Here is a 60,948-nt window from a genome sequence, read left to right on the forward strand (position 1 = left end):
GAAAAAAAGGGGGAAAATGGCTCTGTTCTATCCATCATCCCTTGCCCATTTTAATACTTCAATTCTTAATTGTTTTTTGGCTTTCCTCCCATACTCATCTCTTGGATCTTTGGCTCTGTCAACATCTATATCTTCATTATTCCATCTAAATATTTCTCCTATCTCTATCCTCCTTAGCTGCCATATCTCCAGGGTATCCACCCATGCTCCTATTTCCCTTTCAAAAACATCTTCCAGATTATCTAATTCCAATTCCAATTCCATTTTTATATCTCTCAAAAAGCTTTTCTCATCCACTTGTTTGATTTGTCTGTTCTATCTTTTCCTCCATTCTTTCCACCGCCTCCTCTCTTTCCTGGACTCTTGATCTTCATTCATTGCTAGTTGTATCATATTTTCTACTTTGTCACTTATGCCTTGGATTAAGTCTTTTATCTCTCTTTGGTTCTTTGTCATGGTATCCCTGATGCTTTGAAACATCCACATCATTTCTCTTGAAATCTCACTCATTTCCCCCTGAAAAGGCATCTTGTTTTAGTTTAATAAGTCCACTTTCAGTCAGGGCCACAAATAATATATTCAGTTCCAATTTTGCTCATCAAAGAGTTCAATAATCATACTCTTTACATCTCAGGGTTATTAATTCCATTTAAATAGTCCAGAAAGCTTCCACACAACAAAAGTCACTTTACTTAAAAGTCTTCCTTATCACAGTAGTAAAGTAATTAATTATAGGACAGTTAGTATCACCACAATCCTTCAAAAAGATATTGCTTATTTCTTCTATGTAGTATATTTCATTTACCATTAGATGGCAGGATCAACAGAGGTTTCAGCATTGTTTCAAACGTGATCAATTAAAATCAACTGACATTCAGTTTATAAAGACAAAGTACTTGAATCAATTCAGGTACATAGTTCCAGCATATTTTAATGCCTTTCCATAACAATGCCTACACAGTTTAGAATCTAATTTTCTTTGATTAAAAAATCTTTAGCTTTTCTCCCCTCAGTTCCTTTCATTCGGGTCTAGGGTTTTTCTCTCTATGGTTATTCTCCTCTTTTAAAAAGGTAATTCTAACAGTCTCTTTTCTTCTTTGGATTGTCTTCTTTTTTTCTGTTAAGTTTAGGGACTAAAAAAAAAGAGGAATCTTCTCACCCAGTTCCAATCACTGTTCACTAACTCTGCTCCAGCACCAGTCTTAGATGTTCCTCGGCTGTTCCAGCTTTGTGGCAGCCATGTTTAGGCTGCCTCTTCTCCTCTTCATGGCAGAGAGGGAAAGAAGAACCCCAGGTCAGGCAGGAGAATTGTGACTCTCTGTGACCACACAGGGCACCCGTCTTTGCTTTGCCTCCCCTATGGGGAGGCTTTGGCTCCTCTCAGAACCCACCAATGTGGAGGAGTCGGCACGGGAGTGTGGAAACCCACTCCTTGTGTCTGATCTCACCATGACGTCAACAGGAAACTCCCAATTTCCCTTTTATTTTAACAGTCATAAATTACATATAGTTTTTGTAAGGAAGTGGGGGACATCTAGAGAAAAGAAAGATTAGAGAGGTGGCCTTGTGCAATTCATTGTTGTTGGATCAAAGTATGATTTTTTTAATAGGCCAATCTGAAATTATACAGTGAAAATGCATTGTTTCCCACTTTTTTTGCCCAATTTGTTTCATGAAGCAGCACTTCAGCAGAGAAATAGGAACATGCAGAGAATATTACATAATGCATAACATTTATTTTGGTGGAATTTAACGAAGATTAAAAATTCATAATAATCGTAAGAATTACTGCTATTGTGTCCTGAAAATAATCTATAATTAATCAACTGATGTTCAACAAATGTCAGTTCATTCCAAAGTCCAATGCTTTTGGAAGACAAGAAGAAGAACTAGTATTGTCCAATTATTTATTTGTTTACATAACTGACTTGGCCACCTAGCTCATATAATGACTGTAGGCAATTCACAACACTCACTAAAAACAAAACCACCCTCTCTTCATTGCTGTTCAGCAAAGATAAAAACAAAACCACCCTCATGTCATTTCCTCTCTAGTAAAGGGGAATGAGATAATACAGAGACTGAGCCTTTTAATTACAGAATCTCCTTGTGAACTAATCACAGGTTAAATACATCTGTTTTATAAAAGCTTTTCAGCTTGGAACATTCTGTGCCACAAAAACACCTTGGCTGACTTCACTCTTTCACACAAACTGATTTGGCAAAGCTTTTGAATTATTGATATGAGCCTGTGGCCATGAACCAGATGTGTAGAGTCAGATGTTGCTTGTTAGCTTTTCCCAGATGATGATACCCTCCCGATGCATTGTACTACAGTTTTCAGAATTTCTAGAAAACACAGCCCTTGTTACAGAATAATAGAGTTGGAAGGGACCTTGGAGGTCTTCTAGTCCAACCCCCTGCTCAAGCAGGAGACCCTATACCATTTCAGAAGTGGCTGTCTGGTCTCTTCTTAAAAGCCTCCAGTGATGAAGCACCCACAACTTCCAAAGGCAAACTATTCCACTGGTTAATTGTTCTCACTGTTAGGAAATTTCTGTTTAGTTCTAGGTTGATTAGTTTCCATCCATTCAGTAAAAGTTTAAGAATTCATTGTGCTTAATATAACTATTTTGTTTATTTTCCTGTAATCCATAAAAAAGGGGAGGCTAAAGTTTTAGTCCTGTTCCTTCAACACTTGGGGAATAATTTTTAGATATCCCGCTCCATGGCATGGGACCGGGATATCTACGGGACCACCTGCTGCCGCCAGTTACCTCCCATCGTCCGGTGCGTCCAGTACGCTCCCACAGGGAGGGCCTCCTTAGGGTGCCATCGGCCAACCAATGTTGGCTGGCGGCCCCCAGGGGAAGAGCGTTCTCTTTGGGGGCCCCGGCCTTGTGGAACGAGCTGCCGGTGGGAGTCTGTCTTCTCCCTGATCTTCGGACCTTTAAGCGCAAGCTCAAGAGCTTCTTTTTTCACCAAGTGGGGCTGGCCTGATAGATTTTAAATATTGCAGGTTTTTAGTGGGCTTTTAATAGGGTTTTTTTATTTTTCTGTAATTTTTATTTAACTATTTTCAACATACGGCGTTTAAATTAGATTTTTAAATTTGGTATTGTATTTTAAAAATTTTCTGGTTTATTGTTGTTTTATCTGCTGTACACTGCCCTGAGTCTTCGGAGAAGGGCGGTATAAAAATGTAAATAATAATTTTTCTTTTAAGTCCAGCTTCTGGCTAAAAATAAGTTATTCAGCTTAATTTAGGGAAGTTTAACAAAGCTGCAAAAACTCCTTTACTAACAAATGCCCTTTGGTTAGCCTATGGTGTGGTACGAACCCAAATAAAATGGAATATAATCCAGAGCATTATATTCCATAGCATCCAGAGGTTTCTTTTCTATTTTTTTCTCTCACTGATGCAAATCTTTGTTGTTGTTGTTGCTAGTGTTATATAGCTCACAGAGATGTTAGGAAATAGATTCCATTCAAAATGAAACTAAACTATACCTAAATTGGATTCTGTGCTATTCCATTTCCAAATTTCATTAACACTCCAATAAATATACAATGGCTTACACTGGTAAGAATCTTTTCACTTAACTGCTGGAAATTTAATCATTCTCCCAGTTTCTTAATTTAGAGAAGAAGAAAAAAGCAATTCTCTTTCCCCCAGGCTATGTAAGGAATTCAAAAACGGGCTTTGGAGAGAGAAGTAGGATTATGTGGTATAGTGGTTAATGCTTTGGTCTAGATCAGGGATTCCCAATTTTTTCAGCTCATTGACCCCTTCATAAAGTTTCAGATTGTTCATCGATGCCTAAACATTTATTATATGGAAATTATTTAATAAATGCTATTTAACTAATATTACTCTTAATAATAGTTAATACTGTTAACATTACTATTAATAACACCAATAATTACTACAATTAATAGTTACAATAATGGTTGAGGCTGAGCACTTTGGGTGCTTTGTATCTTTCAGCTCATTTTTTCACAAGGTTATTGTGAGGAAAAGTTAGAGGATAGAGTATATACTTGCTGAGCTCCTCTAATACAGCTGCCTTATACAGCTAAAGTATCAATACTTGAAATACATTTCCTTACCTTTTAGATGGTGGCTCTAATCTAAATTGGGAGTTGGGGGTTTATGGTAGGGTACGTGGAGAAGCATATTCCTTAAATCATATGGCTGTGCATCCTATTGGTCAAGGAATTCCGGCTGGCAAGATACAGAAGAGCCTTTTTCTACCATGGCTCTGCCATCTGGAACATCACACCCCGGGTTGTGAGCACTTTTGGCCTTCCAAAAGGGCCTGAAAACCTGGCTGCCAATTGACCTGGGGCCCAATTGGGGGTGTTTTATACTGGAGGTGGTTAATGGACTGAGATAAGACCCCATGTCCTCCTTATGTCCATCATGCTCTCTTCCTTACCATCTTTGTTCATTCCTAAGTCAATTTTAGTGTTGATATCCATTGTTTTAATATTTTATCCTCTTGCTTTTATTGGCTGTCAGCACCCAAGAGCATACTCTAGGTAAAATAAGTGGCATCTACGTTAAATAAATAAAAATAAATAAGTAAAAATATCATCTAGGTGGAGAGAAGCAGCAATTTTACAACTAGTTATTGTTTAGTTTTTTTCACTCTGACTCAAGTAGCAGTGACACCATTGAACTGATAGCCCAGAATTTTCATCCCAACCCTTTTCAAACGTGGAATACAGTGGTGAAATCCAATTTTTTTTACTACCGGTTCTGTGGGTGTGGCTTGGTGGGCATGGTGTGGTTTGGTGGGCGTGGCTTGGTGGGCATGGCAGGGGGAGGATATTGCAAAATCCCTATTCCCTCCCCACTCCTGGGGGAAGGATATTGCAAATTCTCCATTCCCACCCCACTCTGGAGCCAGCCAGGAGTGGTATTTGCTGGTTCTCCGATCTACTCAAAATTTCCACTGCCGGTTTTCCAGAACCTGTCAGAACCTGCTGGATTTCACCCAGTGGTGGGATTCAAGTAATTTAACAACCGGTTCTCTGCCCTAATGATTTCTTCCAACAACCAGTTTGCCAAACTGCTCAGAAAGTTAACAACTGGTTCTCCCGAAGTGGCGCGAACTGGCTGAATCCCACCACTGATTTCACCCCTGGTGGAATATTTTTAAACTAACAAAATAGGTGCATTTAATCTTTTGTAAGCTTAAAAAAATCTCTTTTCCTTTTTAAAATTGAAAATCACAGTTTGTGGAATTGTCTATTAAATTTCAGAAGCAGATACCAAAGAGATGCGAAAATGTAGTTGAGAGAAAAGTTTGGCCTTCAGCCTAAAAGCTGCCTGTCTTTGGTTTATTTTAATCTTCAGAGTTCTATTTATTTGTGAAACGTACTGAAGAACCCGACACTGAAAGCCTAAATTTGCAACCTGAAATAAATTTAAAGACAGAAATTTGGCATTGATATAAATATTCAGAGTGGTTATAAGTAATAATCTAAACTGTGTTAGGCATGGAATGGGTATCCATTGCTACTCCAAACTTGGTTTCAAAAAGACTTGGGGATTGAATTTAATATAAATAGAATTCACAGTGTAATTCATAGCCATATTTGTAGCAAGAAGAAATATTCCTTTATTGATAAGGGAATTTCATTTCTTAGTGATAAGGGAACCTTTGGAGATTTAATCTCTTAGGAACTATGATGATGCAATGGTTAGAATGCAGTATTGCAGGCTAATTCAGCTCACTGCTAGGAGTTCGATCCTGACTGGCTGAAGGTTGACTCAGCCTTCCATCCTTCCGAGGTCAGTAAAATGTGGGCCCAGATTGTTGGAGGCAATATCCTGACTCTGTAAACCATTTAAGGATGCTATAAAACACTATGAAGCAGTATAAAAGTGTAAGTGCTATTACTATTGCTCTTACTCTCAGATAAATTGTAATCTCAGATAAGTTGTATGGTTGTAATTGAGTCTGAAGTCTAAAATCTGAAGCCCTTTCTCAGAGATTTTTATACCATATTGTTATGTATTGTAATTCCCAATAGTTGTTAATTTAGACCATTTCGGTAATCCACAGATTGCACAGAGCCTCTGCTTTTCATTACCTTCCAGAACATAAACACACCTACCTAAGACTATGAAGAATGGTCTGAAAGGTTGGTCTCGTTCAAATAAATAACACATTCTTGTTCCCAACTCTAAGAAAGGAAGCTCAGTGAGCAAGCTCAAGTTTACTAGCAAAAGGGATTAAAAGTAATACATTGCTTCTTGTTCTGGCTTATCTCCCTGATAAACAGCTGTGTTTATGCTACCGACTTTATATTCATCAATCAACACATATGGTAGATGCATGTAAAAGTCTTTTTGAATGTTCTCTTAGAAGGTTCTTTGCGGGATATGCTATTTACTTCAATAAATATTGCTTACATTTTAAATATCTTTTTGGAGGATTGTTTACTCAGCATGTCTTACTCAAGTCAATTTGTTAATGAAAGATTTAATAACCTGGAACAGGGAAGAATATGGAGAATTGCAGGCATACTTTTGCTGGAGTCTAGAAATCAAATAATGCCAACGACTTATCATCAAAAGATATAATAAAAATATAGCATTAAATAATGGAACCAATAGTCAAAAGGTATATCTAATTATATTTGAGGGATGTATTCTTTGTCCAAGAGCGTATGAATGTTATCTATTCACATGACTGTATTCTAAAGATGGAACAACTTTATTCTGGAGAATTGGTTGTGAAGATACCAGATGCCCTAAACCAGGGGTCTCCAACCTTGGTAACTTTAAGTCTGGAGGACTTCAACTCCCAGAATGCACCAGCGAGCTTTGCTGGCTGGGGCATTCTGGGAGTTGAAGTCCACCAGGCTTAAAGTTGCCAAGGTTGGAGACCCCTGCCCTAAACTAAAAGAAAACAGCAAGATGTTTAAAAGAAAAGAGCCTCCTCTACATTTTTTCCCCTTTCTATCCATCATTGCAGTTTTGGAATACTGAAATCCAACACACTGCCTCTTGAAATAATTTTATGTTCATGGCAATTTAGAAACTCAAAGTTCAATGCTGCAAATCAAATTACTAGAGTTTCTGTTTATAATAAAAAGGGAAACACATGAAAATTGTTGTGTGAGTTTAAAATACCATGAATAGAAAAAAAATAAATTTTAAAAAAACCACTCTTCCCTAAAAATGGGATGGGGGAAACCCCAAAACATTCTAGCTTCATCTACATGCAGCCGCTCCTCCTTCCCCAATCCCTGAATGTTGAACCTAAAATTGCTTTTAAGGACATAACATTTGATCTGGGGAGATTTGTCACCCATCAAGAGAAGAGTCATAAAGACACCTATTTATAAAGGGTATCATGACAAGATCTCTGAGGCAGGGGTGGTATTCACTTACCTTCGCTACCAGTTCGCAAATGTGAGCCCACCTCCGTGCATGTGCAGGTCCTTCTGCGCATGCGCAGAGCATCAGAAAAGACACGTGATTACGTCTGGGCGGTTGGGCGAAGCCTACTGCCGCTACCGCTACTAGTTTGGGCAAACCAGATAGAACTGGCTGAATACCACCATTGCTCAGAGGACTTGCTTATATTTTACCTTTCTGAGCCCCTATCCTTCATCCTTTCATCATACAACATATTAAACTCCAAACCCAAATTAACAAAGGTAACTGCTATGATCATACAATAAGCTTGTTTGCGGAATAAGAGGATTTTTCACACTACCCATTGCTACTAAATAATGAAGCATAATTTTCAAATACATTGAGATCAATTTAAGTTTCACTTATGGTGCCTTGTGGCCAATTCTAATTCATCCCATGAAATACAATATTTATTCTTAATATAGCCATCAACATTTTATTAAATTTTAACATTAAAAAATGGGGATAAATGAAAGTCTATCTGACCTATCTCTGTTCTGCATGGCTCCAAGACAAGGCAAGGTAGCGATAGATGGATTAACTACTGAGGCCACCTCCATAGATCAGCCAAATAATTGGCAGTGTTGCCATTAAATGAGGAAGGACATTTCTCTTTTGCCTTTCTCAGGGAGTCTAAGTTAACCTGCACATATTAAACATAAAGCATTTAGGAATAAAAACAGACTTTTTTTCAAACCAGACAAGTAACTATAGGGAAGCTACTGCTTAATTATTAGCTTGAAAGAATATTTTTAAAAAGTGCTTAATATTAAACCATCTGTATAAATGGAATGTTTTGCTGACACCCCCCAATCCTGAACTACCATATCCCTCCAAGCACAGCCTTTGCTTTCAAATCAATTAATATCTAGGTAAGTGGTTTAGTCTATTTCCCTCTCTGTTTCATAAACCAATAGAACCATTTTAATTCAGACAAAATGGGTTTTTAAACTAGCTTGTTTGCTGATCAAGGTTCTACCGGCAACAGCTATTTATTTATTTCTTACCCAAAAATTTTTTTTAACCAGTATGATTTTATTTGTGTTTCTGTTGACACACTATAGCATTTTAATGCTGAGGTTGTCTTTTTCCTTTTTATTTTTTATTGGAAACGGCCTTAAGTGACTTTTCTTTTCTATAGAAAGCCCGGGGTATAAATGCCCACTGATATTGGTTTGGGCAGCCAATTTTTTTCACCATCAAGTGGCACACAAAGTATATATAACAACTAAACCAGCCAGGTAAACATTCCAAAGGGTTATTTTAACCTCTCCTCATAGCTTAGCAGCTCAACATCATGCGAACACCACAGCAATGTATTTCAGACATCTGTCGCTGCAAAACATATTCATTCGGTTTAAGTGAGGCAGCACCATGATTAACTCAAAATTTGGCCTTTGTGATATATCTGGGTTTGGTAGTTCCACTATGACATGGAAAAGAGGATTTTCTGATTTTTCAGAACTAATATTTTTCTCTTCATCCTAGATTGTGTTGAAGAGATCACAGAAATGTGTACTAACCGTAGAAACTACTGTTCAGAACATTCTGGGCTTTCTTTCCTTGATGGAGTTCTCCCACTCCTGTCTTTCCCACCTACCACCCCCTCCTAAAGCCAAATGTACCTTCATTGGAGTTTGAAAAATGGCATAGTGTTACCTGGGCTGAAGACAGCAAAGCATTGAGGAAAACTTCAGCACGTGTAAGTAGCACAGAGCTTTCCCTTCAGTGAGAGACAGACCTGCATTATGTAATAGTTATACTGCCAAATACCTCTGCTGGCATCACTTAATTTTCTTTGCACCATTGACAGGAAAAACCAGGCAAGATTTAATCCAGAAACTGGATTGGAAAGGCATTGCAGGGGTGGGTGGGGAGAGGAGTTGTGTTAGTCTATGGTAGCCAAAATCAGAAGGAGACTGCCAGTCCCTTTCCTAATTAACATGTTTTATTAGAAGGCAATATGCTTTTAATACAAGGCTTATTCTGAGCATCTGAAAGAATGTCTTTTATTTTTTTCCCCTTTTTTCTCATCTCAATATAGTGAATTTCTCTCAGGCTTTGACTGTTTAACAACTATTACTTTAGAAAAATGGATGTAATGAGTCTCAGCTTACAGGTATAGCATTCTTAATGGCATATAAATCTTAACTACATACAATACAAATTTTAGCAGCCTCATAGCAATGATGCCTAGCCATTTTACAAGAACATATAAAAAAATTAAGAAATTCCTGTAAAAACTTTGGATTTCATTGTTAGCTTTAAAAAAAATTGTAAGTTATTCCTATGAATTCATCTGACTTGTTTATTTGGGTAATGCATTTCAAGTCTGAAAGACTCTCTTCAGAAGAACTGAGACATGTTTAGGCAAACTATATCTTAGTTAACATCCAGTTAACAAGTTCATTCTGTGAGCAAAGTAACCATGGACAACAGACTCAAAAAGCAGCTGTTGGAAAGTGACAGTGGAAGAGGGCTGTCACCTTTGTTTCTTAAATGAATGGATCCAGTTGACCGCTCTCTGGCACAAAATGGACTCATGAAACTGTTGGGTTCATCCAACAAAGCTTTTCTTGTGTTTAATCATCATCATCATCATCATCATCATCACTTGGAATACATGCCAGGTATCACAGTTGCCAAAAACCGAAATTTATTGACATCGCGGTATCAGGAGATGCCAGAGTCAAAGAAAAAGAACTGGAAAAAGAACTGGAAAAAAATCACAAAATATCGCGATCTGGCCATCGAAACTACATGGCTATGGTTGAACATGTAACATGTTAGTGCCCCGATGACCCATTGTCATCAGGGCACTTGGTACCATGTCCAAGAATTTTATAAGATACATCAATAAATAACAATAACACCAGCGGAACTGCAATAACACAGTGGAACTGCAAAAAACTGCGCTACTTGGAACTTTGTACATCTTAAGAAGGTACTTGGTTGATACCTAGGACACTGGCAGCAACCTGTATCAACCATTAGCACCAGTCAATGGTATTTGTGATGCATTTGTGAATGTTCAGTTGACTGAGTTTCATATTTAATGAATAAAAGAAATAAATAAATAAATAATCATAATCTCTTTCCAGAAAAAAATATTGTGTTAAATTGGTAGAATAACTTTCTTATTAATTTCTTAATCATTTTAAAAGAAGAAAAAAGAGAAACATGAAGTGAAAAGAGAGAAAAAAACTGAGCTGTACCAAGAAAAGTATGGAATAGTTTTTATAACATGTAGGGAAAGCATGTAGCCAGGAACTGAATCTAGGTGATCTGTAAATGCCAGGAACTGAAAATGGTGGTCTGTATTTGATTTACTAGGCAAGACTGGATAATCACATAAGAAAGAGCTTATCTTCATTATTTGCAATTCTATTAACAAGAACCATGAAATCCTTGTGTTGGTTTTTATTACTTTGTTAATTTTATTATGGCTTAGTGGTTTTTTCAAATATGCATATCCTCTCTCACATGCATACAGGGTTTAAAAACATATGTTAGCATTGTGAAATAAATCAAATTTTATCTGATCTTTCTTTCCCCCCTCAAAAGCCACTAACCAGATAGCTTTTGAAGCTGTTGAGCAAGGAATGAAGCCAACAGATTTCTAGCTTCTAATAATCAGAGATATAATTTCCTCTGAACACGGATCTGGCACTTATCTGTAATGACAAATAACTATTGACGAACTCAATTCTCCTCTGAATTCCACTGAGAAATTTAGAAAGGAAAGAAGTAATATGTGTAGTGTAAATTTCAAAATTTGTTCTGACAGCACATCAGATAAGTAGGCTTACTTGTATTATTTGATAAAACAGGAACTTGTCACAGAAATAAAAAGACAATCATTAGCATCAGTGCCATTGGAAGGAGGAAAGGCAAAAGACAAAAAGAAGCAGAAACATCAACAGCTGCCATATTTGGCAACTGTCAGTTCCTTGGGCCTTAACAAAGGCCAGCATGTGTATGTGCCATATTTCCTGCACCTTTTTGGTCCTGGGATTCTTTTGCTTACCCATAATCCTTGTAAACCAGCATTACTGCAGGCATTGTGGGAAAGAAAATGTATCAAGCACATTTTATAGCACTATTCGTTTTAACAGGAAGGATTTCTTGGATTTCTTGATGGAGTAGATCCTCACCAGAGAATATTTGCCACACCTCAGGCTAACCCTGATCTAACATAAATTTTGTCTTTCTGCTTCTGTGAGGATTGTATGTAGATGTTTGCCAGCAGCATTGAATTCAGTATTAATTTTTATGCAGCCTATACAGGTAGTCACCAGGAGTCTTTTTTTTTTTTTTTTGCAAAATTTTTATTTTTCCATAATAATTCCCACAATTTGACCAGTGTACAATACAATCACTTATCCAACAATCAGTCCTATACTCAAATTATACTCAATCAGGCCTGCTCGACTGCCACTCACCCCTTTAATCCTTTCTTCCCTTCTCATCCTTCTTAAACTTCCCCCACCACCTTCTCCTCGCTTTCCTACTTCCCCTCCTCTTTCCCACTTCTCACTACCATCCTTTCTAACCCTCTATCTTCTCCTTCTCCTCCTCCTCCTATCCTTTCTTCTCCTCCTTCTTTCCTCCCTACCCACCTACCTACCTACTTTCTTCCTTCTTTACTCCTCTTTCCTTACCCTTTCCTTCGGGAGTGTTTGCCGAGCAGTCCCGACATTACACCATTCCAACTTGTTTAATTCTACCATTATTCCTGTACAATGGCAACCAATCAATTTATAGTCTTCCCCTTCCCCGCCTCCTTCCCCCCCCCCCCCCGAGACTTCCCAGAACAGAATACAGGGTATTGTAACTAACAAACATAATCTAAAATATAACATAAAACATATTCCATTTCACACCATCACACTATCAATTCCCTTCTTTCTTAAACTAATACATAATAATTCCTAACTTCACTCAAAAACTAATTGATATTTTTTAATCTGATACTTATTTTGAATATAATCAATCCACTTCCTCCATTCCAATATATATTTTTCTTGTGTACAGTCTTTCAAGTAGGCAGAAATTTTTGCCATTTCTGCTAAATTTGATACTTTACTAATCCATTCTCCAATTGTAGGTAAGTCTTCTTTCTTCCAATATTGTGCAATCAATAATCTTGCAGCAGTTATTAAATTCAGAATCAGTTTTGTCTCTATAACAGTGCAGTCTGAGATTATTCCTAATAAAAGAACTGTGGAACAAACTTGATCTTCTTTTTCAAAATGTTCTGCATAATCCACCATATTTTTAATCCAAAAGGCGTTAACTTTTTTGCAAGTCCACCATATATGATAATAGGTAGCATCCTCACAATCACATCTCCAACATTTTGCTTTCACATTTGGATACATACATGACAGTTTTTTAGGATCTAAATGCGATCTATAAAACATTTTATAAAATTTTCTCTTAAATTTTGTGCTTATGAATTTAACATTCCTCACCCAAATTTTTTCCCATGTTTCTAACATTATAGGTTGTTGAAAATTTTGTGCCCATTTTACCATACAATCTTTAACCAACTCCATTTCTGAATCAATTTCAACCAATACATTATATAATCTCTTTATATGCTGTTGACCTTGATCTTTTATTTGTTTTACCAGATTATCATCACTTTGCCTTATACCAATTTTCTGATCTATTTTCCATCTAGATTGCAATTGTCCATACTGGAACCATGTATAATTTCTTCCTTCATCCTCAATTTCTCCCTAGATTTCAACTGTAATTCCCCTTTTCCATAGTCAAAACCTCTTTGTAAGTGATAACTTCCATTTTTTGTAATATATTTATATTCTCTATCATATGTCTGGGGATGGTCCATATTGGTATCTTTCCATCTAACTTATATTGATATTTTTTCCAAATCCTCAACAACGCACTTCTGACCATATTATTCTTAAATGTCTTATCAATTTTCTTGTCATATATTACATATGCGTGCCATCCATATAACAAACCATAACCTTCTATATTCAAAATCCTTTCCTCTGTTAAATTAATCCAATCAGAAATTAAAGTTAAAACAACTGCATCATAGTACAATTTCAAATTAGGCATTTTAAACCCCTCTTTCCTAACGTCTTGCATTATTTTTAACTTTATCCTCGGTTTTTACCCTTCCATACAAATTTATTAATCCTTTTGCCATTCTTGTAAATTTGCATCTTTCTTCAAAATTGGAATCATTTGAAACAAAAATAAAAATCTAGGCAAAACATTCATTTTTATAGCTGCCACTCTTCCCAACAATGATAATTGTAACTTCTTCCATTTCTCCATTTCTTTAATTACTTTTCCCCACAATACCTCATAATTGTTTTTATATAATTTTACATTCGATGCTGTAATGTATACTCCTAAGTATTTAACCTTTTTAACTACTTCATATCCAGTTATTCTTTCTAATTCTTCCTCTGATGTGTATTCATATTTTTAATTATCATTTTGTCTTCTGTTGATTCACTTTAAACCCAGATACCTTACTATACTGATCAATTGTCTCCATCAAATATACAGCTGAATGTATTGGTTGAGATAAAGAAACAACCAAATCATCTGCAAACGCTCTTAATTTATAATCTTGATTTTTAATTCTAATTCCTTTTATTCGATCTAAACCACGTATCTTACTCAATAATATTTCCAAAGTTAGAATGAATAATAATGGTGACAAGGGACATCCTTGTCTAGTCCCTTTCTCAATCTTGAAAGATTCTGTTAATCCACCATTTACTATTATTTGAGCTGTTTGCTTTTGATATATAGCCTTAATTGCTTGAATAAAATAATCCCCAAATTGCATTTTTTCTATTACTTTAAACAAAAACTGCCAATCCAATCTATCAAAAGCTTTTTCGGCATCCAAAAAGAGGAATGCTGCTGAAACCTGGCTGTTTCCTTCCAAATATTCAAGTAAATTTACAATTTGTCTCATATTATATCTCATCTGTCTCCCCTTAATAAATCCTGATTGGTCATTATGAATTAATTGATTCATCAGTGGCATCAATCTATTCGCTAGTATCTTAGCAAATATCTTATAATCAGTATTTAAAAGCGATATTGGCCTATAATTCTCTGGTTTAACACCATCTCGATCTTCTTTAGGTATTAATGAAATAAAAGCTGTCCTCCATGAAGGAGGAGCTTCTCCTCCCCTTTGTATTCTGTTAAATAACTCCTTAAGTGGTACAATCATCTCATTTTGTAAATTTTTATAATAAGTAGTTGTCAAGCCATCTGTACCTGGTGCTTTATTCGCTTTAAGCTGCTTAATTGCAAACACTATTTCCTCTGAAGAAATTAATTGATTCAACTCTTCCTTTGATCTACTGTAATTTCTAAAATACCGTGGTCCTGTAAATATCTATCTATATCTTTATCACTAATCACATCTCTAGAATATAACTTAGTATAATATTCTAAAAAAGCTTTTTTAATCAAATTTTGCTGATATACTTCCTTACCTCTATATTCTATTTTATCAATTATACGTCGTTTCTGTTTCTTTCTTAATAAATATGCTAACCACCTTCCAGGTTTATTAGAATTATTAAACAAATTATGTCTTACATATTGTAAATTAGTTGCCACCTGATCTGCCATTAACATATTAAATTGACCTCTTAATATATTTATTGACTCTTTTGTTTTACTATCTCCTGGATTGCCTACCAATAACTGCTCCTTCCTTTTAATTTCCTCTTCTAGTTCTTTTCGCCTTTTGTGCAGTCTATTTCTATATTTATTATTCATCTCTAATAAAATTCCCCTCATATAAGCTTTGCTGGTGTCCCAAACTATCTCTATAGGTGTCCCTTTATCCATGTTCAAAGAAAAAAATTCCTTCATTAGAGTTTTACATTCATTTACATTTTGTTCATATTTAAACAAGTTCTCATTCATCCTCCACGACCTCCTGGCCTCTTTTTCCCGATCTAACTCAATCCATACCGGCTATGATCAGACAAGGTTCTAGAACAAATTTTGGTCTTCTTCACTCTGAAAAACAAATCATTAGTAATTAAAATGAAATCAATCCTAGAAAAAGATTGATGTCTGTCAGAAAAAAATGTAAAATCTCTCTCTTTTTCATTGTGTTCTCGCCATACATCTCTCAATTCTAAATCTTCCATCAAATCAAAGAATGCCTTTGGCAGTTTTACACGATTGGAAATATTTCTAAGACTTCTTTTATCTTTCTGGGTATCCATCACTCCATTCCAATCACCCATTAATATATAAGTTTTATAATCCCAAGATGTTATTCTTTTATGTAAAAACTTATAAAATTTTTCTTGTTGTTGATTTGGTGCATAAACTCCTATTAAAAGTATTTTCTCCTTCCAATAAAAGTTCAATAGCAATATATCTTCCTTGATTATCCGCTTCAATTAATGTTGCAGATAAATTACTCTTTATATAAACAACTAGTCCATTCTTCTTTTCTGTAGCAGATGCAACAAAATGTATTCCCAATTTCGAATTTATCAAATATTTCTGGTCTAATGTTCTAATATGTGTTTCTTGTAAACATACAATGTCATTTTAAATTGCTTCAAATAATGAAATATCTTTCTTCTCTTTTGTGGTGAGTTTAATCCATTGACATTCCAAGATAAAAGTCTAATTGCCATTATCAGCAATCGGAAACTTTTGAAGCACCAGCCGCAAATCATATCTTTCTTTGGGCCTTGCTCCTCCCACTGTTTCCGTCTTGGTAATAGCAGATTGAGCCTGTTGAGCCTTTTCTTCTTGTTCCTTGCGTTTGACAGCTGCTCTTGTCATCCTTGGCTCTTTTGGAATCTCTGATCCCATCTTAGACACATCCAACGCTTGTAAACGGTCTTCTTCCATTACTATCACTTCTTTTTCTTTAATTTCACCTTCCTTTCTCCTACCATCCAGAGATGGTGGACTTCCAGCCTTAAGCACATAAGCATAAAACTCTTGTGCTTTACTGACTGTATTAAGACGATGTGCTTTCCCTTCATAGTAAACTATTATACCAATTGGGATGTCCCATCTATACTCAATCTGACGTTTTTTAAGTTCATTCACCAAAAAAGCAAACTCCTTCCTACCTCTCAACATTTTGGGGGGAATTTCCTTTAGTATTAAAATATCTTGGCCGGCTGCTTGAATCTTGTCTCCTTTAAAAAAAGCTTGTAAAATCTCATTTCTCACTGTTCTAGTAGTAAAATAAATAACAATGTCTCTGGGAAGATTTCTTTGTCTTGCTATCCAGGAATTCACACGATAAATTTTATCAATATAAAATGCCACATCTACTGGCCGAACTGCCAAAATCTCTGCAAAGGCCTCCGAAAAAATTTGCTTCAAATTCTCATTTTTACATTCTTTCAGTCCATGGATTCGTAAAGCAAGTTCCATTGCTCTATATTGTACCAAAACAATTTCATCATCAACTTTATCCATTTTACATTGAACTGCCTCAATCTTATTTTCCAATTTTAAATTAACTTCTTTATTTCTTCTACTTCCTGCTCCAATAAAATCACATTTGATGCCAGACCCTGTACTGCTGACACCAAACCTTCTTTAACTTCTTTATTTCCAGTTTGAATTTCTAACATCTGTTTTTTCATCTCTGACATTTCTTCTGTAATTAATTTAAACTTATCCTCTATCTGGGAAGTTTGCCAATTCATAGCATCGTTAAGAGATTCTTTCATAAATTCTTTCAGATTATCCTGAAGTGCTTCCAAATTTAGTGATTTTGTATCTGCTGTATGTGCTGGAGAGACTCGGTGTTAATGTTCCTGGGGTTTTGTAGCAGTTGACTTTAATTGTTTTGCTGCCATCTCTTAAAATTTCTCTTTAACTTAATATTACGTATAAACCTTTTAAGTCTTTTTTTTTTCAGCCTCAGTATCTCTTCTCCCTTCTCATTACAATGTTTAAAAAAAAAGTTCCAGCTGGCCTTCAGCAATAAACAACAGGCAGTGAGACTTGTAACACTTTCGTTTTCAACTGTGTAGCTCATTAAAGAACGATCGCCATTTTCACTTTGAAGTCAGATCCAAAACTTAAAAAAAAAATAACAGGGAATTGATTGATTACTTGCTTTTATAATTAGAGCTCTCCTGTTTCTGTTCAGTCCGGTATTATCTTCTTTAAGTTAAAATTGGTCCCGGCTAATATTACGTATAAACCTTTTAAGTCTTTTTTTTTTTTTTTAAATCAGTCTCAATATCTCGATCTCTTCTCCCTTCTCATTACAATGTTTAAAAAAAATTTCCAGCTGGCCTTCAGCAATAAACAGCAAACAGAGAATTGTAACACTTTCGTTTTCAACTGCGTAGCTCATTAAAGAACGATCGCCATTTTCACTTTGAAGTCAAATCCAAAACTTAAAAAAAAAATAACAGGGAATTGATTGATTACTTGCTTTTATAATTAGAGCTCTCCTGTTTCTGTTCAGTCCGGTATTATCTTCTTTAAGTTAAAATTGGTCCCGGAAGTTGGTCGCGGCAATTAGGTCTGCCGGAGCAGGAAAAAAGCCTCAGATCTGGAGCACTTTGAAGTTCTGAGGGGGCTTAACCCTTCGAGCCCCCTGGTATCTTCCAGGAGCTCTAGGGAAGCTCTACCTCTGCTTCTTTTGCTCACCTCCGCTTCTTCTCCCGAAGAGGGGGATTTCCGAACTGCTGGACAGCTGATTGTCGCTGTCTTAGCAGTCCAACACGATCCAGAGGTTGGTGACCAGAAAGATCACCTCCATTGCCAACGGAGCCAACCAGGAAGTTTTCATCACCAGGAGTCTTGAAGGCACAAACACAAAATAAAACAAAAGCTATCTTAAGTTTTGTTGTTTAATCAAGACAATGTGCTAAGTGTAATAGCATGCCACTTTGATTTAGGAATTATTTGTATTTGTTATTGGTTTATTGCAACAGCCTTTCTAGTATGTCAACCAGGCAGGAATAAGATACTGTGGAATTTGGACAAGAAAGAAGCACCTGGTTGCAAAATCGTATACCTGTTTTGCAGGCATGTCAAAATATAGAAGACAAAGTAGAGAAAAGAAAGTTTAAAGAATAAGAGAAAATAAAAGAGATTTGGTGATAGCTTAAGGAAAGTACCACTGGAATAATTAATTCAAATATCACATTACCTGTACTGTGACTTATTGTGAACATTATTTTGGTTTGTAACCATGCTGTGTTTATGTGTTGTATAATCCAAGGGCAATTGTGGTTCATTTATTTAAGCAAATCATTATTTATTTATTTATTTATTTAATTAGATTTTTATACCGCCCTTCTCCCAAAGGACTCAGGGCGGTTTACAGCCAGATAAAAACATAACAACAAGATAAATACAAGATAAAATACTATTTTTTTTAAAAAAAAAAACTTATTTCAATTTGGCCCAGATTAAGATAACTTTAAAACAATAAAACTCATTAAAATTAAAACTATACAAAATCTAAAATCCTATGCCAGTCCTACACGAATAAACAAATATGTTTTCAACTTGTGGCGAAAGGTTCGAAGGTCAGGAAGTTGGCGAAGTCCTGTGGGAAGTTCATTCCAGAGGGTAGGGGCCCCCTGGGGGCCGCCAGCCGACACTGCTTGGCGGACAGCACCCTGAGGAGTCCCTCTCTGTGAGAGCGCACGGGTCAGTGAGAGGCAATCGGTAGCAGTAGGCGGTCCCGCAGATAACCCGGCCCTAAGCCATGGAGCGCTTTAAAGGTGGTAACCAGCACCTTGAAGTGCACCCGAAAGACCACAGGTAGCCAGTGCAGCCTGTGCAGGATTGGTGTCACATGGGAGCTGCGAGCGGCTCCCTCTATCACCCGCGCAGCTGCATTCTGAACCAACTGGAGCCTCTGGGTGCTCTTCAAGGGGAGCCCCATGTAGAGAGCATTGCAGTAGTCCAAGCGAGAGGTAACAAGAGCATGAGTGACCGTGCATAGGGCATCCTGGTCCAGGAAGGGGCGCAACTGGTGAATCAGGCGAACCTGATGAAAAGCTCTCCTGGAGACGATCATCAGGTGATCTTCAAAAGACAACCGGCCATCCAGGAGAATGCCCAAGTTGCGCACCCTTTTCATCGGGGCCAATGACTCACCCCCAACAGTCAGCTGCGGCTGCAGCTGACTGTACCAGGGTGCTGGCATCCACAACCACTCCGTCTTGGAGGGATTGAGCTTGAGCCTGTTTCTATATAATGGAGTCGACCTAATAGACATATATTATCCTCCAATATCAAAATTACGAGCTAGTCTGCTAAAGAATATGTACCCTCCTGCCCTGGGAGGTGAACCACTGACTTTCAGTCTATGGAGATTCTCAATCATCCAGGCCATGGTTGTCCCAAAGGTGCTTTTTTCAAGAGGCAACTGGACTTTCTGGTTTTTCTTTGAAGATGTTTCACTTCTTGGGTGAAAAGCAAAATGTCTTCAAAGAAAACCCAGGAAGTCGAGTTGCTTCTTGAAAAAAGCACCTTTGGGGCACTGAATTTCAGGTTTTGAGTAAACCACTCTCAGGGCCCAATATCCACGATATTGGGGCTAGCCAGTACGCTGCTCCTTCCAGACCAGAAAGGCTACAGGAGAATGTCCAGTTCCACTTCATTTTTGCTTGTATTAAATATAATTGCTGTGTCGTGGTGGATTCTCTCTGTGTTGGAAAACCCCGGTATCCAGAAACCCCTGACTGTGGGTCACCGGCTCACTTTAGACTGCTGCACCCAACCCAGATCTGACAGTTACACTTAGTCAAAGAAAATTTTCAGATGTTCATTATAATAAAAGCATTCAAAACGTATTTGCACAGAAGTAAAGTGAGTTAGTTAATGTCCTTTACATGTTATGAGCAAAAAAATCTTGTTTCAAGCCACTTTCGCCTCTGGAAAACAAAGCAAAAACTAACTGCCTTCAGCTTAGAAATTCCAAACACCGTGAAATCTTTTTTTTTAAAAAAAATCTGTATTTGCATTGCAATTCAGCAATCACAACTTTTTGGCAATTGCATTCAGGATATTTTATTCTTTGCCTTCATGACCACATTTGGAACCAAAGCTTTGTACCTTCCTGAATGCATGTGTACAGTGATGATTGGGAGATTGATTCCGACACTTGAGCCAAATCTAGCTTAGCCAGATTTCTGCTTTGGGCTCTTCCCACTTTTGTTTGAGAAAAGAAAACTCATGGACACCATGAGCTCTGCAAGATCATGACTTGGAAAAGAATGGAGAAGGGACTTTTGAGTCCCATTTTTTTATGGGCAGAACATTGGACTGAATCATACCATTCTTGCTCTCAGATGGCCAAACAACGACAGGGTTGTACATGGTTTTTGAAACACCAGTATTAATGGAGATGAAAAAGAATATTCTGGAAGTTATCCATCTTGATGGTTGTTCTCTCTACTGGGCTCCCCAGATTTTGAAAAAGAAAGCTATCTGGATTGGCGAGGCTCTATCAGAAGACAGGTCTGGCTTGGAAGATTGGCTTCCAGCTGAGCCCATTTTCCATGCCAGGTTGACTCTCTGTTTTGTTTTGCCTTTTCTTTGGACATTCTGGCCCTGCACAGGAAGCCAAATAAAACAAAGCATTTGTTTTTCATTGGCTTGTGCTTGGCTGACATTTCCTGAAAGGAAGAGCCCCTTAATATTTACTGGACAGGAATGATAATAACATTAAAACATCATTTCATTAATTACAAAAATGCCCTCACATGTTTAATATTCCAGTGTGATCAGTCAGTTTTTTGGGCTAAGAACCCAGGGTGGAATTTTGATGAGAATTAAATCTCCTAATATCAAATAGCTTTCATTTGGGGGGGGGAAATGGGACCAAATCTCTTGTTTTATCTCCATACATAATAGTTTTATTGTGCAAAACAAAGGGCACGATACTACTGCATTTGTTCGTGTTTTTAAGCCTCCAAAGTAAAAGAAAAATGCTAGAGGTATTAGGGATCTATGGATCAGTATCACATAAGTGTAAGGCTGACAAGGACCACTTAGGCTATTAAATCCATCCCCTGCTCAAGGTAGAAACCTACTTAAAACATTCCCATTTAGGGCTCCCAAGCATTAGCTAGTAGCCCTGTTGCTATTGCAAGGCAGGGGGAGGCATTCTCATGATAGCATTTCCACCCTTGTTAGGTTAAAATTAAGCTGCTCCAATGCTCTTTACACATAGCTGCCTTTGAAGCAGGGGTGAAATGCTCCTGGTTCGGACTGGATCACCCGATCTGGTAGAGATGACGGCAGGTGGTTCGAAGAACCGGTAGCAAAAATCCCTGCCCTCCTTCCCATGCCCAGCTGAGCCACGCAATCATCAGAGGTTTTCTTTTTTACTTTTAAAAGCATTTTTTCTTTGGCATTTTTCTTCTCTTGTTGAGAAAAGTTGTTACAACAGAATTGCTTGGGAAAAATTTTGGGGCATAGCAATAACACTTAGACTTATATACTGCTTCACAGTGCTTTACAGCTCTCTCTAAGCGGTTTACAGAGTCAACCTATTGCCCCCAACAATCTGGGTCCTCATTTCACCTCAGAAGAATGGAAGGCTGAGTCAATCTGGTGAGATTCGATCTGCCAAACTGCTGGCAATCGGCAGTCAGCAGAAGTAGCCTCCAGTACTGCATTCTAACCACCGGCATACCACAGAAGTCAGGTGCCAGCTTGGAAGGTCTCTGATGTGGACTTTTTCATTTTTAATGGAATTTTGTTTGTATCTTGCTTTTTCATTGTTACCATATTATAAATGGCTCCTAAGTAAACCAGACTACACACTATTAAATCTACTTTCTTATTAGGGTATGTTAACAATTGTGCAACTCTGAAAGTACAATATTTCCAGCTGCCACTTTTAACTGCTTGATCCATGAGGGGAAATCCTTTCTAAGTTTCTTTCTCTAACCGGTTAAGCAAAGCTGGCTGAGGGACTCTGGGAGTGTAAGTCCACAAGTCTTAAAGGGACCAAAGTTGGAGACCCCTGGCTTAACCGGTTAGAGAAAGAAACTTAGAAAGGATTTCCCCTCATGGATCAAGCACTCTGGGAGTTGAAGTCCACAAGTCTTAAAGGGACCAAGGTTGGAGACCCTTGGGTTAAGCAACTCAGGGCTCCTGCCTCTCTTGTTTGATGTTTCCGAGACAGCGTCTCTTTCTCCTTTTCCCCAAGGTCATTGCCACACCAGATTATATTCTGGATTAATTGCTATGCAAAGATTATAATGATTGTAAACTAAAAATGGATCCATAATAGCTGCAGATTGGAGTCTTGAAGAATGTTATTTTATTGGCAATTTTAAGTAATACCAATTTCTAGCTATATGAAGCCACATAAATGCAGTTATGCTTTGAACGGAATGCTTTTTGTAATATAACTCTTGGTTTTAAAATGCATATGATATAGAAAATTAAAATTATTTAGGGATGCATACAGCTGAGTGCAAAGCAGCCAAAGGAGAAAATCTATCTGTCAATAATATTTATAGCATGCCTTTCTGCTACGGAGCTGACAGAGGCTGATAAAATTAAAACAATAACAGCTACAATATATTAAAATCCCTGCCACTGCTGCAAGACTACTTTTTTTTGAAATAGAGAATAAAATCATTTTTTTAAATTAATTTCACTGAGAACCCTTCCAGCCATGTTAAAAGATTTCTATTTACATTAAGGATGTACAGCCAGTTTGCACACAAAACCAGCTCTAGCCTCCAAAAAGAGTACGGAGTACGCCCATGTATTTAATAGTTTTACCATTCCATCACAGCAAAAGTTACGAGTGAGTAGCAACCGTGGAATGGAAAGTGACAAGAGCAGAATGGAGGAATGGCTACATGAGCATAAGAAGGAGGATGGCTGTAATTGGTGACTTTCTGTAATAAGCAATATGAATCCCCTATGCAACCTGGACTGTGAGGGGTAACTGCTTAAGGTACTTAGGTATCCTTTTCAGCTCCTTCAAGTATGAGACAAATGATGACCTCATGAGCAGCTACAGATGTACTACTTTGGATTTCAGAGGTCTAGGAAGCAAGCTGAAGAACCTAATGGCTCAGGTAATATTCATATCCATTCTTTCAGTCCATGAAAGGGGTCCAAGAAATGAAAAGATTTATTGCAAGTCAATCTACAGAAACAATGGAATCAAGAGATGGTTTGCACTTTAGAAAACATAACCAGTTTAAGAAAGTCCCAAAGGTGCTTTTTCTTTGAAGACCTTTAGCTTCTCATCCAAGAAGCTTCTTCAGCTCTGACTGGATGGTGGGGAATGGGAGGATTTATACTCCTTGCAGACAGCTGGTCATTTGCATTCTTTTAGTGAGTTGTTAAGGCCATCTGGAGGTTTATCTGTGTCATCAGGGTCACCTGAGTAGTGCAAATGGGTGTGGAGCCTTCTTGGAACTGTTGAAAGGAGTATGCTGTAGACTGGAGATAGATGATGTTGTATCCCCCCACCTCTGGTGAGAGAGGACTGTTCAGTTTTGACGTAGACGGCCTCTTTGACCCTTCCAAACCAGTGATCTTCTCTGTCCAAATGTGGACTTTGCTGTCTTCAAAGAGTGGCCTTTGTTTTTTAAATGTAGATGGACTGCTGAGTCTAGTCCTGATGGGTTTGTTCTCCTATGTTGTGCCATGAGTTTATGAACTGGTTGTTTTGTTTCCCCAATGTACAGATCTGCACATGGCTCACTGCATTGTACTACATATACCATGTTGCCTCTTGAAAAAGAACCTTTGGGAAAACCATGACCTGGATGACTGAGAATCTCCATAGACATTCAGTTTAAGAAAGTTTTACACTGAATTATATGAGAGCTAAAAATGAAAACTCAGGATTGAGAACTTCAGATAATTTTTGCATGGTAAAGATGTTACAGAATAACTGACATGGTGCGTATTAAATACAATACAAAATTAGAAAAAAAGATCGAGATGTAAAATGTATCAATTTTGTTGTCTGTATGGTATTGATTGTGGCATAGGAAATGAACAAGATAAGCTTTAACTTTTATAGAATGGAATTTCTGATTTAAAAATTATAATTGATGGGATAATTATCATAACTGAAATACAGTAAGTGAAAGATACAACTTGTTTAAGAGCAACAAAAATATTAGAAAGGACATGCAATCTATGTTAAAACTATCCACAACTATAAGGAATGAGCGGAATAGTCATATAATATGGAACATAGAATAATAGAGTTAGAAAAGGATCTTGGAAGTCTGTTAGATATTCTAATCATTAGAGTGCGTTTGGGTTAAAAGAAGCAGAAACGGCGGTGGCAGCATTTTTGATGATATCAAACTACACAATTAAGCATAAGTGATATCTTTAGAAGGCAAATTGCAGATATTTCAAAGAGGTGTAAAATATATTAATGGGGAAACTTTAATTATTCTAATGTTAATCACAAAACAAACTCTGCCAAGCGTGGCCTTCCTAAACAGTTTCACTAAGTTTCTATTTCAACTGTGGATAGAAAACACAAGGAAACCACTATCTTTGATCAGATCTAAACAAGTGAAAATTAATTTTATTTTTTATTTATTTTTCGCATTTTTATACCGCCCTATCTCCCTAGGGACTCAGGGCGGTTTACAGCCAAATAAAACATACATATAAATACAGAATAAACCACAGTTAAAAAACTTATTAAATAAGGCCGAATATTTAAAATAGAAATACAAATAATAAAAACCCATTAAAAACCAAATTTAAAATTTAAAAAATTCTAGTCCAGTCCTGCGCAAATAAATAGATGTGTCTTAAGCTCGCGACGGAAGGTTCGAAGGTCAGGAAGTTGGCGAAGTCCTGGGGGAAGTTCGTTCCAGAGGGTGGCAGCCCCCACAGAAAAGGCCCTTCCCCTGGGTGTCGCCAGTCGGCACTGCCTGGCCGACGGCACCCTGAGGAGTCCCTCTCTGTGAGAGCGCACGGGTCGGTGAGAGGCAATGGGTGGCAGCAGACGGTCCCGTAAGTAACCCGGCCCTATGCCATGGAGCGCTGAATGAAGTGCCATGAATGGGAACTTTTGGAGTAGGTGATTACACTGTGATTACATTCTTAATTTTAAGGCAAATTAAAAGCAAATGAAATCAAACACATATCTTGACTTCTATTTTTAATGAACTGACAACAATATTCAGCTGAAGAGGTTGTAAAAAAATGCCTTTAAAAGTCTGTGATGATCAGGCAACTCAGCTGGGATCACCGGAGGAAAAAAAGCTTTTAGAGGGTTCTGACAATCCCAGCTGAGTTGCCTGATCTCCAGAACCTTTTACAAGCATTTTTTTCACAACCTCTTCAGCTTAAGAACTTGTAAAAAATGCTTTTAAAAGATTCTGGCGATCAGGCAACTCAGCTGGGATTGCCAGAAAAGCCTTTTAAAAGCTTTTTTTTACAAGCTCTTTGGCCGAAGAGGTTGTAGAAAAAATGCTTTTAAAGGGTTCTAATGATCCCAGCTGAGCCGCACGATCATCAGAGGCTTATTTTTTTTACTTTTAAAAGCATTTTTTCAGCTAAAGAAAAAATGCTTTTAAAAGTAAAAAAAAACCTCTGATGATTGCACGGCTCAGCTAGGCATAGGGAGGGCAGGGATTTTTGCTACTGGTTCTCCGAACCACCTGCCACCATTGCTACTGTATCGGACGATCCGGTCCCAACCAGGAACATTTCACCCGTGATAGAGATAGTCTGAATTTGTAAAGGAGATTATCAGGAAAGCTAAATCTTAAAATGAACAGAAGTTAGTGAGGGATTCAAAGCAAAACAAAAAGTGCCTTTTCAAATGTGTCCCAAATAAAATGAAGAAAAAAAGAAAAAGTAAGATAGTTGGTCAATGGAAATGGCAAAATGTAACGAAGAAAAAGCAGAAGTACATCACCATTTCTGCGAAGAAGCTATACTATAGCTGCCACCAGGCAATTCTGAAAAAAGGAGGGAGGGGAGGGAGAAGGAAGGAAGGAAGGAAGGAAGGAAGGAAGGAAGGAAGGAAGGAAGGAAGGAGCTCCCTGACAGCTATCCATCATTTTCACAGTGATGTTGTGAAGATATCATTAAGAGTTCTACTCTATGCTTGAATATAGTAGAAGGATGTGGAGCTGAGCATGTTGCAAATCAATCAGGAAGCCAACAGGCAGTTGAAAATTGGTCCCACTCCCACTGCTTTTTTGCCTACCCACGGTCATTTTGTTTCTCTGTTTAGCTAAGAAAATATCTCTGAAAAGATGATCCAACAGTCATGGGTTGTCCAGTATCAACTCATTTTGAGTTCCTCGGAACTCAAGCTCCCAGGATACTAAAGGAATTTGCTGGTGGGCGTTTTATCCATTATTTTAGAGACATAACTTTATCCATTTTTTTTGGGGGGGGGAGAAATCATGGAGGATGAATGAGATATTCTGGGGACCTGTAGTCCAATCAGTTTGGTTGAAAAGATTTGAAACTAAGAAGAAATGGGAAATTAGCACTTTCAAGAGAATGAAAGAACTAGATAGATTTTGTTCCCTTCCGTTCAATCCTGTCCAATTCTCTGGGACTGCCTGGATAAATCCCTGCAATTTTCTTGGCAAAGCTTTTCAGAAGTGGTTTTCCATTGCCTCCTTCCTAGGAATGAGAGAAAGTGGCTGGCCCAGAGTCAGCCAGCTGGGCTTTGTGTTTAAGGCAGGACTAGAACTCACAATCTCCCACTTTTTAAGCCTGATGTCTTAACCACTACACCAAAGCAGCTCTCAAATGTTTCAGAAATGCAGAAAATAGCCATTCTCTGCTTCAACCCCAAGATCTGTGCATTAGAGGCCACACATTCTGCCCTGATGATTCACAAAACAAGGCCAGGCTCTCCAGCTTGCAAAGCACTGAAGCCAGATTCAACCAGCTGCCTTGCCTCAAAATAACTAGATTTTGCACATGTTTTTATGCAATACAATGAAAGACAATGCAATTAAATGTCATGAAAGCAATACAATCAAAAGTCATTAAAAAGTGGGCAATGAACATGTTATGGCTTTTGCAAAACTGAGCTTTGGGTCTAAATGAGCTATTCAATAAAATTATATTGTGTGTATAAGTGCACCCGCTTGCTAAGCGCTGAACAACAGAAAGTATGATGCATCAACAAAACACATGTAGAAAATGGTCTTCAGCATCCTGCCTCGGAATCATAAAACTCCAGACACTTGAGTGATTTACAAGCTTGCCATCGATTTCTTAAGTCCCAAATAAGGTGCATTCCATATGTCTAATGTCTGGAAATGCCCGTAGCACTACGATTCCCAATATCACTATTTGCAAGTGCCAATAAACTGCAAACATTTGGCAAAAGCCTTAGTTTTTCCCCTTGAAGATATTGCTGGCACTCTATTCCCTGGCTAGGAAGCACATCTAATGAAGTGCAGATTATGTGACCTAATCTTTTGAATAAGCAGTCAGTTTGCTGGCCAAATTCTGATTGTTGGGTTTTATTTTCGGGGTGGGGGTGTAAGTAGTAGTATTCTCTAACTCAACATTTGAAATTTGTGAATGCAACCAGAAAATGTGGGCAGCTGGCTCAGCCTGAACTTCTCTTGTGTGCAAGGTAATTAGAAACACAGGAGCTAAAAATCCTGAAAATTCAACTGGGACTCTCCCAGACCAAATCTCAGGACCACATCAGCCTCCTCAATGGTGCTTTGTGACACTTGTCACGAATCAAGAGCAAGCAGACACCATCAAGACATTTGGCTGAAAATGAAAATATTTTCCCTGAAATGATCAGGAAGCTTGCCTTGCTTGCAAACCAGATTTAAATCTTATGTATTCTCTAATTAAATTAATCTCTCGTCATGGGAATGGCAGTTGTTATTGGGCCCCAGAAAGAACACAACTCAATTGCAGATATAGCAGAAGCTGATAAATCAGAACTCTTTCTGGGGCATCCAAATGGCTCAGATTTGTAGTTAATCAAAGGAGTTAATTAAGGGGGGAGGACTTTGGTGAGGGCCCTTATCATGCAACAAGAGTTTTGCTCTGCTGTTAACTCCCTGTACAGATGTAACATGTGTTCTGCTTTGCATTTTAATCTTTTCTCTATGAGATGTAACTTATGCTAAACCAATCTTAGAGTACCCTGTTAACTGTTTGGAATCCCTGCCATATATCTTATATTGTTGTGGCCCGCCAGTGACCAGTGGAGCTGGCACCAGATTTGGACAGTGAGGAGGTTGGGGAGGAACATGGTCCAGTCCTGGAGTCTGGGGAAGGCTCTGTGTTGGAGGCAGAGATGGGACCAGGGCAGTCTGACAGTTACGAGTTGCCTTTGGAGTCAGACATCAGTGAGGCAGATGAACAGCTGGAGCTTGTTCCCAGTGTGTTCATGCGCAGAGTTGCCAGATGAAGAGAACAGCTGAGGAACAAAGGTCGACTATAGGTGGACAATGAATGGCCGCTCCCATAAGGAATAAAAGAGGAGCAAACGGGGAGGGGAGTTTGCAGGAGACAATTAGTTTGCTTAATTGGTTCATGACTCTCAGAGAATCCTTGCCAAGTTTTGAAGATATCAGCCTGGCAGCTCTCCAAGCCAGATATGGTCTGTGACTGTAAATGCTCTCTTGAAAGACTTTGTTGGATGTGAATGTGAGAAATTCACAATAACTTAATAAAAAGGGGTTTTGGTCGGCACAAGGAGTTTGAGTCGTGGTTTGGAAATGCCTAGGTCAGAACAGATATTAGTATGATCGAGCGGGTTCAGAGGTACTTTAGGAGAAAAGTTTTGCACTCTTCTGTACATAATAGAATTCCCTATGCTACTAGGCTCAAAATTCTTGGTTTGGATAACTTGGAACTGTGTCACTTGCGGTCAGACTTAGGTATTGCATACAAAATTGTACGTAGTAATGTTTTACCTGTAAATGACTTTTTCTATTTTAATCGCAATAATACACAGGCGAACAACCATTTTAAACTCAGTGTAAATCATTCTAAACTTGACTGTAAAAAATACGATTTTTGTCATAGAGTTGTCAAGGTCTGGAATGCTCTGCCTGACACAGTTGTCTCAGCTACAAATTTTCATAGGTTTTGTCACAAATTGACTTCCATGGAACTCACTTCATATTTAAGAGGTCTGTAGAGGGGGCATGCATAAGTGCACTAACGTGCCTATCTTCCCTGTCATTGTATTTTTATAATTATTCCTGTTTTTGTTTTTGTTTGACAAATTACAATAAATAAAATAAAAATAACATAAAATAAATGTAAAGGCAGCATTGGAATATTAACAAACAGCAGCAACAAAAGCAGGCAACGTTTGGATAGTTTTCAGCAAACTAAGGGCTTAGTTGGGCAGGTCAGTCAATGATAGAGAATGTATGGTAGCCACATAATGAACTCTGCACTGTTTTATATATTGATTCATGAACAGGTAGATCCATCCATTTACGCATTCCTTTTTTTATCATCCTTCCATACATTTATCTGCAGAACATATGAGAAAATAGTAAACACATTAAAATAAACATATATCAAAAAATAAAATAAACTTGTATAGGGCAAAGACTTAGGGCTGGGAGATGAGAAGAAGCTAGCATAAAAATCCTCCCAACTTGTACTTGTAGAGGTAAGACCTTGCTAACTTCAGACCTCCAAATTCCTCCACCTTTACTCTCCGGCATAGTTCTAATCCAGAATGGGAAGCATGTTTTAAAATGTGAGTATCTCCAATACTAAATGAGGATGGGGGAGGTGAACCCCAAATTTTTTTGGCATCATCAAGCCTTTCAGTTCCTTCTACTCTTTGCTGAAGAAGACAAAAATAATTACTCCTCAGAAAAAGTTAATACAATCATGTAGCCCTTTGAAAGTTCTGGTTGCCTGCATTTGGGATTTAGTAGGACCAGGATTTTAAACACATGAAAAAGATAGATAAAGGAGAGTCTTAGAAGTGGAAGGGAACAAGGATTTGTCCAATGTATCTGGTATTTGCAAAACAAAATCATTTGAATAACATAGCAGCACCCTCAGTTTTGTTGCTCCCAATTCTTCTTCTGATACCCTTAGTCTTCAGAACAATTATGTACTATAAGAGCAAACTTCACTAAATTACTCTGTTGAACTCTGATCCCCCCCCCACTTTCATAATCCCTTTAAAAAGAAAAATAAAGCTTGGCAAAAGACATATTTTGAATTTTGAGTCAGCTTTTGAATTAAAATATCTTTGAAAACTAAGATAGAAGGGTGTTTTTGGGTGAATTTTGTGTTGGCATTTTATGAATGAATGTCAAAGTATGAACACTTCCACATATGGAATCAGAATAAAGCATGAATAGCTCTGCTAGGTTCACCAGGGAAAAAAAGGTGTTATCTTTCTTCTCAGTGTCATACCATTCAAATTCTATCATCCTCTCAGCCTTCAACCATCCATCCATATAGCAGAGTTATCTGCAAGGGAGAAGCATTCCTTCATGCAATTGCAAGTAAGAAGAGTTCTCCATTCCTCTGAAAACAATAAAATACCCTATCCCACCAGACTTGAAATCCTAGGCTTAGAAAACTTGGAACTCTGTCGCCTTCAACAAGACCTAAGCTTAACTCACAGAATCATCTATTGTAATGTCCTTCCTGTTAAAGACTACTTCAGCTTTAATTGCAATAATACTAGAGCAACTAATAGATTTAAACTTAATGTCAACTGCTTTAATCTAGATTGCAGAAAATATGACTTCTGTAACAGAATCATCAGTGCTTGGAATACTTTACCTGACTCTGTGGCCTCTTCCCATAATCCTAAAAGTTTTATCCAAAAACTTTCTACTATTGACTTCACCCCATTCCTAAGAGGACCATAAGGGGCGTGCATAAGCGCACAAACGTGCCTACCGTTCCTGTCCTATTGTTTTTCTTTTCTTTTTCCTATATATATGCTTATACCTCCTTATATTTACTCATATATGTGTTTATATACTATATAATCTTTTTTCTATGATACCTACATATATTATTGTGACAAAATAAATAAATAAATAAATAAGTTGACTTCTGCTATGAGCAAAATCCTTGTGCTATCAGGGCCTTTGCTACTGCAATAGCTAAATGTATAACTGCCTACATAAAGACTATCTTCCTGTGGGCAGAATGTCCCAAAGGATATTATGACTGATACTAGTGGAAGGTTGGGCAACTCATATGTGTTCCTCCCTATTTCTGATTATTTCAACAAATCTAAAGTACTCTGTAGATCACATATAAATTCAAACAAACAGATCCGTAGGTGTCTGTCTGACTTACGCTTGGAATGCAGTATATTCAAACCGCTGCCTTAGTGCATGTCTAAAAAATTTTCCATGCAATATTTCAACATCAAGGCACATACAGCTTTTCCACAAACTATACTGAACAATCATATTCCTTTTAGTTTTAAACAGTCTGACTTGCACCTGAGGGCTTTTTCTTTTCTACTTCAAAATTCTCATTCAGACTTTGGAAACAACATTCGACGTCCATTTTCCTCTTTATGTAGCAGGCCACTAGTATTAATGAAGAAATGGACTTTGTAAGAACGGAAAAACTACCAAAGCATCTGAAATGCAATGAGGAGAGGTACAATGATAAACCAAGGATGATTTTTTTTGAAACCCTGATTGTATGCTATCTGTTTCATCAATGCATTCTACACCTGGGTGTATTACATCATCTATATATAATTTCCTCAGGTTGGTGTCATTCCTATGTGTTGCCACTACAAGTTGCAAATTCTCAATCAACACAGCCATTGGTCTTTCCATCCAGAATTTTAGGAACTAAAAGATGTAAAAGCATCCCAGTGTGCCTATTTAAAGGTTTTTCTCTAAGGTGGCGTATTCAGAAAAAGTCAATCATTCATCAAAATGCCAAAATGAGAAGGGAGGAATTTAATCATAGTTCAGAAATTAAAATACATAATCTCATAGGACTTTAATGAGAAAGCATGGCCAGTTCTTCAAATGTCTGTTTCATTTATGTACCATGTCTGTGACATTATGAAAAAACAAAATGGCAGCCAGAAGGAGTAATAACAGATATCAACCCCTTCTGCAGTTGCCATCAAGAAAACATTTTTTTTAAAAAGGGAAGGAAACCTAGGGAGATAAAGGCGAAATAGAAATGAATAAATGTCAACTAATATTCTGAAATACCACATAATTCAGGCAGTGACCATTGTCATGGTCACTGCATCCATCTGTAAGATTTCTTATATACCTTTCTCAATTTGTTTCCATCTTCAGAGAATAATTAGAACTGCAGAAAAAACCAATTACTACCAACCTGCTTTCCACTGAGGACCTGTATACTGCACGAGTCAAAAAGAGGACTGTGAAAATATTTACAGACCCCTCACATCCTGGACATAAACTGTTTCAACTCCCATCCTCAAAACGACACTATAGAGCACTGCACACCAGAGCAACTAGACACAAGAACAGTTTTTCCCCGAACGCCATCACTCTGCTAAACAAATAATTCCCTCAACACTGTCAAACTATTCACTAAATCTGCATTACTATTACTATTAATCTTCTCATTGTTCCTATCACCCATCTCCTCCCACTTATGACAGTATGATTGTAACTTTGTTGCTTGTATCCTAACGATTTATATTGATATTGATTGTTTCCTGATTGCTTATTTGTACCCTATGTCTATCATTAAGTGTTGTACCTTATGATTCTTGATGAACCTATCTTTTCTTTTATGTACACTGAGAGCATATGCACCAAGACAAATTCCTTGTGTCCAATCACATTTGGCCAATAAAAAATTCTCTTCTCTTCTCTTCTCTTCTCTTCTCTTCTCTTCTCTTCTCTTCTCTTCTATTCTATTCTATTCTATTCTATTCTATTCTATTCTATTCTATCTGGATTTTCTTCTCTCCCTTTCCTCTCTCCATTCTGTTCCTTCCTTCTATACTCCCTCCAAAACAATAAAAAGGACTTGGCACTTCCATAACATATTAAATTTGTCATTTTAAGTTCAACTTTGTTTATATTTCAATTGTTGTATGCATCATTTGCCCTTTAATATTCTTCTTAGCATTTGAACTAGGTCAGTGCTTCTCAACCTTGGCAACATGAAATTGTATGGACTTCAACTCCCAGAATTTCCAGAACTCCCAGTGCTGGAACTTGAAGTCCACACATCCTTAAGGTACCAACTAGATGCTTGATTAGTTCATACCTATCAAACCTATCAAAACATGATGCAGCAAGAACTTTGTTTTTCAGCCAGCTTGTGCTAAACCAGTGGGAGTTACTGGCTTCAGGTCACCCAGCTGGGTCCCAGGCCTAAGGGAAGCCTAGAACCAGAGTCTTTTTGTTCCTGGTCCATCAACTTAACCATTACATTGCACCGGCTCTCTTTGTTTATATCTAAGGAGTATTAATATTTAAGTATTGGTTGCACCATATCCAAGACTCATAAATAAAATCAACTACTTTGAGAAGCTTGCTAAAATTGCTAAAACTGCAACAATTATCAACCATTATAGGGAAACCCCTTGCAAAGATGTGTGATTTCATATCAGCCTTAATTTAATCATGGAACATGGAATAATAGCAATAGCAATAGGAGTCATAATCAGAGTTGCAAGGTTTTGTTACTGCAGTTTTAGTATTTGGTGGTTGAGTCTAGTTTACCTTAAAGGGCTGACACAATGGATGGAGCAGGGCTGCATCACTTTCCTTGGGGACAAGAGATGGTACTCTTCTACTTTTGATTAGTGGTTGAACTCATAGAGTGCTTGCCTTCAGCTGCACATTTGAATGGAAGACATTTTGTTGGAATTGTTCCAAAATACCATGATTATAGCTAGATTTCCCAATTTCTATCCCTCATACCTCTGATTAGCAATAGCACTTAGACTTATATACCGTTTTACAATGTTTTTACAGCCCTCTCTAAGCGGTTTACAGAGTCAGCACATTGCCCCCAACAATCTGGGTTCTCATTTTACCACCTCGGAAGGATGGAAGGCTGAGTCAACCTTGAGCCTGGTGAGATTCAAACTGCCAAATTGCTGGCAGCCAGCAATCAGCAGAAGTAGCCTGAAGTACTGCACTCTAACCACTGCTCCACCGTGTCTCATAATGGCATTATTAGAACTACAAAGTATTGCTGTTTAAAGAGTTTAACATTCCAGCATGAACCCCTGATGCAGACTTTTTCACATTGTTCTAACATGAGCTGTCCTTCTGTAATAAAATAGTTATGTCATCTTTGTCCAAATATGTACAGTTAATACTGAAGCTGCTAAAAACTGCTCTGGCTATGTTGTTTACCTTGAATGAAGTCTGTTTATAAAATAGTGCTATTTTCATTCCATCCTAAAGATGTCCATTTGGGGTAAAGGGAGACTAAAGTATGACATATTTCCCGTTTTAAGAATATTAGTATGAAAATCAACATTCTTTTTCTCTCTAAATAGGCCTTTGAACAGGAGGAAGGGGAGGACAAAGAGAAGCAAGTGCCTCGCTTGTGCTTAAATGAATTTTCCTTTTTAAATATCATATTTAGAGATAGTAGATATCACAGCTTCACCTTCCCAAAGAGCTGACTGTACATTTGAAATTGGTTTTCTGGTTTTTCACAATGTTTCATATAATGAGCTCAAACTGTGAGTTGGACTTCATTCCTAGCATTATTCCATTTACTTCAGAGCATCTCCTTCACCAGGAATGAATTTAGAAATCTTTTGCTTCGAGTCATATATTTGAAGAAGGATGGGGTCAATTAACTGTGTGACAGAGTTCTAGCCTTGGGATTGCTGCCCTAAAGACCCTGACATGGACATGGACCAAGCAGAAGACATGGACCAAGACATGGACATGGACCAAGCAGAAAAAAATGTTTGGTTTAGAAACTATAGTTAAATAGGATCTATAGTTAAATAGGATCTCACCCAGCTTGACCTCAAAGAAGGGTCAGTGGTCTCAAACCATTCCTGACAGTATTATTCAAAGTGTAGTGAAGTATAATGATTAAAATGTTGGTTTACAATGAGGTCTCTTTCAACCATGAAAAATCAGTGGGGGATTTTGGGCCAATAAGTCATACTCAGTATAACCAGAGGTTTGCTATTATGAGTAGAAAAAAAAAGATGGTGTTTTTATATAAACTGCCTTGAGCTCCTGGAGAAAACATGAAAGAAAGGGTAAGAAAGAAAGAAAGAAGGAAGGAAGGAAGGAAGGAAGGAAGGAAGGAAGGAAGGAAGGAAGGAAGGAAGGAAGAAAAATCAACAACTACTGTGAATTATTAATCATGAAGTTCTTCTCCAGACTAATACTATGGAGGTTTATGGTACTTTGTGTCTATGGAGATTCTGAATCATCCAGGTCATCGTTGTCCAAAAGCTGCTTTTTCAAAAAACAACTGGACTTCCTTTCTTGTTTTTTTCATCAAAGACATTTCACTTCTCATCTAAGAAACTTTTTCAGTTCTCTGAAAAACTGAAGTGAAGAAGCTTTTTGGATGTGAAGTGAAATATCTTTAACGGAAAAAACAAAAAAACTCCAGTTGCCTTTCATGATCTTTCTTTGCTTCTTGCACTATTGAGAAAAGTTTATAGAACAAGCAAAGGTATAATTTATAACCACTCTGACAGAGATCTTCTTCACATGATTGGCCATTGGTAATTATGAACGGCTGCAACAGTTAGGTCAAATCTTCAGTACTAGTCAGTAGAACTACTGGAGAGTTCCTTATTGCTAGACTTAGAACTTTTTTCTTTCACTTAGCTGTAGGAAAACTAGAAAAAAATTTAAACATTTGAGTATTTCTGTCCATAGCCTCCAAATATAGAACTTAATAAACCGTCTTACAAATTGGACATACAAGAGTTAACTATGTAATCTTGCTTCTGCATAAGACTTTAATTAGAAATTAATTTTTATATTTAGGTGGAAAAAGTTATTTTGCTGGGTGGAGACAAATAAAAATGTGGAAAAACATAGAATTTGAAACACAGTCAATATAGTCAATCTAGCTAAACTACTGACACGTTAAAATAGTTAATACGTGATTTAATAACCCCTTGAATATACTTTTGGATTTTGGCACATGTTAATTGCAGAAAGGAAGAAGATTACATAATTAAAGGACATTCCTGAACTATATAATGTCAATATTAACAATCGTCTTTTTTTCCCCATTGATTCCGTTTAATAATTGCTTTGGGTCAATTCTGTTTCATCTAAGAATCAGCCTAAAATGGCTTAAGATTTGGGAGTTGTGGGAATCTAATGCATTCTCCTGAATGTAACAGAAGCTCCTGCAAATAAGCTATGGAAGACAAAAAGGAACACAAACCTAGTGTTTGGTTTCCTTCTTACCCACATTTATACATTCTGCCCATGCTTGACTTCTTTGTATCAGTGTTATATTTGGAGGGAGATCGCTCTATTAATATGTTAAAATTATATGTTTTGGTAACCAAATAAGTTATATAGTCATTCCAGATGAGCCTTTATTTCACTTCATTCATAGGAATTAAGCCAAAGTTTTGTGAGAAGATGCAACAGCAGTGAAAGGGATCTAAGAGTCCTAGTAGACAATCACTTAAGTAGTGTGCAGCAGCTGCCAAAAAAAATATCCCAATGCAGTTTTAGACTCCATCAACAGTGGAATAATATCATGTGAAATATTAGTACCACTATCCTGTTTCCCTGAAAATAAGACCTCCCGGGATAATAAGCCCAATCAGGCTTTTGAGCTCTTGTGCTAAAATAAGCCCCCCTGAAAATAAACCCTCCCCAAAAATAAGCCCTCCCCAAAAATATTTAAATGCGTGTGCAGCCGGTCCTCTGGTTAGGGTTAGGGAGACTGAGCTGGAAATCAGATAAGATGGCAAGAGAAGCCCTAACGTGCCCCAAAATAATAAGACCTCCTCGAAAATAAGGCCAAGCGCTTATTTCGGGGTTCAAAAAATATAAGAAAGGGTCTTATTTTCAGGGAAACATGGTATATACTCTTTGAGTAGAACCACACTTGGCCTACTGCTTCTAATTTTATTCGCTGCAATACAAAAAAGATGCTGAGATAGAAAGAATGTAAAGAAGAGCAACAAAAATGATTAGAACATAACATAATATAACATCAGAGTTGGAAGGGACCTTGGAGGCCTTCTAGTCCAACCCCCTGCCCAGGCAGGAAACCCTACACCATCTCAGTCAGATGGTTATCCAACATTTTCTTAAAAATTTCCAGTGTTGGAGCATTCACAACTTCTGCAGGCAAGTCGTTCCACTGATTAATTGTTCTAACTGTCAGGAAATTTCTCCTTAGTTCTAAGTTGCTTCTTTCCTTGATCAGTTTCCACCCATTGCTTCTTGTTCTACCCTCAGGTGCTCTGGAGAACAGCCCAACTCCCACTTCTCTGTGGCAGCCCCTGAGATATTGGAACACTGCTATCAGAAGCTGGAGGCTAAAACACAGAGAAAAAAAAAAAACACCCTTTAAAAATTATCTTATTTTCAAATTGTATGCTCCCGTTTTACTCAAATGAACATGAAAAGATGCTTTTCATATTTGAAATATGGCCACACTTGAAAGCTTGAAATGTACAGTATGATTGAGCAAGCTGAAGACCAAATAAATGCAGGATGCTTGAGGAGAGATATTCTGGAGTTAAGTTTTGACTGACAAGTCCAGCTGCTAAATGTGAGGAGTCCTAATTGGTGATCTCAGAGGTTGATCCATTGTTGGATGTCTGTGGTGAGTGTGAGTAATCCAAGAAGTGATCTCATAGAACAATCTACTGACAGGTTAAAATAGTTAATTGTGGGAAAACATTCCCAGAGTGCAAGTTGGACGCACTTAATGTAAGAATCCTGGAAAAGCAATTTCTTGAGAGAAAGATCACAGAAGATTCCATAGCATGCAGTGTGAATGAGAAAAGATTGGGAGAAAGCACACATCCAACTCTTATTTGGACATAACAGGTACATAATTCAGTGATAGGAAAAAGAAGAAATTTTGCATCGTATTTAGTTGATAGTTTTCCGGTAAGCTGGGGAAAATGTCAGTATTAAGAAGAAAGAGTAGTGTTGCATTAAAAAAAAAAAAAAGGAGAATAGCACATGAAAAACAGAGGTTCCAGAGGTAATAAGCTTTGTAAATGTTTAAAGCTGGCTCCATCATCCTCCAAGCTTAATCTGGCCTGCTAGGTTGTCTATCCTTCCTCACTTGTGCCTACTCTGTGTCTCCTGCCGGTACCATCAGAAGTCTTGGCAAGAGGATTATGGTTTATTGGTGTAATTTACCTTATGTTTGTTAGATGCAATAACCTGTACTCTGCTCTGGGAAGTCCTGTGGGGAGGGGGGAGGGGAGGGGAAAGGGAGAGGGAGGAGGGTGGGGGTGGGGGGAATTAAGTGGTAAAAATTTTTTGTAAAACTTTTTCAATTAAAAAAAAAAGAAGTATTGGCAAGAGATGGATGGAAACTAATCAAGGATAGAACCAATCTAGAACTAAGGAGAAATTTCCTGACAGTTAGAACAATTAACCAGTGGAACAACTTGCCTCCAGAAGTTGTAAATGCTTCAGCACTGGATGTTTTTAAAAAGACACTGGACAGCCATTTGTCTGAAATGCTATAGGGTTTCCAGCCTGAGCAGGGATTTGGACTAGAAGGCCTCCAAGGTACCTTCCAACTCTTATTTTGTTATTCTGCACCATTTGGGGTTATTGTGTGGTTTCTCCCCTCCCCCTCAAAGAGAGAGTATTGTGTCTCTACCAGCAGACACAGCACCCGTATTGAGAAATGGACATAGAAACTTTGGATACGGAAGACCTCAGGTCCATCTTCAGCATCTCCGCATAGGACTGAGAAAGGTTCAAAACTGGAAGGCTGTTGTCAGTTTGGTGATAAATGCATTAGGTAAATAGGCAGTATGGCACTCCATAACACAAGCAGAAGCACAGATAACACATGGAAACTTCCCCTATTCTGTGTTATGTCATGGAATTTCTGTAGTGAGGCATGCTAGGGCTTTAGTTAGGAGGAGAGCAAAAAAAATGTTCCAGTAGAAGAATTGTGAAAAGCCTGGTGACGTTCTTAAAAAAAAATAGTGAATGGCTCTTTGTTCCTTATAACAGGCAGGGATAGCAATAAGTGGAAGGAATGAGTATCAGTGAGGCTGTATGTATATTTGCTTGTACAGTGTGTTTGTCTGTATTTCAGCCAAATGACAAGAGTAATCTTTATAATACCACACACCAGTCTTTCCTTAACTGGCACTGTCCACATAAGCTGCACTTTCAATATCCAGAATATCTAGCCAGCCTGGCAAGTAACCAAACTAACTGGGCATACAGAAGTTTCAGTTCCAATACATCTGGACAATTTCAGACAGTGTGCACAGAGAGTTGTATGTGATGATTGCAGGGAAATTACCACTGTCGCAAACAGGGCCAATCTATCTGACTCTGCAAATTAGCATAGCAAGGGCGCACAGTGTACAGGATGCAATAAACTGAAGAATTATTCTCCGGGTTCATTTTGTGGCTCTTTCAGTCTGTCCTAGAATTCTGCCATTGCTACTGGGAGCCCTTGCAAAGCAGATTTCTTCATTCAGAGTGTCCACATTTCATGTTTTGTTTAATCATTCCCTGGGAATGCAGGCTATGCCATCAAGTGGGAAACACCTCATAAAAGGCATTGAAAAGTAGAAGGATCAAAGATTCAAAGTTACTCAGCATATTAATACCAACCCAGCAGCAGCGCCATAGCAACTGGAAGACGAGTACTTGGCGTGGAACGCAGGAGCAAGGCAGGCCTTTGACGGAACACAAGAAGCAAATGAATGGAAATAACATGATGTTCTAGCTTTTCTGTGCTGTGAGAGACATGTGCAGCTTAATCCCCCAGTGGCAGAGGTCCCAGAATCTCCAGGGTCCTTCAAAAGCAGAGGAGACGGTGAGCAGGGAGATGCAGTCTGAAGGTGTGCTGGCAGACCGAATGCTGGAGAAGTGTTTATTCAGTGGAATCTCTTTTCCAGGTGTCAGCTGAAGGATCCCATCTGGGAAGAGAGCCAAAAGAGGCAGAAAGGATCACACAGAGACCTCAGAACATTCAGCAGGAGATCCTATCATTTGCTGAGATTGGGTTAATGACAAGAAAGTTTTTTTTTTAAAAAAATGATTCTACAATGCCGTTTTCCCACTGTTACATCTAAATCTTGCACAACTTAACAAAAGGATCCAAGCTGTAATCCTCTAGCCCATTTATCACTATTTCTTTTTAAGACCTTTAAGGGTGGCCAGTATTCATTGGCCACGTTGAAAGGTTTAAAGAAGAACTTTTGAGGCAGTTATCCTGTACATATGTCTCTCTGAACTTAGCTGAACTTCAATCCTGTACAAGATCATGCTGTAAATATTGTAAATCACAACAGCTCTGTCCCATCTTGATGCAACAATACCTCCTGGGTTTGGAAGGGCAGTTTGTGAATTGTGCCCAAACCTCGAGAACGTGAGCAGGAAAGAACTGGGTAATGTTTCTAGAGCTGTGTTTCTCAGCCTTGGAACTTTGTGGACTTCTACTTCCAGAATTCCCCAGCTAGCATGGTTGGCACAGGAACTCTGGGAGACAAAGTCCACACATCTTAAAAGTTGTCAAGATAGAGAAAGACTATTCTAGAGAACTGATTGCTAAAAAAAAAATTAGAAAGGTCAGCTGAGGTTGATGAAAGGAGTGTTTGTTCAAAAAACACAAAACAGACATTCAAAATACAGTAGATTGATGGTTATGGAGAATACTCTGCACTCCAGAAAGGAGGCCTGTGAAAAACAAAAACATTAGAAACATGTGCCTTGAATTGAAACTGGTAAGAACTGGAAGATACTAAGGGAGCCACATGTATTACTGTACTTTATTAAAGTAGTAATATATATCTTCTGAAATGTAACATAAAGCCATGCTAAATAAATAAAGGCAATAATGTAGGAGGGACTTAAATGTGGAAAAGCGATTATGTACGCCATCTGGTGAAAGAGTCTTTCGATATGTTTTGATTGTTTGCTGAAATAGTTGCATAAAACCCAAGCAATTCTAAAAACAAAGTACTAAAATAACTTTTAAAAACTCACCTAAGACATTTTAGTAATTTGCCTATTTTCTACAGTTTTGTCTCTTGTCACTTTTGTCTCAGACAACCCAGGGGCCATCGCTAACTCACTCAATAGATGAGAAAAATAAAACAATATAAAACTGTCCAATTTCTCACATGTAAAACATCATGCTGATGCTTGGTGAATTATATTGCCATTGTTAGAATATTGATTAATCTCTTTATTAATTCTTATCATGTCAATTTCTGAACATGGCTATTGCATTGTCATGCACACTATTTTGATGATCTCTAATATTTGCCACCTGATGAAAACGATCCATTTTTTAAAAAAAAAGTATTGGTCTCATGCACATCACATATTCATCAAATTCAGCTATTTCCTCATGATGCAGCCTCCATATATATGCTTTTAAAACAAAATGGAAGCTTTGAATTCAGCTTACAAGAAGAAACTTGAGGATCAGGCCTGAAGTATTTTATTTCATTTTATTTTATTTCTTGCTTTTAAAGGAAAAATCTTCTTAGACCAATTCCCAGAGGTGTGTTTATTCCTTAAGTCAAATAATTTACATTAATTGTAAATCACAATCATGAAACTAAACATTTACACAACACAACATCAACTGTTATTTCAAATTAGCAAAAATCTGACACATATTACCCTCAAGTCTTGATCTCTCTTATTTACTTGAAAAATTTTGATCTATTTGAAAGCAACAAATTGGACATAAATATCAGATACTGGGCTTTGTACCAGAGGTCCAGCTATCACTGGAAGAGCAGTCCTTTGCAACTCTTAGACAAACTATAGAACAAGAATAGGGGTGATTCCTATTGGAACAGCCCATTTAAGCCACTGGTCTGTTCTCCCAGTGGCTAACCAACTATACAAGGAAGTCCAGTAGGTACCCAATAGTTCAGGGGTCTCCAACCTTGGCAACTTTAAGACTTGTGGACTTCAAAATCCCAGAGTTCCTCAGCCAGCTTTGTTCTGGGAGCTGAAATCCACAAGTCTTAATGTTGCCAAGGTTGGAGACCCCTGCAATAGCTGACCTCCAAGGCAACCATATGACCATCAACTCTAAAATGCACTGATCTCACTGAATCCTTGATATGGAATTGTAAAGTGAGTACAGTAAAATACAGATGGTCTGTTTCAACCTCGCTTGATGTCTTAATCAACTTAATAAATTTTGTAGACCGTGTATGCTGGGGAATCCTGGGAGTTGAAATCCATTTTAAAGTTGCCAAGATTGAGAAATTCTGCTGTTTTGTAACTTCTCTAGCTATCTGCATATGGAACTTTTAACATTCCTCATTAGGCCTTTTCCTAATGAGAACCAGAAGAATTTTACGTATAATTCCTTCTGGCAGAAAAGGATCCTTAAATAATACAAGTTGTTGTGAAGTTTGCATGTATAGCTTGTAGAACCCATGCACTATCAATGGCAATTAACTTTGGACTGACCCTTGGGGACTATATAATATACAGCACTGCAAAAATTCACTAGAACAAAAATAAAAGAAGCCCAGTTATCGTAACTCAACTTCCATAGAACTCTACCCAAATGTCTAAAAACCTTTATCGACATACTTTTCTCAAATTTTATGTACATTATTTTTACTCTCTTTTCTCTTTCTTCTTTCTTCTCTCTTATTTTATTACATTTTATTTAACTGCTCTAATGTATATATTGGGTCAGTGACCTGTAATAAAATAATTGAGACCCATTTAGCTTAATGATGAAGGCACCAAGCTAGAAACCAGGAGTCTTGTGAGTTCTAGTTCCATTTTAAGGCATGAAAACCAACTGGGTGACTTTGGGTCAGTCAGCCCAACTCACCTCACAGAGTTGAGATGACACAGCATATCTAAATGTAACAGTTGCTTCTTGGAAAGGAAATAAGCCTTAGGAGGACAAGATTTGTTTTGGTTTGTTTGTTTGTGAAGGTTTCCTTACAGAGAAGCAAGAGATACAGATAACTCTTCTGCTTTATTATGCTAACATGTCAGTTGCTTTAGCAATAGATATCCAGACATATTTGTTGCAAATTACTGCATTTTTATTAGGGCTTGAGGGATATTTGCCTCCTCCACCCAAAACCCCCCCGGGTCCAATGGCCTAAGAGATTAAGGGTTTTAACTCAGGAAGATGCCAATTTCTGCTTTGTAGCAGGCAACAAAAAGTTTGGGTTAGTTTGGTCCTTCCCTTTATCCTTCTGCTGAAACTTTCACCTTCCCCTTGCAGTTTCACACAAAAGTTTACCAGGATTGAGACATATGTCTTTACATATCATCTTTAAGTCTCCGCCTTTTAACCAAACCCAATTCTTCACTTATTTGGGGGTTCACATTTTACTTATACAGAAGCAAAAGTCACCAGAACAGCCCTTACAAAGGGCTATTGTAACATCACGGTACATCAAAAGGAAATAGAAATCTCAAAACTAGTTTCTAATTTGTCCAGTTAGAACAATTAACCAATGGAACTGCTTGCCTTCAGAAGTTTTGGGTTGTCTATCAACCGGCAGTTTTAAGAAGAGACTAGACAGCTACTTATCTGGAATGGTGTAAGGTCTCCTGCTTGAGCAGGAGGTTGGACTAGAAAATCTGCAAGGTTCTTTCCAACTCTGTTATTCTTTTATTAATGCAGCCTTCTTGGCATCTGCAGCAGAAAGGGAGTTGCTCTTGCATCCCATTTGCTGACCTCTTGTGGACAGGATGTCCTTGATGTCAACATATCCATATATAGCAGATGACCATATTAATAGGATATTTTACACCTAGTAATTTCTAAACAATTCAACCACACTTTCATATTGAAACATGAACTACCTGCTATTTCATCTCTTGCATTTGTTTGTTTGTTTGTCACCTATTTTACCATGTAAAATTCTGGGCAGCTTACAATCAATTCTGCTTTCAAGAAAACACAACTGACTTTATTAAGAAAAGGCTTTGTTTTACCTGTGTGATAGACATCTCCTCAAAATGCAGGGCGTTCATGCTCATCATTGCTAGTTCTCGCCCTCACTGTAATTATAGATAATGTTTATAATTTTTTTTTAAAAAAATGGAGTCAAGTACAGAAGAATCTATCCCACAGATTAATAAAGATGTCCACCCAAATATTAGATACTTAGATATAGGGGAACAGAAGTGGAGAAGACACTTGAATCTCCAAGTTGGGCCATAGCTGTCTATCTGATGTTGGGTCCATCAGTTCAGCAGAGCCTCATGCTACTCCAGACTCTTGTGGCACTTTAAAGACAAGGAAGTTGGATATGGTATAAGCTATTTCAGAATTGAACCTCTCTGTTTCATTTCTTCTGCCTTCATTTCTACATTCTGTATTAGTGGATTCATTTCTAAAATTTTCTTCAAGGCCCCAGAATTCCATCTCTCCTAGAATGAAGGTATCAGTCAACAGCTTTCCACCAAGTAAAAGATAAATGATAACAATCTATAATAAAAATAGCTTTCTTTAGAAACTGAAATACCTCTGACCTTAACCAGGTAAACTTTATTTTGTTATGAGCAGGATTCCTTCAGAAATAATTGGGGCAAAGCAAAAACTGCATGAGGGCAATAATGTACCCCAAATGTCTGGAAATATACAAGCTAGTTGCCAAATCTGATTAGTATTCAATTTGAAAAAATGATGGTGATTGCAATTTGGTTTGTTTTTCCACAGCACTAATTAGTTTTCTCTTACTTGTCTCCAAGTTACAAAACTCTTCTAAAGTACTGTATAAGAATGAAGAATCAATAACAACTCTGGCTTTTCTTTACAAAAGTGAAGATACTCCATAATGTGCCTCTTTTTACCAGCTCTCCTGGCAAGGAGAGGAAACATGGTGCACTGGGAATACCATGTCATTTCCCAAAGGCATCTATCCAAGCATGACTGTGGCCAGAAATATCCTACGGTAAGAACTATTTCCATAAACAGAAGACATACCTGACTTACGTAATTGGCAATATTAAACTAAGAGATTGAGTCTTAACATTGCTCTTCACTGGAGGGCAGAGTTTATATATTTAAGACTGATGGAAAACTTGAGTGTATTCATTATCATAAGGTTTAAGAAGCATTAGTTAAGGGACCTTGAGCATAGAATGATGTATTTACAGACTTTTTTTTTAACCAAGACTTGTTTTATAGACTTGAATTCTTGTTAGAATTGTTAAAAGATGCCAAAATAAAAGATTTTATATACTCAAGAATCTTAGCACTTGAACTGAGTTTTCTCTGGATTCCCAATAACTGAGAAGGAAAATACAGATCATATATTATTCATTGTAATCATTTGACAGCTAGGTAAAATCCAGATGGTTACACTGGGAATAGGAATTTGACCATGACGGACAAGATGGAAGAAGAAGCATTTTGAAGGCAACCAGGGCTCAGTTGGCAGGGCCAAAAAAATATTGTGCCAAGCTTTTCACAAAATGGATTAAATATCAAAAACCATTCGTTGTTATTATTAAACATACCAACTTCTTTTTTTAAAGTTCTTTCTCCACCTTTTGGGTCATTTCCCTATAATATAATTCTTTCATTGTTGATGATTTCCGCTCACTCTGGATTCCGCACATGAGTGATGGCTGTTCCTTGATGGGGTTGATTTGGCAGGAGACAAAATGCTCTCTTTTCCAAACCCTAAGCTATGGAAACAGAATGTCCCCATAACACCAATGAAAACAGTGCTTCAGTTTAAACAGAAGCAGACAACAATGCAACTATGGTACAACGATGGTACAATAAACTGCTGCTGCTCCTGCTCCTAAACCACTACTAATTCCCATAATTAAGTTCATGGGTGGGAATTGCCTTTGGCAACTTGTATAATTTTTTTTTAAAAAATCCACTGTTGTAAAAGGTGAAATAAGCTGCGAAGTTGGAGATGATGTGTGAAGGACTGTGGTCCTTCACCATAAGAGGTTGATGATCTTCTGTTGAGACATGCAATGATTTCCTTTACATAATGAATTCCATCATACACAACTGAGGGACACTTCATGACGAAGCTAAGAATGTAAGGACCCTGCCAGATGAGGCCAATGGCCTGCTTAATTCATCACGTTCTGCCATTCCTGGCCAGGAGTGGCCCGCAAGCAGAGCAGGCGAACCACAATTCAATCACAATTCAAAAGCATATATTGCAATTAAAATCTTAAAACCATTTTAAAACATTTTAAAGCTTTTTTTTTTACTACTGATTTGCCTGAACCAGTAGTTTTTATTGTTAAGACTTCGCACTTATGACTCAGTTCAAGCATGCCGGCTGAAGTTCATCCCTGATTGGCTAAGCAGCCAACTAGCGGGAAAACACAGCCTTCCTATTGGTTCCTCCATCTGACAGCTCCTCTATTTACACAGCTGTCAGACGGCAACAGTCTGTCAGTGTTACGGCTCACAGGGAGTTGCCTTGTTCTGTTAGCTACTGTTGTGTTTGAAATAAACGCATTGTGTTACATCAGCCTAGCCTGAGTTTGGTACCTGCCTTGTTCTCCATACAGAGCATTTATCACTACTGATTTGCCGAAATCGGAGCGAACCAGGGGTAGCATTTCACCCCTGGTTGAGAGGGTTCTCCCTATGTGAAATCAGAGCAGGGAGAGCTAGAATATGGGGTTATTCAGCTATAGCCCTGTATTGCTAAATACCTTCCCTTCAGAGGCCCAAACCGTGGCCTCCTTATAGTTCTTTTCTGAGGGAAATGAAGCCACTCTTCCTTTGAATTGTCTAGGGATAAGAACATTGCATATTGTTGACAAGTTTTGCTTTGAGGGTACTGTCGTTTTATACTTTTATCGGTTTTTTTTTATGAATATAGAATCATTTTCAATGGGATTAAAAATGCCAGTAAATAAATAAATGGCCATAGATCAGCCTTGGAATTTTTATTTGAGTGAAACACTATGGTTGTTTCTGCCAGTCTTCCTTCCTAAGACAATTGTGCTGCATGTGGCTGTGCTCTCCTGGCACTCTCGTTCCCCAAAGAGCCTAAAATTATCCTAGAAACAATAATAAATCACCCTCTGCCTCTGAGGGTTTGCCTGTGAGCTCAGACATAACTAGCATACCATGTGTGCCATTTATAAACCAAATGTGTACTCCTCTTGCCTCCGCTGAAGCCAAGCACAGCCTGTTCCTTGCGGATCATAATTACACTAACAGTAGCTCTGCTAACTCTTCAGCTATCAGTGTCAAGATCAGAGAGTTTAGGAGCTAGCTGAAAATTAGCCTTGGCAGCTGAGAAACAGGGTTATGCTCCAGCTACAGAACTGTACATCTCACTGCACTTCAGTGATGTTGGGGGTAACCACAGCTATGAGTTTTGCATTTGAGCTTTGTCTCAACCCACAAGAGGCTGGCTGCCTTGACACTAGCGGCAACCTTTCTCTTGCTTTTCCCCATCTATCCATCTATACCCAGGCATCCTTCCTTCCTTCCTTCCTTCCTTCCTTCCTTCCTTCCTTCCTTCCTTCCTTTCTTCCTTTTAAAAAAAAATTAGCAAAATGCAAACTTGCTAGGACTGGGTTCAGTACCTCTACACATTTCAAAAGTAACAGGTAGACAAAAGAACATTGGCCCTGAAAGTTTCGAAGAGATTCCAAATGAGGAATCAGCCTGAGAAAGACGTCTTCCATTATTGTGTTTGTACGATTCAGCCTCTGAAGAATTACAATGGGTCGCTTAGCATCACTATCATTGCATTTGCACAGGTAGTCCTCAACTTATAGCCATTTGTTTGGTAGCCATTCAAAGTTATGACGCCGCTCAAAAAAGTTTATATTGTAAGAATATAAAAACTACAGGAGATTTCATTGTTAACCACGTCTGAGAAAAAGTTTGGGAGAAACTGATTAAAAGGGTGTGAGAGATCACGATGAGTGAAAATTGAAAAATAGAGTGATGCTTACACTGAGTTCAAACATTCCTCTGAGCAAAATCCAGAAAAATCCAGCTGCACACACACACTTTCCTGCTTCTCTGATATCCAGCTATATGACTAACAGTGATTTTTTCTTGGTCACACACATCCATAGGAAGAGATTTATTTACAGGGCATTTGTATGAGCTGTAGTTACATGTAAATATGAGAATTGCACTAATAAAAGATAATGTGCATGGGGGAACTCTACTTTTTTATTTTGCTGGCCATCGACAGTTACTATTTGGATAAATTCCAGTACTGCTCCCTAGTCATATGATTCTGTATAACTAGTAACTGTAAACATATTTTCCATATTCGGGATTGACCTAAAGAAAGGGAACACAACAATTTTATTACTGAGCTGGTTTATTGTACCAGATAGAATTCCTAGAAACTCTGAAATTCCTGGTTATAACTCTCAAAATACAAATTTCTGACTTAAGAATTAATCCATTTTTTTCCTTTCCTTTCCTTTCCTTTCCTTTCCTTTCCTTTCCTTTCCTTCCCTTCCCTTCCCTTCCCTTCTTTCCTTTCCTTTCCTTTCCCTTTCCTTTCCTTCTTTCCTTTCCTCTCTTCTTCCTTCCTTTCCTTCCTTCTTTCCTCTCCTCTCCTTTCCTTTCCTTCTTTCCTTTCCTTTCCTTCCTTCTTCCTTTCCTTTCCTTCCTTCCTTCCTTCTTTCCTTCTTCCTTCCTTCCCTTCCTTCCTTCCTTTCCTTTCCTTCCCTTCCCTTCCCTTCTCTTTTCTTCCCTTCTTTCCTTTCCTTTCCCTTTCCTTTCCTTCTTTCCTTTCCTTTCCTTCCCTTCCCTTCCCTTCCCTTCTTTCCTTTCCTTTCCTTTCCCTTTCCTTTCCTTTCCCTTTCCTTTCCTTCTTTCCTTTCCTTTCCTTCCCTTCCCTCCTCTTTCCTTCCCTTCCCTTCCCTTCCCTTCTTTCCTTTCCTTTCCTCTTTTCTTTTTAACTCAATGCAATATAAGAATGAAATTGGGTAAAGTTGTTCAGAACTGTGTCCACCTGTTTATCAGCAGGATCAATCTTGAAAAACAGAACAAAAATGGGCCAAATTCAAATCAGAGGGAAACATTTGCAATAGAAAGATAGAGTTGGACAATGGGCTAAAACAGCTCTGGTGCTGCAAAGAAAAGAAAAAAAGAAATTTCCCCCTGTGAAAAAGGCAGTTGGATAACAGCTAACAAGGTGAATATTGCAGGGTGACAGTTTTTTCTTTCTCCATCTTCCCACCTTCTTATGATCTGTTTTATATACAGGGTTTCAAGTTATAATAATGCAACTGATATATAACAATATATATTGTATATTAATAATTTCCCCTTTAATTATACTGCATGTATAAAGTATCATTGACAAGATATTAAAACTTCAATAACTTGTGTATTTTACCTTGTGAGGAAATGAAAAGGAATCACAGCTCTGTATAATTTTGTTTGACTAATTTGCTTTCTGCTTGTAGCTCAGGAGCAAGCAAGCAACTACCTTTGTAGAATAACTCTATTCCAAACTTAAGTCTGTTCTTCACATTGTTGGTCAAATGCCTTTTTTTAAGGTTTAGGGTTAGGAATGGAAGTTGATGGAGCATTATCAAACTTCAAATGACATCCGTGCAAAACAGCGCCTGGTTATACAGATCATCCAAATTGGGAAGAAAATACAGTAGTTGCCTTTTGGGGAATGAGGAGAGATTATTTTGGAATGCTCCCTTTCTGAGTCATTAAAGAAAACATTTTCATGCAATTATGCTTGAGGGAATCAACTGTCTAGATCAATTTCCTTTCAAACTGGAGCCTCCGTATATCAGGAATCATGATAGGGATTCTGTTCCTCTTGTTTAGGTTAATAAACAGGAAACATCTAAACAGCTTCCACAATTTTTTTTTTAAAAAAATGAAAAGCAACCATGGGTCTTTGGCAGGTGGAGCTGAGAACTTGGAGAAGGAGAAGCTAATTATTATTATTATTATTATTTTGCTTCCCCCTTTGTTGCTGTTCAGATCCAGCCTCCCTCCCTAAACCATTTTTTTCCAATCCATGAGGCAGCCCCAGGGAAAGAAGAATTAATTCTGAACTATCAAAGTCAGGAACAGAATAGTTAGACCAGTCAGTCTTTCATTAGAGGTCCCATACATTAAAGTTGCTGAGGTTCAGAAACACTGGTTTAGATAGTCACTCTCCAACTTTGTTCCCAATCAAAGGCTGCTTTTCAGAAACAGGAACTTTGGCTGCTTCAAGTTACCACCCCTAATGGCCCCTCACCTAGTGAAGGAAACAATAATATAACATCTGGAATTGTTTGAGCTACTTCTGTGGATCTGTGGAGGCATTTTGCTTAACGGAATTCCAAATATGCAAGCAGGGAGAGCAGAAACATCTTTGTAGGCTTTTCCCTCTTGGATGTTAAAACCCTAGAAAGAGTGCAGAGAAGAGCAACAAAGATGTTAAAGGGTCTGGAGGCTAAACAATATGACAAACGATTGAGGAAACTAGGTATGTCTAGTCTAATGAAGAGAAGGACTATGGTGATATGACAGCAGTCTTCAAGTACTTAGTGGGTTTCCACAAAGAGAGAGTTGACCTATTTTGTAAAGCACTTGAGGGCAGGGCAAGTATTATTGGTAGAAGATCATTAAGGACAGATCCAACTTAGAACTAGAGAGAAATTTCTTGACAGTGAGAACAATTAATGTTGATATTTATTATTCTAATAAATTATAGAATATTCTATATTCTAGAATATTATTCTAATATTTCAATGCTTTATCTTGTTATCGTTTCTTAGTTGTGAGCCTCCTACATTTGTTTCTTAGAGAGATGGGTGGCTTATAAAAGTAAATGAATAAACAAATCTATTTAAGAGCTTACTATTTTGTCTTTTCCTTTAAAATTAGTGAGAAAGCGTGCCTCAATGATATATCACTAGATTTTAATAGTACAACTTTTGGGGCCATGAAACTAGGATAGGCTGTAGGTAACCCCCCAGACTAAGAACTAATCATCTCTAATATAAATAAATATATACTATATTTTTTTACAGTAAATACAATGAATAGTTGTCCTGCTACTAACTGCTTCAGGACTTTTGTTGGACAGGAAATAAATAGTATTCCAAATAAGGAACACCTCCAAATGAGTAGATGTCCCTTCAAACAGAGAACTATTCTTTATAGAGGAGGATTCATGGACAATTGACAGCTTGTCTCCTGATCCTCAAATTAGAGAGATATCTTTTGCACATTCCTAATAATGTTCTGAGAGATACCATCCCAGAAAGGTCATTCATGATAGCAAGTTCAAAAGAGAGATCAGGTTAAAATATGATCCACTGAAGAGAAGACAGCTTCTACAGTATTCTGCAAAGAAATACAACAAAGGGAGTACACTTTTATAGGATCCCATCACTCATTGAGGTTATCTCAGAAAATCATCTACAGTTGTCATACATTTGTCCATATCCACATGAGGTCAAGTCTTCTTTGTAGATGTCTCAGCTTCTTGGAATCTGGTAAAGGACCTAACCTCTTAATTTGCATTTAAAAAGGTCCTGAAAGACACATTTTAAAACAGGGCTTTTATTCGTTCATAAAAATTGCTCCCAAATGATTTAACCCACCTGATAAGATTAATTCCCACAACACTGTCAAACTACCTAGTAGGGCTGTATTACTATTATTCTTCTCAACTTTCCTATTATCTTTTTCCTTCTCCTCTTATGTCTATAACGTTATTGCTTGTATCTTAGGATTTATATTAATTGTTTTATTTAGTGTCCTAGTATGATTTATGTTGATTGCTTATTTAATATCCTATGACTATCGTTAAGTGTTGTATCTCATGATTTCTGGTGAATGTATCTTATGATGATTATGATCATGATTTATCACTTGTTTTTATGTACAATGAGAGCTTATGCACCAGAGAAAAATTCCTTGTGTGTCCAATCATGCTTGATCAATAAAGAATTCTATTCTATTCTATTCTATTCTATTCTATTTTTTCTTTTCTTTTCTTTTCTTTTCTTTTCTAGAATAGAATAGAATAGAATAGAATAGAATAGAATCTCAGTGTACATAAAAGAAAAGATACGTTCATCAAGGTACAACATTTACAACACAATCAATGATCAATATATCAATATAAATCATAAGGATTGCCAGCAACAAGTTATAGTCATACAGTCATAAGTGTATGACTTATGACTTATGACTTTTCTATTTCTATTTCTATTTTTATTCTACTCACAAACTGGATTCAGAAGAAATGGGGTCACCAGACCACATGGATATCATCTGATGGATAATGGAAAAGGCAAGGAAATGTCAAAAAGACATCTATTTTTTTGTTTTATTGATTATACTAAGGCTTTAAACTATGTAAATCACACTCTTTAGATTAAAAACATGGGTATATCATGCAACTCCATCTGCTGTTCTAAGACTTCAGAAAGCTGAACCAAGAAAAATTGCTTCCATTGAAGTGCTGAAGAAAATTATTGAGAATGTCCAGGACTGCAGGAAAAATAAATTCTTCAACATTAGAGAATTAAAACCAACTTGTTCACTGGGAGCACTGATGAAGGTGAAGCTAACTATTTTGAACATAAAATGAAAAAAGAAAAATCACTTGATAAAATTTGAAAGATGCTGTGGATATAATTTACTAGAATTTCAGTAAAGCGTTTGATAAAGTTGACCACAGCCTTCTACTTGATAAGATAGAAAAATGTGGGTTACACGGCATCACCACCAGATGGGTTTGTAACTGGCTGACCAATCACACTCAACATGTAGTCCTAAATGGAACTGCATCTACATGGAGGGAAATGAGCAGTGGGGTACCCCAAGGCTTTGTCTTGGACCTAGTACTCTTCAATATTTTCATCAATGACTTAAATGAGAGGATAGAAGGGGAACTTATCAAATTTGCAGACAACACCAAGTTGGCAGGAACAGCCAATACTCCAAAAGATAGGTTCAAGATACTGAAGGATCTTGACATACTTGAACACTTGGCCCTATCTAACAAAATAAAATTCAATGTACAGAAAAGTAAGGAAGGACCAGAAGCAATGGATAAAAATTAATCAAGGAGAGAAGCAACCTAGAATTAAGGAGAAATTTTCTGATAGTTAGAACAATTTATCAGTGGAACAACTTGTCTCCAGAAGTTGTGGATGCTCCAACACTGGAAGTTTTTAAGAAGAGCTTGAACAACCATTTATCTGAAATGCATTAGGGTTTCCTTGCTTGAGCAAGGAGTTGGATTAGGAGATCTCCAAGGTCCCTTCCAACTCTGTTATTCTGTTAAAAAGAGGCCAAAAGAAGACAAAATTACTGGGTGCTATCACTGATCGCGAATATAAGCTTACAGTTACTCAAACAAGCAGTTACAGAGCAGAGTCCTAGAGAAATGATATCCATCAAAAGCCACTGATCAACTGACCATTTTTAAATATAGGTTATGTTGCTTGAGCAGGGGGCTCTACTAAAAGACCTCCAAGGTCATTTCCAGCTTCTATTCTATTCTATTCTATTCTATTCTATTCTATTCTGTTCTGTTCTGTTCTGTTCTGTTCTGTTCTGTTCTATTATTCTATCCTATCCTATCCTATCCTATCCTATTCTATTTTGTTGTATTCATGCTACAACTTAAAACTATTCCTATGATTCAATTGCAAACAATGCCCTGTGTAATTTCCAGACATTTATCAGTGGAATTTGTTTGAATTTTTCAGTGGTAACTGATGACAAACAATCATAATGCTATGGAACCATAGCAGTATGCTTTGCTTCACTTCATTGTATATCTAAAATGGAGGGGTTCCCATCTCCTGCCTCGGTCAAAGAATTTCTAACCTAAATAATTCTACAATAAGATGATTTCCAGTCCTCCCTGAAGACAAAAATGTGTGTATGATTACAAGAAACTACTAAGGTAATCCTCAACATATGACCACAATTGACCCCAACGTTTCTGCTGCTAAAAAAGACAGTTGTTAAGTGAATTGTACCCCATTTTATGACCTTTTGCCACAGTTGCAGTAAAGGAAACCACTGCAGTTATTAAGTGAATCATGCGTTTGTTAAGCAAATCCTTTGACTTTGTTGGTCGGAAGCCAGATGGGAAGGTGACCAGTGGTGATCAGATGACCTCAGGAGGGTTAACTGTCAAAAATACACGCTAGTTGCCAAATTTTGATCCTGTGATTGTGGGGATGCTGCAATGATTGTACATGTAAAAAAAACAACTGGTCAGTGCCATTGCAACTGGTCAGTGCAAATGGAAATTAGGCTTCAAAAAACTGTCGTCAGCACAGTAACTACCCAGTGGAGGGCAATCTAATGTGAATCAGGAGAGAAGAGATGGAAGGCATCACAGCATTTCAAATGGGCTGCAGCCAAGGGCCTTGTCAGGGAGACTAAAAGCCATATCCAGACCATGAATTGTTTGGCTTCAGAACCTACCAGCCTTAGAGTTGTGAGTTCTTCTACGTCAGGGGTGTCAAACTCAAGGCCTGTGGGCCGGATGCAGCCCATGGGGTGCTTAGATCTGGCCCGTGGGCCTGCTCTGTAACGTTTTTTTTCATATATACCAGTGTGAATAGAACTCCTACTAACTTCTATTTTGTACATTGTTACAATACATTGACTTCCTGTTGGTTGCTGGTACCTATTATTAAATGGAATGATGGCATAATACAAGAAATGGTTTTGTTTAAAAGGCTGATTAACTTCTAAGTAGGCCTGATGCGTAGAATTGCATGCCCATTACTGTTTTCAGAGACAGCATCATTATGATCAAAAAGCAAATTGTTCATAGTAATGAAGAACAAGCAACAAAGAACGCTGGCATTTTCCTCAGAAATGTTAGCCACTTTTAAAGACATTCACAGATAATTATTTTCACTCACACCAAGTTTTAGTTACATCCAAAAATGACACAGGGGATTCTATATTAATTGACTCAAAGATTGCCTGAATTTAACAGGTTGAGCTAATACATTATAATATTTTTCAATTCAGATCACTTATAACCCCAAAAGTAAGCTGCATGATTGACATACAAATATTTATTTATTTATTTATTCATTCAGTCATTCATTCATTCATTTAGAAAATGTATATTTTCTAAAATTCATCTTGGTACTCATATCTATTATACATAGTAATCACATTTTGTTGCCAGGGGTTGATGGATTATTGTTTTTTTTTGTTTTTTATTACTATTTTTTATTATTTTTTCTATACTGTCCGCCTACTTACTCACGGCCACTTTAGGCAGCCTACAAAGAATAAAAGTATAGTATAGAATTTTTAAAACAAAACAAAACAAAAAGCAATAACTCCCACCCTCTCTGGTGACAACACACAGTTAATATGTACAGCAAATGTGAGCATCAAGATGAATGGACTTTTCCCTTTCGTTTATTCTTGGTCAGACAAAGGAGCAGAATGATATTTCCCTTTCTATAGTCTAATCCAGCAAACCAATCATGTAGAAAAGAGCTAAAACCAGAGAGGGCTAATTGTGTATGCATGACATCCTAATCTTTAGGTGTGGAAAACAAAATCATATTATATCCACTGGATTTCAATGGTTTACCTTGGTCTTGCACGTGTGCAGAAATTCTTCTTTTTTTCCAAACAAATATTAACCATTATACCAATCTGAGTCTATAGTAAGTACAATTAGAGCAGCGGTGGGTAATTAATTTTCCCAAGGGGCCACATAAGAAACTGGGATAGTTGTAGAGGGCCTCCTCTGCCTCCCTGACACACACACTGCTGTCCTACCTCCTGCCACTGCTGTCTCAACCCTCGTCATCAATTCTCCACTCTCTGTGCCATGTCAACACCATACATTGGAAAGGACAGCTGAAGGGCTCGATGTGGCCTGTGGTCCATAAAATATCAACATCTGAATTACAGCCGGCTCATGGGGTGCTGAGATCTGGTCCATGGGGCTGCCCTAGAAACAGCTTAGGACAACCTGCTGCGGCCCTCCTGAACTCCATTTTCGCTGGCAGAGGGTTGCAGGAAGCCATTGCAGCCGAAAATGGAGCTCGGGAGCCTGTTTTCACTGGCAGAGTGCTCGGGCCACCACAGGTGCCCCTGACACAAGTAACTTCGAACTGGCCATGCCCGCCCTGGCCACACCCAGCCCGGCCCCACAACCCTAATGCAGCCCTCAATGAAATCAAGTTTGACACCCCTGGGTTAGAGGCTGGGAGATGTGAGGTCTAGTCCTGCTTAGACACAAAAACAACTGGTGACCTTGGAAGAAGGCAAAGCAAGCCCCTTATAAAAAACATTGCCAAGAAAACTGCATGGATGTGTGCTTGAAGCCCCCACCTCCCCAAAAGCTCTGCTCTGCTCAGCTATGCAGTGCTATTATACTATATTCAATCTGCTCCCTATGAAGACAATAAGGAGAATGGGATTTTTTTATGGGCTTGCATTTTGTCACCAGCTGGTGTGGGCCACTGCGCTATTGGAGCAGAACTGAGTATCCCAGGTCCCCACTTAGCAGAAGCATCAGACCCTCCAAAATTCAGGACAGTATTTCCCACCAGACCATTAAATCCTTGCGCAACTGTAGTAATGAGAATTCCAGACAAAAACTTCATTGTTTTACTAACTAAGTTCTCCTATCAATCTAGACCTGGGGGGGGAAAAACAAGCACATTTGTACGTGTTAGTTAAAATGTTGGCGCCATCAAATGTCAGCTCAGTCTCAAAATGAAAATGTTCTCATGTTCTCTGGGTCCGTTTCCTGGAAGTTTCTTGCAAAGGCCGGCTTCCTTGCGCACATGTGCCTCCCTTGGTAAATATGAGTGAAAGCAAAGGGAGACCATCTAAAACAGGGATCATTGTTATGCATGGAAAGCACCCTGTTCCTTAAAGCACTTAGTTTCCAAGTAAACAAGCTGGGGAGGCAATTTTTGCAAAAGGGGCTGATTCATGAGCAGCAAGGCTAACCCGTAGGCTGGAGGACTGCCCAGCCTCTTGGAGGGGGTGTGCAGAGCTCTTTTAACACCATGCTTCCCCCTTCCTTAACAGAGAGAGCTATGTGACAAACACACTCTTGACCACACCACAATCATATGCTTTCCGGGCAGACTGCTTATCTTACGAGTCTATCACTGAATGCTTTTGATGCTCATTTTTCTTCTTGCTGTTATCATTGGCCAACAACCTTAAGTTTTCAGTGTTATGAGATCTTTCCCAAGAATAGCAAATGTCAATAGACCCATTTGTAAGAACATTTTCTTTGCTGCCATGTGGAATTGTTGTTCTTAGAATATTTTAAAGTACACATACTCGTAGACATACCGAAAAAAAGGGGAAATAGATCTGACACATCATCTCAAAGCAATGTTCCTTATTTATTTATTTATTTTGTACCATTTTGCATGGCTACTACCAGATCAGATTACATGGGGGCTGTCATTAAAGTCCACGGGCTAAAAAACCCAAAATACTAACAAGGAGGCTAATTTTAAAATCATGTGACTGAACAAACTTCTTCCATGAGGTTATACGGCCTGGGCCTCTGGTGGCTCAGACTGCTAAGACAGTCTGTTATTAACACAGCTGCTTGTAATTACTGCAGGGTCAAGTCCCACCAGGCCCAAGGTTGACTCAGCCTTTCATTCTTTATAAGGTAGGTAAAATGAGGACCCAGATTGTTGGGGGCAATGTATATAAATATACAAATAGGATGAAGACTATTGCTAACATAGTGTAAGCTGCCCTGAGCCTTCAGAGAAGGGCGGGATATAAATGTAAATTAAAAAAAAATATGCAGGGTGTTTGGGCCTCCTCTGCTGGTGTTGTTGGAAGTGGACAAAGCAGGACCTTCTCTCATAGTAAAAGTAAATAGTAAATTCTCTCAGTACTAAAGGAAAGACCTCCTCAATTCAGTTGCAAAGAAGCCTTCTTCAACCCATTTTTTTTTCTTTTATACATTTATATCAGGGGTGAAATCAACAGGTTCTGGAGAACTGGTAGCAGAAATTTTGAGTAGTTTGGAAAACCGGCAAATACCACCTCTGGCTGGCCCCAGAGTGGGGTGGGAATGGAGATTTTGCAATATCCTTCCCCCAGGAGTGGGGAGGGAATGGGATTTTTCAGTATCCTTTCCCTGGAGTAGGGTGGAAATGGAGATTTTGCAATATCCTTCCCCTGCCATGCCCACCAAGCCGCGCCCAAGCCACACCACGCCCACCGAGCCATGCCCACAGAACTGGTAGTAGAAAAATTTGGATTTCATCACTGATTTACATAATCAATTAAGAAGTTGCCTCATTTAAATGACTCTAGGTAACAAATAGTACATTAAAAGATTGAAACAAAAAAAAAAGAATTGATACAAGGTGCTAATAATAATATACCCAAAACAAAAACTATCTCACCTCTAGATCAGGGGGGAAAATGATGCCAGACAGAGAGTGTGGATTGCAGTTTCCATCACCTGATTATCATAGTTGTAGTACTTCATTATCATAGTTGTAGCCCAATACCAACTGGAGAATGCAATATATTTGCATTCCTCAGTTGGTAATTATATTTCAACATCTTCATAAGCACTCCAGACAGACGTATAAAAGCTATATATCTGTTAATTTTTTGTAATGCCATCTATTTTTTTTAATTAAAGATCATATTGTGTATTCATTCTTACAATGAAATTTGCTTCATGTTTTCTTTATTAATTTTTCACATTCCCCATTCTGGGTCTGTCGGTCTATCTGTCCATCCACCAATCCATCCCTCCACCCTGCTGAAATCAATCAACCACAGGATTTTAACTCATTCGGTCATTTTAAAACAAAAGGTACAATTAGTCCTCGCCTTACGACTACAGTTGAGCCCAAAATTTATGTTGCTAAGTGAGACATTTGTTAAGTGAGCTTTGCCCTGTTTTACAACTTATCTTGCCACAGTTAGTAAGTGCAAGTGCACTGCAGTTCTTAAATTAGTGATGGGATTGTTAAGGGAATCTGGTTTTTCCATTGACTTTGCTTGCCAGAAGATCACACAAGGTGATCATAGGATCTCAGGATAGTGCAACCGTCATAAATACAAGTCAGTTGACAAGAGTCTGAATTTTGAACATATGACCATGGGATGCTGCAATGGTCATAAGTGTGAAAAATGGTAATAATAACTCACTTTTTTCAATGCCGTAACTTCAAACCGACACCAAATGAATTGTTGCACTATCTGTACTTCTCTGTTCCAAGATGGATTTCAATATTACTAGCATTTGGGGAATGTTGAAATTTTCAGTGCTATCAGTCTGTGAGACTGAACTCACATACATAGCTATTACCAACTATTACTTGCTCCACTACACGTTGAAGATGCTCCAGTCAGCCTAGCCTTTGATTCCAGAGAGCTTAGCAATATTTGGTGCAACACTGATCTAGGAGGATAGAAACACAATTGAAATTGATTGAAAATAAACAGACGTGGGGGGGAAAACAGTGCAATGCTGCAATGTAACACAATCATGTGAGTCTCTGATCATTCCAGCAACCCAGGGTGTGGCCGCTTTTTGAAAGCATGGGACTGAGCCAGTGAGCAATAAATCAGAAAATCTGGCTGTCATCTGAATGTCAGGTGCCTGAGTCCTATTCCACCAGGGTGTGGAAACAAGTCACATCACAATCTAGGCAGGCACTACAGGACAACTGTAGTGTAATTAAGTAGATACTGTAGTAAACCTGAAAGCTCGGAATTCCCCTTAGTTCTTTGTATTTTCTTTCTCTCAGAGGATTAGCACTGAGTTTCATATTCTAATGCTGCCACCTACAGGCAACTGGAGATTCATGCAACTTTTGAAAAGTTGATTAGACTAGACTAGACTAGACTAGACTAGACTAGACTAGACTAGACTAGAATAGAATAGAATAGAATAGAATAGAATAGAATAGAATAGAATTCTTTGTTGGCCAAGTGTAATTGGACACACAAGGAATTTGTCTTAGTGCATACGGTCTCCGTGTACATAAAGGAAAAGATACGTTCATCAAGAATCATAAGGTACAACACTTAATGATAGGCATAGGGTACAAATAAGCAATCAGGAAACAATCAGTGATGTTTGAATATCCATAGAATCATACAGTACACGACCTAGAAAGCTATTCCATATCATGGGGTAAGCAATGTTATGCAAAATACAGAAAAAGAGTGACAGCAGCTGGAAAATGACAGGAGATAAGAAAAAGTGAAAGCTAGATAACTCTAGTTTGCTTAAATGTTTATTGTACTTATCTATGTATCCTTGCAAATCATCCTTGTTGCCATCTTGCCTCTATTGCCTTTTGTTCTTTAAAATTCTCATCTTTCTCTTTTTCAGGATCTCGTCAACTTAATCAAACCACAAAGAGTTTCTCCAGCTCTCCATGTCTCTTGGCTCATTTCACATTTACCTCATCCTTTCAAATAGAACTATA

The 60,948-nt window shown here is 37.9% G+C and overlaps 1 long non-coding RNA gene across 1 annotated transcript; it reads right to left on the reverse strand.

The window, feature by feature from the left end:
- Positions 1-38,990: 38,990 nt before the first annotated feature.
- On the reverse strand, positions 38,991-59,864 carry LOC131193372 (uncharacterized). Its single transcript, XR_009153904.1, has 3 exons — positions 59,660-59,864; positions 44,503-44,568; positions 38,991-40,481 (listed from the first exon to the last, which is right to left on the reverse strand). It is a non-coding gene; the product is annotated as an uncharacterized LOC131193372 (long non-coding RNA).
- Positions 59,865-60,948: the final 1,084 nt, after the last annotated feature.

Source organism: Ahaetulla prasina, chromosome 2, assembly GCF_028640845.1.
Source record: "Ahaetulla prasina isolate Xishuangbanna chromosome 2, ASM2864084v1, whole genome shotgun sequence".
Classification (NCBI taxonomy): domain Eukaryota; kingdom Metazoa; phylum Chordata; class Lepidosauria; order Squamata; family Colubridae; genus Ahaetulla; species Ahaetulla prasina.